The sequence below is a fragment of the Phaseolus vulgaris genome, chromosome 10 (genome assembly GCF_051622355.1).
Source record: "Phaseolus vulgaris cultivar YP4 chromosome 10, ASM5162235v1, whole genome shotgun sequence".
Classification (NCBI taxonomy): domain Eukaryota; kingdom Viridiplantae; phylum Streptophyta; class Magnoliopsida; order Fabales; family Fabaceae; genus Phaseolus; species Phaseolus vulgaris.
The window spans coordinates 42,174,185-42,244,888 of NC_143507.1; the positions used below are offsets into that span (position 1 = coordinate 42,174,185).

The 70,704-nt window shown below is 30.4% G+C and overlaps 10 protein-coding genes across 18 annotated transcripts in view; 2 read left to right on the top strand and 8 right to left on the bottom strand.

Moving 5' to 3' along the window:
• LOC137818406 (nuclear pore complex protein) overlaps window positions 1–3,810 on the bottom strand; it is a 21,725-nt gene extending 17,915 nt beyond the window's left edge. For 2 of the 4 annotated variants that reach the window (XR_016516319.1, XM_068621814.2), the window contains exons 1-3: window positions 3,426–3,726; window positions 2,096–2,445; window positions 1,618–1,687 (exon numbers count right to left, since the gene is read on the bottom strand). Coding sequence is in view for 2 of the 4 variants with exons in the window: in XM_068621814.2 (XP_068477915.2) it covers window positions 1,618–1,687; window positions 2,096–2,445; window positions 3,426–3,523 (518 nt within the window). In the remaining 2 variants the exon portion in view is untranslated. Of the gene's footprint in view, window positions 1–1,617; window positions 1,688–2,095; window positions 2,446–3,425 lie in introns of all 4 variants that reach the window. The other 2 variants (XM_068621815.2, XM_090296494.1) reach the window with 2 other exon arrangements.
• A 2,973-nt stretch (window positions 3,811–6,783) lies between these two features.
• On the bottom strand, window positions 6,784–8,854 carry LOC137818951 (uncharacterized). Its single transcript, XM_068622617.2, has 3 exons — window positions 8,585–8,854; window positions 7,799–7,892; window positions 6,784–7,678 (listed from the first exon to the last, which is right to left on the bottom strand). Exon 3 carries the CDS (start codon window positions 7,649–7,651, stop codon window positions 6,941–6,943), a length of 711 nt encoding a protein of 236 aa, XP_068478718.2. The 5' UTR covers window positions 7,652–7,678; window positions 7,799–7,892; window positions 8,585–8,854; the 3' UTR covers window positions 6,784–6,940.
• A 1,199-nt stretch (window positions 8,855–10,053) lies between these two features.
• Window positions 10,054–17,330, bottom strand: LOC137819700 (oligouridylate-binding protein 1C). Of its 3 annotated transcripts, none has more exons than XM_068623618.2 (12): window positions 17,049–17,330; window positions 15,474–15,535; window positions 15,038–15,140; window positions 14,873–14,949; window positions 14,742–14,803; window positions 14,551–14,638; window positions 14,304–14,379; window positions 14,184–14,214; window positions 13,712–13,831; window positions 12,008–12,093; window positions 11,496–11,672; window positions 10,054–10,628 (listed from the first exon to the last, which is right to left on the bottom strand). In XM_068623618.2, the coding sequence occupies exons 1-12, from the start codon at window positions 17,160–17,162 to the stop codon at window positions 10,356–10,358; spliced, it is 1,269 nt and encodes a 422-aa protein (XP_068479719.2). In that variant the 5' UTR covers window positions 17,163–17,330; the 3' UTR covers window positions 10,054–10,355. The 3 variants fall into 3 exon arrangements, with proteins under 3 accessions (XP_068479719.2, XP_068479720.2, XP_090152621.1); XM_068623619.2 differs by having other exon boundaries at window positions 12,008–12,090; window positions 17,049–17,322; XM_090296495.1 differs by lacking the exon at window positions 15,474–15,535 and having other exon boundaries at window positions 17,049–17,295.
• Window positions 17,331–24,132: 6,802 nt separating this feature from the next.
• On the bottom strand, window positions 24,133–26,525 carry LOC137818145 (jasmonate ZIM domain-containing protein 1). 4 transcript variants are annotated; one of them, XM_068621398.2, is made up of 5 exons: window positions 26,136–26,525; window positions 25,763–25,886; window positions 25,008–25,258; window positions 24,845–24,902; window positions 24,133–24,502 (listed from the first exon to the last, which is right to left on the bottom strand). In XM_068621398.2, the coding sequence occupies exons 1-5, from the start codon at window positions 26,296–26,298 to the stop codon at window positions 24,394–24,396; spliced, it is 705 nt and encodes a 234-aa protein (XP_068477499.1). In that variant the 5' UTR covers window positions 26,299–26,525; the 3' UTR covers window positions 24,133–24,393. The 4 variants fall into 4 exon arrangements, with proteins under 4 accessions (XP_068477499.1, XP_090152140.1, XP_090152142.1 ...); XM_090296014.1 differs by having other exon boundaries at window positions 24,845–24,926; window positions 26,136–26,522; XM_090296016.1 differs by lacking the exon at window positions 25,763–25,886 and having other exon boundaries at window positions 26,136–26,500.
• A 14,280-nt stretch (window positions 26,526–40,805) lies between these two features.
• Window positions 40,806–43,570, top strand: LOC137819635 (pollen receptor-like kinase 3). The gene is made up of 2 exons (XM_068623537.2): window positions 40,806–42,323; window positions 42,686–43,570. The coding sequence occupies exons 1-2, from the start codon at window positions 40,826–40,828 to the stop codon at window positions 43,420–43,422; spliced, it is 2,235 nt and encodes a 744-aa protein (XP_068479638.2). The 5' UTR covers window positions 40,806–40,825; the 3' UTR covers window positions 43,423–43,570.
• Window positions 43,571–49,204: 5,634 nt separating this feature from the next.
• On the top strand, window positions 49,205–51,666 carry LOC137819578 (exocyst complex component EXO70A1). Its single transcript, XM_068623472.2, has one exon. The coding sequence runs from the start codon at window positions 49,410–49,412 to the stop codon at window positions 51,222–51,224; it is 1,815 nt and encodes a 604-aa protein (XP_068479573.2). The 5' UTR covers window positions 49,205–49,409; the 3' UTR covers window positions 51,225–51,666.
• A 1,812-nt stretch (window positions 51,667–53,478) lies between these two features.
• Window positions 53,479–57,167, bottom strand: LOC137819579 (Lung seven transmembrane receptor family protein). Its single transcript, XM_068623473.2, has 5 exons — window positions 56,677–57,167; window positions 55,228–56,146; window positions 54,368–54,463; window positions 53,973–54,109; window positions 53,479–53,852 (listed from the first exon to the last, which is right to left on the bottom strand). Exons 1-5 carry the CDS (start codon window positions 56,871–56,873, stop codon window positions 53,678–53,680), a joined length of 1,524 nt encoding a protein of 507 aa, XP_068479574.1. The 5' UTR covers window positions 56,874–57,167; the 3' UTR covers window positions 53,479–53,677.
• A 1,514-nt stretch (window positions 57,168–58,681) lies between these two features.
• Window positions 58,682–61,302, bottom strand: LOC137818448 (sm-like protein LSM1B). Its single transcript, XM_068621889.2, has 5 exons — window positions 60,923–61,302; window positions 60,155–60,223; window positions 59,957–60,072; window positions 59,807–59,869; window positions 58,682–58,974 (listed from the first exon to the last, which is right to left on the bottom strand). The coding sequence occupies exons 1-5, from the start codon at window positions 60,981–60,983 to the stop codon at window positions 58,897–58,899; spliced, it is 387 nt and encodes a 128-aa protein (XP_068477990.1). The 5' UTR covers window positions 60,984–61,302; the 3' UTR covers window positions 58,682–58,896.
• Window positions 61,303–63,469: 2,167 nt separating this feature from the next.
• On the bottom strand, window positions 63,470–66,546 carry LOC137818449 (sm-like protein LSM1B). The gene is made up of 5 exons (XM_068621890.2): window positions 66,107–66,546; window positions 64,989–65,057; window positions 64,792–64,907; window positions 64,644–64,706; window positions 63,470–63,725 (listed from the first exon to the last, which is right to left on the bottom strand). The coding sequence occupies exons 1-5, from the start codon at window positions 66,165–66,167 to the stop codon at window positions 63,648–63,650; spliced, it is 387 nt and encodes a 128-aa protein (XP_068477991.1). The 5' UTR covers window positions 66,168–66,546; the 3' UTR covers window positions 63,470–63,647.
• Window positions 66,547–69,416: 2,870 nt separating this feature from the next.
• Window positions 69,417–70,704, bottom strand: part of LOC137818734 (protein NEGATIVE GRAVITROPIC RESPONSE OF ROOTS) — a 2,085-nt gene continuing 797 nt past the window's right edge. Inside the window, exons 3-6 of the mRNA XM_068622313.2 lie at window positions 70,196–70,704; window positions 69,803–69,968; window positions 69,652–69,712; window positions 69,417–69,554 (exon numbers count right to left, since the gene is read on the bottom strand). The exon at window positions 70,196–70,704 is cut by the window's right edge and continues 9 nt beyond it. Coding sequence (XP_068478414.2) covers window positions 69,693–69,712; window positions 69,803–69,968; window positions 70,196–70,704 — 695 coding nt within the window. The 3' untranslated portion in view covers window positions 69,417–69,554; window positions 69,652–69,692. The remainder of the gene's footprint in view (window positions 69,555–69,651; window positions 69,713–69,802; window positions 69,969–70,195) is intronic.

Below are 70,704 nucleotides of genomic sequence, written 5' to 3' on the forward strand. Positions count from 1 at the left end.
ACAGGTAAATAATGAGTTTACACTTCAAGTCAACCACAACAAAAAATGTAATCCTACTGAATATCATCTGTGTTTTCAAGTACAGCTACAAAATAAAATCAACAATAGCTCTAATAAGAGAATAATAACAGTTAATATCCTAGTTTTTGAAAGCTTTACCATGCAACATATATCCCTATATCTATACCCTATGTTCACACTATGTTCACCTCAAATTTACGAACAGAAAAAATTAAATCTTGCAAAGCAACAGTAGTAACTTTATGCATAGAAATATTTTTAACATTTAAACATCACCCTATAAATTTCAGTTATATGGCATAGATTAGAATGTGATCTTATAGGAAGAAATATGTAAAATATGTGGTACATCGTGCAAGGCTACCAATGGTGGAATATGGCACAAGGACAAAATTCAACCTGATAAACATGTCATTATGGCCTACAGAACAGCTGTAGGGGGCTTCCCTTCACAAATTGCCTATAGTGGAGGGGTTGGAAAACACCTTGTTATAGCATTATAGTCGCACTATAAGAGTTTTTAAACAACATTAAGTCTATGAGGTAATTTTTATGAGTAATGAAAATCTTCCTAAATGCATCTAAGAGAAAATCCCTACTTCTCTGTATAAACTTGAGAAACCCGGATAGAAAATAGAGTAAATGCAGGGAAAAGTAAGATAAGACAGAGAAAAGGCAATAAAAAATCAGAGAGAATCTGTGATTTCTGATATTATGGTTCATTCCAGACTATTAAAGCATCACACAGATATTTATGCATGCTACTGGTAACCAAAAATTACCAGTTAAGATTACAAGAGACTGGCAACTGTAAAGACTACCAACTATGACTACCTAATAGATCAGCAAATGATCTGAGACTAACTAGCAGTTATAGCTAAAAAAATTAATTACTATAACACTGAACACTAACTCCAGAGAAATTCATAGCTTTTTTATCATGTCTCTATATATAACATTAATAAAGTTGCAATTTACAATGACAAGTTGGAAACATCATAAAACAAAAATAAGTAAAGATAGATAAAAAAAAGACTATATAGCATTAATAAAGTCACAATTTACAATGACAAGTTGGCAACATCATAAAACAAAACAAGATAGATACAGAAAGACAGCCCCTAACCAGTCCAAGGCATCATCAGGAAGTAAAAAGAAACATAATTCCTAAATCATAAATATGCATGTAGAACACTATTAAAAGAGAGGAAGATGGAGAAAGAGATGGAGGGCAGGAACTCTTCTTAAAACCAACTAAACAATAAAAACAGCCAAATCTAATAAAAATAAGACCACCCAAATGAGCTCTCTAGTTTCTTAACAAGTTCAGTTAAAAACAAATCTTGAATGAATATGCATAGATTCTCCGAAGAACCACAGTAAACAACTAACCATAATAAATAAATAAGAAAATAATAAAGTATACAACAATGTAAAATTAAAAAATAATGACTACCATCTATCAATCTCCAAGACAACAAAAACACATGTCATAGAGCCTCATATAAGAATTAAGTTATAAGTAATATACATCTTGAATGATTGCGTTATACAAATTCATATGCAAATATTTATGCTGTCTAGTAGCAAACAAACCTTATAGACTCTGAAACATTTCGACATGCATTCTCGACTCTTAGTATCAGATCGGCAATAGGCATCAGTCCTGTAAAAAAAATACAATAAACATTAAATTATTTCCTTTTTTTGTGCAGAATGGTAACAAAAAAATTGTAGTTGCACCAACAAGATCCATTCTTTGGCAAGGAGAAGTGGGAGCAACTAAAATGCCCAGGAAATAAACATATGAGCTTTATTTTTTCTTTGTTAACAATACAAAGTTTAATTACTAACAGAGAAAGAAATGGTGTTCGTCTTTAGAGTGTGTCAACCATTATGCTCCAGCAGATACCAAAAAAATAAAGGCGTAAGATAAAAACAAGGTTCCCTTATGTGAATTTCAAGCTTCAAAGCAATCATTTTGTATCTATATTTACAGAAATGAGAAAATGAAGATGAATGAAATCACTTTTTTCCAGGTACTACGGTACCAAAATAAACATACTTGCATTACCTTGCAAAGAAGAATCAAGCAGGGATGCAAACAAAGTAAAGATTGTGTCTGCACCATCTCCCAATGTGTCACCCTCTGTCTTACAAGCCTTTAATGAATAGCGTACAGAATCAAAACCAGGATCCACACCAGGAAAGTCGGCAGACAACCTCCTCCTAGTGGAATATGATGTCTTCTCTTCCAAGTAATCAGCATCAAGACTCTCAACCTCTTGTTTAATATTTTCAAGAACAAGTGCCGCATTAGTAGGACTATGGATGCTTTGGCCATCATATAACAACCCAGTTTCACTCAACTTAGAAGCCAAGTTGTCCGGAGGGATTGAAGCACCTGAAGTTGAATGCCTCTTCCTGCAAAAATGCATTATAGAAAATTGACACAAGTTAAGAGAATACAATAAAATCCAAGCAGGACAATACTTTGCAGCCAGCCACAGAAGACGTAAAGATGCAGCAATAGATTAAATCACCATGTCCTCTCAATCAAAAACAGTGTTCTAAATGGCAGCCAGCCCCAAAAGAGCCATAGTTGAATAGCCACTATTTTGAAAAAATTTAAATAGTTTATATAATGCATTCTATATTCCAAAAGAATTTCTATGGTTCAATATAGTCCGATTCCCTGACAGTTAGTTTGCTAATAATATTAATAATCTTCATAAATAACACACCAACCCTCCACAATACACAAAATGAAGTTCGATAACTCAAGCGATGTAACCACAAGAAATGTAGGCGAATTTAACAGCTTCATAACATGCAGTAATCCTTCTCCCTGCCAACTCTATCCCAGTCATTACTCAAGACATAATCAGAGCGTCGTTATATTATAAGCTTTCCTCTAGTCAAACCTTCAATACTAACCTCACTGCTTGGATTTCCCAATGTTTGGACAAACTTCTCTATAAGCTAAAATTAGTTTATCCACAAGTTCAAATATAAAAATTAGAAAAGTTTAATGGAGTTCTTCTACAAATCAGTTTATGCATAAACTAATTTTAATTTATGGAGAAGTACATTTCCTTTTTTTTTCCTTTCTTTTTCCTCTCCTATAAGTCGTTACAAAGAAACTTGCCGAGACAAATTCCAAAACAAAATTCACGAACTCCCGATTTGAACTTTTTCCTAGGTTTTTTTCTAATTGACAGACTCAACTTAAACCTGATCGAGTGGTGAGAGACATAAACCCTAATTGCACAAAACCCCGGCGCCTCCGAAGTAAAAGTAAAACATAGGGCAATTTGTTAAAATGCGAGTGACAAAGATTGAAGTTAAGAATTCGTTATTGAGAGAGTGAGATTGGTTTGAATGGATAGAATGGAATACGATACCCGTATCTGCGGAACTGCTGTCGCGAAGAGAGGTTCTGAGGATCGAAGTAGCTGTCACCGGGATTAGGAGAAGTGTCCATCGCCATTTCTTCTTCCATTGGAATTGAGAATTTGAGGTGAGTGAGCGAACGAGTGAGTGAGTGAGTGAGCGAACGAGTGAGTGAGTGAGTGAGCTTAAACCCTCACTCAGCGCGGGAAGCAAATGGTTGAGGTTTGGTTAAAACCCTTCGTCTTCATTTACGTTGCGCCTCGCGGATTCAAGTCGCGTCAACTTCACCCTCTCACTTTTCCATTCACATTCACGCGCCAATGTTTTTAAAGATTAAATTTACTTTACTGTTATTCACTTCACTCTATGAAATTCTGTAAAATTCATTCTCTGCATACACTGCATAACTAGGGTTTTACAATTATTTGCTGGCTCCCCTTCATATTTCTCTATTTTATTTTATTTTATTTTAATAAGAGTGATAAGAAATTGATAAATGTCACCTTTATACAATCTTTTGATAACGTTGTGAGACAGGAAAAATAATTAATATTACCAAATATTTAACCAATCAAGATACTATGATAAATTAATTTATTATTAAAATCTGCCTTCGTTTATCCAGATTAAAACTACAATGTTTAAGTAACAACAGATAATATTATAATTAAAATGAATTTTGAAACTTATAACAATAACGACAGAGGAGATAATTTATAGTTAAAATGTTTTTTTTTAAATGAGTTAAACTCAGAGTTTTGTCATATTTTTTCTTTGAAAGACACTTTCAAGAAATAAGGATTTATATGATTTTTTTTTAAGAAAAACACTTTAATAAAATAAGAGATGAATTTATATTTAAATTATTTTTAACTTTTACTCCTAAAAGATATGAATAGATATGAAATTACTAGTCATAGCCGAAGATTATTATCTACTACGGTTTAATATTATTATTCCTAACTTTTTAACCTTATTTTTTAGGTGTTAACTTGTTTTCTTTCTTGTTTTCTTTTCGGTTAGTGACTTTATCTATTATATATATATATATATATGATCAAGTTTTTGAGAGATATGAGACTTTTTTTTGTTGTGCCCTGTTTTATAATTCAAAAATAAGAGTTTCAGTTTCAATGATTTTTACCTCGTTTCAGGTTTCTTTTTCTTATCCTTTTAGTTTATTTTCGTTTATGAGATATCAAGAATCATTTTCAATATGGTAGAAAAAATGTCAATATCTATTTTTCCTCCTATTGCCAAATATAAGATGGAAAGTGAACAATTGAAAAAAGAATAACAGAAGAATATAAGGAGAGTGCAAATCAAGAACTCTCTCCTTATATTTGCTGCATAAAAATTCAAATTGTTCTTTGCTAAGCGCTTTTTTAAAAAGTAAAAATGTTGTCAGCTGCATCTTTGTAGAAAGATAACATGCATTTAAACTGAATTCATAATTTGTTTGAAAGAATGTATATATTTTTATATAGGCGTATTAGTAGGAGTTTGAAAAATAATACTTACTGATCCAAGCTGGGTACACTACCCTGTTTCTTCACTGGCTAAGAAAGACAGAAAAGAGCACAAAGAACAAACACACAACAAATATATAAAAGCTTCCAATAAAAATGAGAAAGATAGATATAAATCCACCTGAGGAAACTCCTGTTTCTTCAATGTAATGAACAACTGAACTTGTGGTTGGATATAATTTGTAAACAAAATTGGAAATACTTTTGAAACACAAAAAAGATCCCTCTAATTATATTCTAAAAGTTGCCCTGTAATACATCTTATAAAAACCCATTAAAGTATTGGAAGATATAAAGAACAATAAACAAACCCTTCAATCTAGCAAGCATTGCAGCCATTTTTTTGTTTTCTTTCTGTAAGTTGTCGCAAGACTTGAAGTCTTACGAAACTTACAAGACACAAATTTTGCATAACTCCTACAGAATTTCCACCATACCTAACCAATAGAAAAGTAAAGTCAAATATGCTTTTTTTCGGCTTAGCAAGTTATTGAGTGACAACAATGGCCTCAATGTTATTATAATGTTAAGCATTAACATAAATAACAGAATAGAATTAAACTCTTCTTCCACTAACTAATAGAAACATTTCATTTCACCATGACATATGCAATAAAGGTACACAGTACTATAATCATCAGGTGCAACATATGTACTAGATCTTTGTCATATAAGCTTAAACATACTAGAATTGTTGATATCATTATCTTTTTAATGACGAGTTTTCCACCCTTGGAGTCTTTATAACATTTGTTCTTAATTTTTCCTCAACAAGTAACACAAGGAATTTTTTATTTTATTTAAAGAAATAAAAATGAATAAATTGGGTAATAGTGATCATGATAGGAAAGTAAGCCATGGCTTTCACTACATCTTTCTTCTCAAGGATACCTACATCTTATATGTGAGTGAGGGAAAGTCTCTTGAAATTCAGTAGGGACCTCACCATATCCAGATATCAATGAGAGCCTCTTTGAGAAGATTGACATGTTAAGCATAATTATGGAACAATGACATCTCAACATGGGATGAGAGCCTGTCAACATCAATGACCATGGCTCCTCTGTATTCCCTGCACAGTTGGCTAGAGCCATCCTCTTGATGTCTACATACATTTTTGAAGGACCGACCACGGAACAAGGACACACACTAGACTCTATTAAAATAACAGAAAAATAGTGGTAGAGTAAAGCTATCAATCCATTACCATGTTGAAAAAAAAATATTTTAAGGATTAAACTGATAATGATTATATTACAGGGATGAAAATAAGATTTTGCTCCAAATTTTATGAACACAAATATGTGGATTATTTCACTAAAGGCAATTGTTAGAGCAAAAGAAAGCTAACTTTAATAAGAAGCAAAGATTACAATTTGCTACTTACTGCAAACAAGTTCCCAGGCACTGCAGTGAAGGGAGGCAGAAGCATGACTGTGTTATTTGATATGTACAGATTTGTAATAGAGTTGCAAAATTTGTCAGATGAGAAGAGCAAGTGCAGATGATCAGTAATGTTAGAATCAACGCCAAAAAGCAATCAAATTGAGGCTTCCAAATTTTGACACAATATACAATCCCCCATTCCATATCCTTTGGCCGCAAAAGGTAAAAAGAAATGATAAAGGAGGTGGGAATAGGCCAAAACTTGTAACCGTAAGAATCTTGTGCAGCAAAACTCACGGATCTTGGTAGAGACCAATAATTAAAACAGAAAGTGAAGCACTACAACAAATCAAGAGACTAATGCGAGCACAATAAATATGCAGTAAAATTCTTTCAAGACAATTTACCATACATCTTCAATCTATCTAAACAAAACACAACAAAAGACTTTCACTTTAATGCAAAGGAAAATCAATTACTTTTGAAGCATCATATTGATAATAAAAAAATATCAACAAAGATTGATTATATGGTAGATGGAACCCAAGAGTCAAAACTAAAAAGCACCACGTAAAAAACCTAAAACTAAAAAAACTAGAGATAGGACACAATTAAAAGTCCAACCATTTCTGATAATACTGGCAAGTTGTGGGAGATATAACACCATTGGGAGTACAAAATTTAATCCTAGGACAAACCCCACAAGGAATAGAAGCCATGGCACCTGCTTTAACATTGGTGCCCACCTTCTTCGCCAACCTAAAGCAAACTTCACCAGCAGGAACAGTTGAAAAATCCCCAAAGCCAGTGCTATTCACCTCTTGTACCTTATTTTCCATAACCAAAACTTTCAAAATTTGTTCCACCTGTCCAGAACTGACTCCACCGGGAAAAACCTCACTCCCTAAGGTTCTAGTCCACTCCAGGATCGCATCCCGAGTGGCGACTTTTTTTCGGGAAATAAGCTTCAAGCAGACGTCAGACAGAGCATCAATAAGCTGTGTGTCGAGCCTACCTTCAGTATACCACTCTCCACCAGTGATCTCCTTAGAGGGTTCGAATTCCATGGCCATCAACACCTTCTTGGATTTGTTTTGGATGTTTACAACCTCCTTGATAAGAGTCTTGGAGATTAGCAACTTGATGGATTTCTTCAACATGCTGTCAGGAATGTTAGTTTCTCTTTTGATATCCCCTTGCCATATCCCCATCTCCTTCTTCCCACGAATGATGTTGTAAACCGCCCTCTCCTCGTTTGTCATTGAGGCAGAGATTGTCGAAGCCAGGTCTTGGCGCTTGCGTTTCGCTTGCAAAATGCTCATTGTTCCTAATGACGCTAAGTCTGAAAACTGTGTATACAAAACATTCAATTTACAAATATACGATTGTAAGTATCCAATGATTGTGTTCTTGAATCAAAAGTCTCATAGATCAAGAAAATAGAACCTAAACATGATACCACAACATACCTTGAATGGTGATCACAATGCCGACACTGATAGAGACCGCGTAACCTGAAACCCCCTTTGTTTTCTGGTCACTGCAGTGCACGGTTACCCTAATCTGAGATCTAACTGTTAGTATTTTATTTAGATAATGTATGGATAGTGGAAAACTTATTAATAAATTTTAAAAAATATACAATACAGAAAAATTAAATAAATTGAAGAAAGTTTTAAAATTCACAACTTATACGAGAATTCTCTAAAAAAAATAGCACATTTGTTATAAAATTGTTAATCAATTTTTATACTTTCATTCACATCTCCCACTCCTGGGCATAAAATTGAGAAGTTGCAGTATTGAAAGGTTGAAATAATTAGTTGGTTATTATTAAATGTTATTTCAAACACAACATAAGCGTACCAGCAACAGAAAAAGAAGAAAAGAAAGACAGTTAAAACTATTCTTCACTTGAAATTCCTCCAGAGAGTCTGAGATGAAATACATACAAAGATGATGCGCCAAGAGGACAAACATAACTTCATAGTCATTGACCATCCCAAAACCAAAAACACAACACCTTTCAAAGAGAATTGACAGCAAAGAGTAGGTAGATATGAAGTAACAAAAAGAAATCGAATAAATAAAATAAAATAAATCACACAACCAGCTTCTGGAGCGGAGAAGAGAAATTAATGTCCGCACAAAACCCTAGGCATTGCAATCAATCCCGTAAAGGTAAAAAGCGAGACTCGAAGAAGATCGAGACAACATGATATGATCGAAAATGGAGAGAGAGAGTGGGGTCCAACCTGAGGCAGAGCACGGAGGTCAGGGTGGTAGAGACTGCTGTTGGAGAAGGGCTTGCTGCATCGGAGTTTGTTGTTGCTGCTGTTGTTGTTTCAGCCAATGATTCTGCCTTTTTCTCTTCTCTTTTTCGTGTTCGAAGAAATTTTTCAGGGAAAACGAGTTTCTATGGAGATTATGGTTGAAAGGCCTCTTAGAGAGCACAGGCCTCAGAAAAACCAGAGACTACTCCATTCGCATCCACCACTACTTACATATACTATATGACTGTATATAAAATAATAAAATATGTCTATAACATTAATAAAGGATTTTTCCTTTTCTATAGACAAATTTTATTATAAAAATATTGATATTTTTTTTAATTTAATAATATCTTTTATTTCATAATTATCTGTATATATTATTTGATAATTTTTTTAATAATTTGTTTTTTCAAATTAAGCTCGCATCTAATAGGGACTTAATAAACAGTCCACAAAGGGGAGGGTACTCAGGGAATACAGAATATGACAATTCAATAACCACGATTGGACCTTCTGCTTCATCAGGATATTTCCCTTTTTTTCTTCCTGCACCCCACAATTTTATAAATCCCAAAACTAACCTTTACCTTTTATTTGAAATCGTGATCTTGGAGTGTGTCACGGATTCATCAATCTCAAAATGAAGATGAGGGAGTGTTCTGTAAGCAATATTTACATAAATTGTTGATTTTTGGATTGTTAAATCTGAAAGCTTAATTTCTATTACGGATTGATGAATTTAAAATATTTTTTTTTTCAATTATGAATTTCAATCTGAAATGTATATTTTGAATTATAGATTGATGAATCCAGAAATTTTTTTAATTATAAATGTGCCGTATTTTTTATTTTAAATTAACACTGTCATTCAAAATTTTACCGGAAGCACCAATTCAAAAATTTATCAAATTTCCAAAATGTACAATTTTTATATAGACAGTTTTGTCTTTACGCAACATTGAGCTGGAAGAAAAATGTAGGGATGCTGGAACTACAGATTAATCAGTCTTTTGGCAGGAAAAGCTGAAATTGACTTAGGTTTCGTCGTAGTTCTCAATATGGACATCATAACAAATTGTCATTTCGCCATTACTTTCTATTTTGGTTAAATTTTCGTACAATTTAACATTAAAATCTTCAGATATAAACTGAGATAAAACTTTCCTACTTTTTTATTTCAAATAATTTCCTTTAATTTTTACATAAAATTTGCCTGGTTGACAATGAAAAAAAAAGTTGAAACAAAAACAATCCTTATTGATAGATTACCATCATAATTTTCAACTTCATTGATTCATAAACTGCTCCTTTAGAACAGCTGTAAATTAAAATATGTATCAATTCTTCATATTTTTTTTTCCAGGTAAATCAACTTACAACTACCACCAGATTGATTGTGCAATGAAATATTTAATAAATATATAACAGGCTCTATAGACAGGATGATATTGATGACAACCATCGCATAGTAACACCCAAATGGGTGAGAAGAAAAATGTCAGGACAGAGAATCCCTCTTAAAATCATAAACACTCATCACTACTAAGTAGAAAACCGCATACATGATACAAACCCATACAAATGTTTGCTCATAATTATCTAATATGGTAGAAGGTGTAAAGTGCCAAACCACCGTGAAGTGAAAAAGTAAAAAGTAAAATCTCCTAGAGTTTAACAGGAATCCATGTGCAGCAGGCAGGATATATATATAGATAGTTGCACTAAATCACATGAAGAGAAGCGCGGTGTGTTACTGGTAGTACATCATTTGCTGTGCAGCTGCAACATTCTGGAACCCACCATCATATATTGCCTGGCTGGCTCCAATGGCTGCTGCTTGTTTAAGAGGATGTTGCCCTTGGGGATGCATCAAGGCATGCACGCTCCCCATCTTACTTATTGCTAGCTGTCGCTCGTACACCATAAGATCGGTTGCAGACAGGCCAGGCAGAGATGTGGCAGCAGGTGGGGGAAGGGGATTTGAAGCAGTTCCAGGTGGAGTGGGCTTGCTCCCCCAAGAGCACTGTATTTAACATAATAACAATAGTCAGGGAGTGTTCGCAGGTAGAATGTTGAGATAGGAACTCAATTTAAGGTGAATTTAAAATTACTTGTTTGATATCAAACTCTGAAGAGTTCTTAAAATAACGAGGATTTTATAGAAATCCTTTTCATGCAAAATTTCAAATAACATTTATAGTGACAGAAATTAAACTACTTTATGCAATAAAAGAATTTCAATAGCTTTATCCAAACTAATACTTTAGAAATAAAAGGAATTTACTTGAAGTAATTAAATTTCTACGCATTTTAAATTCATTGAAAAGTTGAAATCTGTTATTCAAACACCATCAGATCGAAAATAAAACGAAGTATAAAATAAACAACTAAAAGAAATGAATAGGAGGGGACAAAAGGGTTCATAGGTAAAAAAGTAGCTTAAGCATCAAAGCTCCAAACAATTAACAAAATTACTATGCAAGAAACTACCATACATAACAGGGAACCGCCAGAACGGTATAAATGACAGTATTTGAAATTCAACTGTAGTAAAGGTCATATAAACCAACTAAAGATATTTTGCTTCTAAGTTCCAGATAGCCAATGAATACGTAACTATGAAATTCAGTGTGCAAACCACAGTCTGGATTCTCTAACTCAATGGATTGGAGGTAACTTGTGTTGTGACAACTAAAAAAGAGAGGAAATCAAGCTAAACAATTCCCCCATCCATATCTCTCTCCCAGTGAAAAGAATTAATACAGCTTGGTAACACAGCAAAGTTAGAGCCAGTAAAGTACGTCAATAATAAGAACCATGACCCACAACAAACTACAGAAAAATTACACAGCAAGTAGCAACAGCATCAAAAGTTCAATGACATTCACACCTTAATTTGTTTTCCAAGAAGAAGAGACTGGGCATTCCCCATCTGAATAGCCAGAGCAGCTTCAGCATGAGTACTGTACCTAACAAAACCAAAACCTTTATCACGCTGGACACGAACCTCCTCTATCACTCCAGCTCCAAGAGAATGGAAGTGTCGATGGAGATCAAGTTGAGTTACCTGTGGATCACCAGAGGTCGCAATGAATAAAATAGCACCAGATATTGCTACAGTAATCAAACATAACAACGCAGAAGTATATATGAAAATTTTGTTAAAGGAAACTAATTTGAAAGCTTCAATATTCTTACATTTATAACCTAACAGTCAAAAGAGATAAAGACAGTTCATAGAGGTAATCAGTGAAGTTTCGGCAATGCAAATATATTAGCAGTGACGTTCAAAATTATTGCCTTTGTAGCATAAATCATAATAAGCTCACAAACTTTTCTACCAAATGGTGTTTAATGAATTTGTACTGTTCTAAATAAAAAAAGACAAATAAAGTTTCTTACCTCGGAAGCAAGGTTACCCACATAAACCGTAGTATACTGAGGATTGTTCTCCGGAGCATCACTGTTAGATATGTCTTTACCATCTTCTGTACAAAATAGGATAAACCATGTTGGTTAATTCATGCCTATTATAACATCAGTTGACAGGGAAAACAGAACACTTCACATTACAAGCTTCCAAGACATGATAGTTGAATCAGGATACAAATTGTCAATTGAAAGACCTATTTTTCGAATCATTAATCGAATTGTATCATAGGTCTATTCATGTAACAAATAATTTAATAAAACATAATATCTATATGCATAAAAGACATAAAAACACATTTATATTTTAGTTTCTAAAACGTCTTATTTGGGAAAATATATCTATTCACATTTAATTTAATTAAAATATAAAACTTGATTATAGTGCATCTAAATTTGTTTTTTATTTTATTTTAGCATGTTTTGATTAAAAGAAATAAGAAAGTCTTATATGAATATGGGTCCAGTAATTAAAATTAAAAGTTAAAACAACTATGTTAACTGACAGCCTGAACCCAAACACAAAAGTTAGTGAAAGTAAAAGATAAAAACACAGTACTGTGCTTTTTAAGATTAAGCATGTTTGGATAGACAATTTAACAATTTCAAGGAAATTAAAATGCATTTAATTTAAATTGCTTGTAATTCGAATTGTTTCAATTTTCAAATGTTTTTGTTTAAGATAAAACAAATCAAATTTATTAAATTTTAATTTTCTTATTTAAATAGAGGATTTCAATTACCACCAATATAAAAATATATTAACTATATTTAATAATTTGACAACATGTAGACCAAGGCAGAGTCTATGAAGCCTCAACCGAGAGTGAGTTGATGAGAGTATAAAGATAGGAGACATTGATTTGAAAGAGAATATAGAATCAAAATTTTAAATTCTTACTTTTTAAATAAAATCTGAATTTCTATAATTTTATGTAATCAATTATTTTACATCAATTTCTAAATTTTCATGTCTTTTGAAATTTTTTATGGAAAGGAAACAACATATTTCATCATGAACCATTTCAAAATCTCTATAAAATAAATTACCCTCTAAAATTTCTTCATTCAAACACACTATTAGGATTGTGAAAGGGTTCGTCTCTCTTCTCTAACCATTAACCAGAAGCACAGTCATAAGAGCAGGACAGTGAACTGCAGCACTGAAGCTGTAGATCTGGAGTGCGTGGTCAGATGCAACACAATGACCTTTGAGGAGCGACAAGATCCAAGTTTGCAACTAACTACTATGAGTGTGGCGGGATTTTCCAGCTCCAAAGGTTATCTTTGTGATTTTGGCTTTCAAAATCACAGCTCCAGAAGCCACAATAGCAAGAAACGGCATGATGGTCACTGGAGGTCAAGGCATTGTGACCCACAATACAAGAATCAGGCTATTCAACAGAAAATCGTGATTCTTATGATTCTTAGACCAATTCATGCTATTCACTTTGTGATACATGTACAGAAACAATTTGTTAAATGATTCGTATTGCCAGCTTCATGACTGTACAATAATAACTACCATGTTATAGGATTAAATGTAAAAAGGTTGCAACAAAATGTTAGAAATCACCCAGCCAGGTCCACCCTCTAATCAAGAATTGTAGAAGCTAAAAATAAAATATTTAAATTCAACCATCTCTATCATTGTTTCATGAAATACATTATACTGACCAGATGAAGCATTTGTTAGTTCCACCACGCTTTTTGCATCTGAGTTTTGCTTCTCTTCAATACCACCAGCACCTTTTGTTGCCCAGTTACATCGTATTTGTCTACTTCCAAGCCATTTACCTGAAAGCATCCTAAATTGTGATTGGACCAATACAGGAAACACAGGTGCATAAGAAAGAACACGTGAGTTTGTGACTCGTTCAATTACAGAATGCATATACTCATAAGAGGTAGTTCTCAAAATTCTATTAGCCAATTTTCCATCTTGATTGTAAAATACAAAAAGAACCCTAAAAGTCTGATTAAAAAAAAAACACTAAAGTCAACAAACCAATTCTTGCAAAAGAACCTAAATGCACAATTCCTTGTTGTAACATCAATTTTTGCATCAATTGGTATAGTAATATGAAAAAATATCTGAATTAAAAGTGGTTCAGATATAAGGTTGTTAAGCCAATAAAAAAATTCTTACCGGTCAAATCATTTATAGCACCTTGTGCATCCTACAAAAAATTAGAAAAGTACTACGTCAAAACCATCATAAAGAGCCTTGTTACACCAAAAATTAAGATTTTTAAAACCAAAATTGGACCTGTTGACTACGGAATGAAACAAATCCAAATCCTCTTGAACGCCCAGTCTTCTGATCCCACATAACCCTTGCATCTCTGGAGCCACCAAAAAGAAATAATTGATGATCCATGCTAAGTTACCATCGTACTTGTAAAAATATCATGTGATGATTTTTTTTTTCCATTTCGGATGGATATAGATTGGTTAAAAATCCAAATACATAAAGGGGATGACTGTTTTACTAAGAAATCATGTGTGAAACTTACGAACAGCTAGAGTAGACAGAAAAGCATGCAAACAGTGTAGCATCAGTAACCTCTGGACTTAGATCACCAACAAAAATGTTGTAATGACCTGCAAATTAAAAGAACATGGTATATAAGAGCAAAAAGATCCCAAAGGATTGGACCTAGTTTGAACATTAATATCAATTCATTTTACTTAAATCTGAACCAACCTGATGTGTCCTCTCGCTGACCACTAGCATACGCCCAATTAACTTTGATAGGCTGGCCAAATCTGCAAAACATTGAATTAAATTTTGAATGCAAATTGAAATCAGTTTAAGACGTAAAGAACAACACTTACAAATGCCTTCCATTGAGAGATAATATGGCTAGAGCAGCAGATCTGCGATCAAAGTAATGAATGAATCCATATGATGACTGCAAAACAAAGACACCAGACATTAAATATAAAGCTCCATTTTCTGCTAGTATTTAAAATTCAAAATAACTAAGTTAGAAAATATACCTTCTCCTTTCTGATAAGTTTACAACCTTCAACTGGGCCAGTACCAGCAAAAACTTCTTGCAGAAGCGGTTCAGTTACCTGTGTATGGATGTTCCCGACATACCTGCATTTTCTCAAAGATAAGGAAGCTACAAATTAAAAGAAAGGATGAAAAGATACAACTACGGAACAAGTAATTAATTTTAGTCATAGAATAAACAAAAAATTAACATATAAGTAGTTTTGGCACACTAAAATTGCTTTTAAGCATTCCAAAATATCTACTGAAGTAAAATATAAAATACCAGCAACTCAAATGCATTTAACACCAATCATTATTTGAAAAGGAGTAAATAGAAGATTGACGTAGCCTACTATTGTTTGAATGGCAATCATGAAACAAACAAAAATGGGATATAAAGTAAAAAGAAAAAAAATTGTCTAGACAAACACTCACACACTGCGGCAAGTACTTGGGTCAAAACCAGGAGGCAGATTTCCACTTGGAATTGGTTCAATCTGCAAAATGAAGAAGTGAAAAAGGAAAGAAAGGAAAAGGTGGGCAAATCAAGAGAGACAAGTTGTATTGCATCTACCAATACAGAAGTATGAAAAAACATTTATGGGAATGAAGAAATGATGTAGCCCAACTAATACCAAAAAATTGCATACATGAGTTAATTGCTAAGCCCGAAAAATGCTAATGAGAATGTTTTCACAGCTACCCAAACCACTCAGAATACATAGCAAAATACAAATTAATACCAAAGCAGTAAGGAAAAAAAAAACGAATAACTACATCTAGTTTTATATTCTAGAAACACCTAAACGAAATCAGACAGTAAACTCCATTGGCCAGACTATTCAGATTCCTTTCCCAAATAAACTTTCGATAAAATCATACTTCCTCTGGCCTTTTATATAAGAAACATATAGATGCAATTTTTTGTCCAAATTAAGAACCATAGACCCATTTTCAAATGTATTAATTGTTAATTTTATTTTATACACTTGATTTGTTGTGAATTCTCTTAACAATTTACGTCCCATCACACTTATTGTTTGAAAAATCATCCCTTCAATTACAAGTATAGTCATTAAATATATAACCACCAATTCATTCCGAGTATTCCTAAAATAAAATTTAAAATTGTGAATAATTAAAATTAATGAACTTGACTATATTAATCAGTTTAATGAATTAGTTATTTGTTTCTAGCATGTAAAACGGCAGGTAATACCGTTTATAAACATGGCAAGCTTGCACGCCTTAACTCTATTTATGTAGATGTTTAGATAGTCCTTTCCCACAAAATTGAAAGTTGCAGTATTAAAGATTGAAATATATTGTTGATTACGTTTTGAATGTTATTCCAAACACAACCTAAAACCAGGTAGAAGGAACTCCAACAGAAAAGGAAGAAAAGAAAGACAGTTCAAATTATTCTTCGCTCCAAATTCCTAAAGTATGAGATGACACATGGGTCATTACTCATTACTACAAGGCTTGGTTCTCAGTCACTACAAAGAGGCCTAAGCGCCATGGGGACAAACATAATCACCGACACAAATAAAATCCTTTAAACATAATTTCATACTCATTGACAACCGCAAAAACAAAAGCACAACATTGTTTTAATAACATTGTTCAACTAGAAGCCTTTCAAAGAGAATTGCAACCCAAAATTTCCATTTCCCTCAACACACGCTTCTGTTGATTTGGACAGACTAATGCAATGCAAAACCCTCCTCGCACAGCAGCAGGCAAACCAAATAACTCCACAATTCGGTTTATCCACAAGACCCAACACAGCAATGGGTAGATATCAAGTAAAAAAAAACGAAGAAACTAAAACAAAATGAACCACACAACCAGCTTCTGGAATGGATAAGAGAAATTAATGTCTGCAATAAAACCCTAGGCATTGCAATCAACACGGTAAAGGTAAAATGCGAGACTCAAAGATCGAGACAACATGATATGATCAAAGTAATGATCGGAAATGGAGAGAGAGAGAGAGAGGGGTCCAACCTGAGGTGGAGCAAGGAGGCCAGGGTGGTAGAGAGACTGTTGTTGGAGAAGAGCTTGCTGCATCAGAGCTTGTTGTTGTTGTTGCTGCTGTTGTTTCAGCCTATGATTCTGCATTTTCCTCTTCTTCTCTTTTCTCCGAAGAAATTTTTCCGGGAAAATGGGTTTTCGGTGGAGATTAGGGTTCAAAGGGTCCCAAACTATGGCCCCTCACAGAGCACAGGCCTCAGAAAAAAAACCAGAGGACTCTACTCGATTCCCATCCACCACTATTTATATACCGTCATTCTTTTCTTTTCGATTATATATTAAATAATAAAGTATATAATAATAAAAAAATAATAATAATAAAATAAGAGAGAGAAGTGCTTACACACTTTTTTTTAGTAAACAGTCACTTTTATTTGGATAAATTTGATCATTAAAATTAAAAATTTAAATTTTAAAAAATGTAATAAATTTTGGAATTGATGGAACATAGTTTTCTTTTTTTGCAAATTAGTCTCTTAGTAATGCTTTTTCCCTTATTTTTTTAATACAGCATGCTTAATATGAAATTATTAAAATATTAAATTATTTTACTAAAATTTGTTTATTAATATGAAATTATTAAAATATTAAATTATTTTAATAAAAGTATAGAACTACAAACATGTTTTTAAAAAAATATTATTTTTGTTTGTAAAGGTGTAAATAGACAATAACTTAGTCTTTGAAAGTATAAAACTTTGATTTAGTCTCTAAATATTTAAAAATTGTGACATTTAAGTCTTTATAAATATCTAATTTTATATTTTTGTCATGTTTTTAATTTTAATAATTACTAAATGTTCTTATTAATTAAAGACTTTTTTTTCCCCTAGTGTATAAATTTTTATAACAACTATTTTGCTCTTCCTACTGACTATCTGTTCTAAAAATTCTTAGAACAAACTTTCTGAAATTTTTAAACATGATTTCAATAATACAATTTTTTTAATATGATTTTGGGAACAGAATTTTCGGAATATGATTTCTATTTTGAAAATAAATTTTTGTGAACATATGAAACGCATTCAGCAACTAGTTTTCCAAAAAAAAACAAATATTAAAGTTTACACGTAATTTTTTAAATTTTATAAAACTATTTTTATACAACAAATTTTCTAAACACACTTTCAAAAATAAATTTTATAAAATATATATAATAATGAACTTTCTAGAATAAGTTTTTTCTGAAAGAAACTCTCTTTCTTATTTTTTTAGATATGGTGTAATAGTGGAAGGTTTTACGTTTTTTATTGTTAGTATGAAAGTGAAGTTAGTAACAATAGAGTGCAAAAATAAAAAATCTTAATCAAATTGAGACTGAAGGGCTCTTCTATTCACTCTCGGAGTTTTTCTACCTGCATCCCTACATTATTTTTTCTGCACCCCTACATTCTTCTTCGAAATTACAATTTTCAGTTTTAGGTGATTATAAAATAGAAGTTTCATAAAAGAAAAAAAATGTTTTCATTATAGAGGTTCTTTAAACAAAGGATGTTCCATAATAAAAAAATCTGGAAGACAAAAGATCATTCTAAAATATTTCAAAACATATTTTTTTATCTTCAAATTGATAAATTCGGAATTCATAAAATATGTTATTGGAAAATATGTTTCCAATATTTTAGAAAGAATAATTTAAAAATCATTTTTAAAAGGAATAAAACAACCTTCTTAATTACTTTTATTAAATAAGTAAATTATTTTTATTCTATTAAAAAATAAAATTTGTTCACTATGTAAGAAATTTATCAAAACATCCCTTTATATAATGATCTTTTCATTCTAACTAACGTTTCCTCTTCTTTAAAAACGTCTTTATCTCAAAAAAAAAATATCTTATATCATATTAAAATAGTTTTTATCCTCTTAAGTCATAACTCTAACTCTAAGTGTTTAAAATGCTTTCAAAATCACATTATACTTTTTATTGCATTTTGAAAATAATTGTATGGAATCCACTACATATTAGTGTTTCTAGTTTAGAATATTACACTCTAAAAATAAAATGTTCTCAAATCTCTTGAAAGATCGTTCATATCATCATTTAGAGTTACAAAACATCAGTTATAAAAATTGAGAATATAATTGTTTAAATTATGGATACTACATATAGTTGAAAGATTATGATTTTGATGACCACATTATTATAAATGAAATTGTTTCTACCGAAGATGGGTGAGTGTAATTCAGTAAAAAATGTGTGTTTATCGGGTAATGAGCTTTCACTTGGTCATTGATGAAAATGGGAGGACCATCTGCAAAATATTCTTGATACTTAGTAAGAGCACAAAGATAGTAATAAATTCTTAATAGAGAGACAAGGGTAAAGGTATAGAATAGAGTTTAGTATCCTCTTACTGAGAGAGTCATCACCTATTTATAGGTCTTGTTGGATTCATACAATTAATAAAAGCATTGAATAATTATCATGAGATATAAATGGATTTTATAATAATAACTATAACTGCTAGTAACCTATAATAAAATTATGGTCTGATTTATGTGTCTTAAATATAATATTAAGCAAACATTTATTCTCTGAATGTACTTGATCGTAATTGAGGGTATGTACATAAGTCCCCCTAGCTCAGAATCCAAGTTGGACTCCTTTGGATTTGGTTTTTATATATGCTTGTGACATAGAAAGAAAGTCACATTACTTTTGTTTTCCAATGGGGTTGGAACTAAGGGAACAATTATTTTTCTTATCGGTTGATCGGTCTATCTCTACTCTCTCTTTGCACTCTTCGGTGCTCGGTACAATTAATGTATGATGATGAAATACCTTATTTTTGAAATTTGTGACTATTTTTATGATTACGATTAACCCTTGTTATTGGGTCAGATTAGGGTTTTGGATCATGGTTAAAAATGTATTACCTAAAACTTAATCATTATTTGGTCTTGCTCATCTTCCAACAAACTTAATGAATTTGGTTGTGTCATTGATTATGATCCGATGACGAGACTTCCACCTATCGTTCGAACTAGATCGATACAACCTTTTTTTTTTTCTAAACATTATACATATGATTAATGATTTTGGTTATTTAGAATTTCAAAATATGGGTCATTGATTTAAATGGTATTGGAGCATAATAGCATAACCTTCCAATGAAACAAACAAAAAAAACCAATTGTCTCCTTTGTCCAAACTGAATGATTGTGTGTTTATATGAACATGATGTGATTTTACACCATCAACACCTACCATTAGGCCATTAGCCACCTCCAAAGGTCAAAATTGCAATTGTCATTCTTCTTCTTTTCACAATTATATTCACTGTCCAAATTCAAATTCATGTCTGCTACTCCCCCACCAAAAAATTCTGTTTTGTGTACAACCATATCTTTAATTTATTTTATTTTATTCATTTGATCCACAAATTGTTTTCCCAATGTCAACTCACATGTTTCATTGATAGGACTCCCTTGTTTTATGTGAAAACAAAAAAATTTAGTGAAGTGTCTTCAATTATATTATATATTTTTTTATTTAAATTACATTTATTTATTAAAATATCTTTAATATTATTTTACTTTATTTATTTTTGTAGTTATTTTATAATTATATTTATTTAGTAAGATTTTTATTTTTTTTATCAGCATTTATTTAGTAAGATGTTTCTAACTTCATAAATTTATTTAATAATTATCATTATGTGGTGGAGTATTTGTAACCCATCTTACTTAATATACAAATATATATTTATTGTTAATATTTATGGTTATTTTTGGTTTAAATAAATGTTTTTTTTTAAACCTTTATTTAAAAAATATTATTATTATTAAATATAATTTTTTCCTAATAATTATTATAATAAATATTCAAAATTTGATGAAAGCGTAGTTAGATTTTTATTATAGAAATTTAAATAAATAAATATTATTTAAGATTAAATAATATTATGCTATTTAGTTAACTATATCAAGACACATTCATCCCAAGTGCCACCTACAACATTAAATCAAATACTTTTAATAGAAAATAAAATGGTAAAGGTGATTATTATGTATTCTTTTACTTTTGATGTGAAATTATTTTATATGGTATTTATTCTCACTTCTTTATTTTTTTTATATGATAAAAATATCAATCAATTTAAACAAATTGAAACCCTAACTTTTCAAACTCATTATACACCGTTATTAATGAATTATGTATCCATAAAAATAAAGAAATATTTTATAAAATCTGTTTGTTAATTTCCCAACCATTTTTTCTTTTTTTATTAATAACATTTTTTCTACTTTTTTTCTCATTTACTTTTTTTTCTCTTTTTTTCTCCACTCTTTATTTCACATCTAATGCTTGCTAATATAGTACCAAAAAGAAAACTCCAATGCAAAAATAGCATTATTAAAATAAGAAAGACGTGAAATGAATTGTACAATAAATTATTACAACAGTGTTTAGCGTTTGTAAGCAATAGGAAGATTTTTTGTGGTCAAAAGTGGACCCTTGTGAACGTTTCTTCTTCGAAAGTTAATCAAATATCATTTTTATTATTTTTTTATTATATGGAATTATTTCAATTTATTTTCATTTACATTGTATTTTTAGTTTGACTCTTAGGTCATAGTTATAGCAGTACCCACCATAATTATAAAACCAATAAGCTTAGAACTAAATTAAAACTATACAATATAAATGGATAAAAATTTATTATATATCATCTAAATTTCTTAATAACTTTCAGCTGATTTTTCCTTTATTGAGGTGAGAGAAACAATGATTATTTAATATTACATGGATCTAAAATATCTATTTATTGTGATGATCACAAATCTTTATTGAAAAATACGATTAACTACTTTTAATAAATAAATAATCTCAATCTTGTTTTGTATTTAAAAATTCACTTAAACTTTAAGCTTACAAAAAAACAAGTGAGTTTTCTTGTTTATTTTTATTTTTTTAAAAATTCTAAAATATTGGAATCACTAATTACAGTTTCTGTAAAATAAAATAAAATAATTTTAGTTTTAATTTGTATACAAATTCTTTGGTTCTACCATTTCAAATAGTATATATGGCATTAATAATAAGACAAATTATGCCAAATATTTGGTAACTTTCATTTGTCACTATGATAGAAAGTTACCAAAAATAAAAACAAAAAATAATTTTAAAAGGTACAAATTTTTTTAAAAAAATTAAACGAAAACTCATTTATTTAATAAAATACATTTAGAATTAAAAAATTCAAATTGAGTTAGTACGTCAAATATAATTCCATATCATTCAGGAGTCAACCCTAATGACCGTCTATATACGTTTTTCTCTGGAACACCGATCTTTAAAGTTATCAATATTTCAGTTACAATAATTAATCTTAACGATATTATCTCTCAAACAAATAATTTTAAAAGGTACAAATTTTCTTACAAAAATTAAACGAAAACTCATTTATTTAATAAAATACATTTAGAATTAGAAAATTCAAAATTGAGTTAGTACGTCAAATATAATTCCATATCATTCAGGAATCAAGCCTAATGACGGTCTATATACGTTTGTCTCTGAAACACCGATCTTTAAAGTCATCAATACTTCAGTTACAATAATTAATCTTAACTATGTTATCTCTCAAATTTAAGGTCGAAACAGTAACACTTAGGGTAGTTAGTATACAACGAAAAAGGTTTGGGAAATCCTCCTCTCTACAAAAGTTGTATTTAGAAAAATTGAAAAAAAAAAGTAGAGATACAAAATAGGAGAATAAATAAAAGTGATTGGGGTAGGTGCCTAACAATAATAGTATATGAAAGGAGCTTGGTCCCTAGAGTACCATACCCTAACAAGAGCATAGGCAAATGGGGAATAGGTTACTATGTTAGTGCTGTTCTCATTCCATCGCAATAGCGACAAACACAACCACTTGCATTTTTCTAAGTCGGTGTCTATGCTCATTTTTCACGTTGCAATATTTTCTATTATTACTACCTGTCACTTCAATCCACTAACTTCATTTCCACCACACACTTTTCTTCTTTCTCCCTTCTTCACACCATACCTACCTTTTTCTCACCCAAACACTCATCAACTATATACATTCAAATAATAATAAATAATGTTGCTTTATTTTTACTTTTCATACAAAATTAAATAATTAAATATATTTTATGTCCTTCTATCTTCATACAAAATTGATTTACATCACCTTTAAACTTTAAACATCTTAAATTTTTATAATTTTTTTTATCAACAGTAAACAATAAATAAATGTGAACCGCTTAAAGGGTGATTCAACCCTAATACAAGACACACAACCTTTAATTTTTTCCACTCGTCAGGTTCTCACCAACACCTAAAGATACTACCACTTAACTAATTTCGAAAAAGAACCGTTCACGACACGCACACTTATATTCAAACAGAATTTCATGTCATCATCCTCATACAGACCAAAAAATCAATACAACAATCAGAAAAGACAAGACGAAATGATGTAACCTAAGATTATGCATTTAGTTGCACAAAGGCAAACACTTCAAATACATCCTAAACCATAAATTATTATAGTAAACAATCTATTAGAATTAATCATTTTTAACTGATAAACATAAAAAATATTATAATAAATCTACGCTGAACATTTATTTATTAAAAAAAATAAATTTGATAAAAACTTGTTTCAATAGTTTTTTATTATAAATACTAAAAGTTTAAAGTTTATATTATAAAAAAAATCAAATTCGTGTTATAATACACAAAAAAATATATTTAATCCAAAATAAAATTATTTTTTCAAAAATCAATACATAAATAAGCAAGAAAGCAATACATAGATAGGGAGATTGTCTTGACTGTCCAAAAATATTATTGAATTAATTAACATGGACTGTGGAGTGTATAATTTTCACCCGTGAGTCATGATGAATTGCGATGATAATCTCAAAATAAATTAAAAAATAGAAAGCAAGGGAAGAGAGTGAACAAATCAAGATTTTCACCCGTGAGATACAACAACACATGAAATTATGCAGACGAATTCATGAGCAGGTGTAAAAACGACTCTGTGATGATAAAAAGTGATCAAAATCATGCACTCAGTGACTTTAAACTTTCTTAAGCTAACCAATCTGAGTAATAAAATTATAAAATTTATCTCTGGTTTGGTCCACAGAAGAAGGACCTAATTGATTAAATATTATAATAATACATACATACAGATATATATATATATATATATATAAACTATATGATAAATTCGTATGAAGGCCACAGCAATCTTCGAAAGGCCTACAATGATGTAGTTAGGAGCTTTTGGTTGACCAGAGCCTGTATATCCTAAGTTCGTGAAGAGCTAAACACCTACAAGTTAAGGTCAAACTGTTTAGAACACTGATCTTCAGGTTCACCCCCTGAACTGCTTCCCTCTGCTTTCTGGTTGTTCATTTGGTAAGGCCCTCTTGCAATAACCCTGCACAATTTCAAGATTCAACAATTATTATCAACATAGAAAGCTATAAAAAGAATCACCCAGATGAATAAAGGGTGTAATTTGTAGTTTTCCAAGGTTCTTGTCAAAGAATCAGTAACATAACATCTCCCTCTCTTCCAAAACAAGTTCTTTTTTTCATACATAAGACCTTGTTTAAGAGATACAAGTTGAACTCCACCCAGAAGAAAGATACATTAACAATACTTTGAAATAAAAACTTTATACTTTCACTTCTTTAACCAATATCTATATCCCCCTCCATAAGGCACATATCAGCATTTTCTGTGATTAAAAGTAGCAGACAGAAAACGGCTAAGTTACCTTTCTTTTCTTTTCTCAAGAAATTTTAGAAGTGAAGCTCTTCTTGGATATCTCATATCTGTTTTGACAGAAGAAGTTGTAACTAGAATTAGTGGTTAATTTGGTATGTAATTTGCTTTGTTCACATGACAGATAGGGTTCATTAAGATATTGCATTAAATACCTGAACCAACTCCTTGGCTTCCTAGCTTAGGGGTTTCTGAGGTGTTTGTTTGTGGCACTTTGGCCTCAGCCAATTCTTTAGTAGTAACCGGACCACTAGGGGGAGTTTCTTCGGCGCCGGAAGTGTCCGACGCCAGCTTGGTGGCCAACTCCATGACCTCTGTTGCCTTCTCAGGAGGAAAAGCATCAAAGACCAACATTTTTCCAGCATAGAATATTGTCATTTGAGGAGATTCAGGAACCGATGAGCTACTGCAAAAGAATCATAATGGGAACATTATCAATACATGAACCTCATCAAATTTGGGAGATGTGATGAAGTGATAATGATGTAACATACACACATGTACATAAATTAAACAGATCTAGGTACAAAAGGGGATAAAGGGTTAAATTTTCAACTGCATGAAGTCTAGTTATAATATAAGGGTCCTAAAACTTCAAGCTGCTTATACTTGTTTTTCATAAAAAGCAAATATTCTGTATGAGTATGACAGAGACCCTCATCAACTAGAGACGATTTAGATCCTCACAAATGTTGGTTCAGTTTTGCTTGGCATACCCTTCAAGATATAAAAGGTAACACCATTCTTCCAAGATATGGATATACGGGTAATTTCACAAGGCTCAGGCTTTGAACATCACCTAAACTATTCCTCAGAAAATTAAAAAAGACCCACTTGTTTACCCCAACCTTTCTTGGCTTCGAATTCAGAAAGAAAGAAAAAAAAATAACAGAAAAATTGCAACACACACCTAAGATTAGACTTCTTAATGCAGGGGTTTTCCACAAGCTGGGGAAGAAAATCCATGGCAGAAGCGCTTAGTTTCAAAGCCCCATCTGAGTTTTGCAGGCTGCCAAACAAATCCTTCGTACTCGCTGGAATTTTCAAATCCAAACAAACAGCACCCCCATCAGAAATTCTCATCACAAGCAATTTCACACACTTTCTACATATTTCTACGCAATTAAGCTAAAAAAAATCCGATACCAAACCACCAATTGTGAGACACACAACCTACCCACAACAAAAATTGGTTGGGAAACGCATGACGTGACAAAAACTTAGTGACCAAGGCTGATAAAAATAGTAGCAAACCAAGATTCCATGAGGAACAGAGATTATACCTTTAGGTTCCATTTTCCCAACCATTCCAAGGGTGGAGTCACCAGAAGCTCGTTTCTCCTTCAAGAACTGGCTCAAGAGGCTGCAAGTCTGAGAAAAAGAGGATTTTTCCGGTGCCTTGCCGGACCTCCGGGCTTCCGACACGGTGTTGGAGAAACTTGACATTTTGAAGAGATGCCCACCAAGAAATTTCCACGGCAAAACCTGTGAAAGTGGATGAATCTTTGTAAAAATGATCTCTTTGGTGGTGGGTGATCCTTGTTCAGTTCATAGTTGAAAGGAAGAGGTTTGAGAATATAGATGGGGTTGGCAGTTTTCCAAGCATGTTCCTTGAATCTGCTAAGGTCTGAGAAAGAGGGTGAGACCATGTGGTCTTTATCTTCCTAATTATTATTTTAAATTAAAAATTCAAAATATATAATAATAATAATAATAGTCATGATAATTTACTCTTTTGTTTGAAGCACGTGTTTTTTGTGGGGGAAAAACATGGATTTGTTCAGTGTTTAAGTCTCTCTTGGCTTTAAACTAACTGGTTTTGGAAAAGTCTATCCTAACCTAAGAGAGAGAGAAATGTAATACTTTCTCATTTAATTTCTTTGTCTTCTAGCTTTTTTAAGAGGATTTTTTTTACTTCATATAATTAATACAATTATTGATTAATTTTTTAATAATTATGTTAAAAGTATTTATTGATATATAACTTTTTTATTAAGTGACTTCCATCTCTCTTCCTTAATCATCTTATTAAAATTAAAAAATATTTTTTAAAAAGCTTGAAATTTCTTCTATATTAATATTTTTCAAAACTAATCCCGTAAATTATATTAATGGCTTATATATTTTTTTTCACTAAACTCAGTTCAATTTAAGTTCTTTTTTAAAAAATAGATAAACTATGCAACCAAAATATCTTCCATCAAATGATAAAATTAATCAATCCCACTAATTTATTATTGAAATCAAAGAAACAATATATTCAAAGATATTTTTGTGAAAAAAATTAATGTTAACGACATTTTATTACTTAGATCTTAAACTAAACTTCTAATTTGAACCTTGTGATAAGAATCACGGTAGTGTGTTTTTTATAAGTGACTATTTTGATCACTACATATGTAAATTCATGACAATTTAATTTATCAAAAAACGAAATTTTAATTCAATATCTTAATACATAAAATATGTTAATAGTTATATCTTATTTTGCAACTTATCCTAAATTAAATATTGAACTTTACATATTAATCGCAATGTCAATGTAGTTCTCAAATAATACAACTTAATGTTAAATTAATGTTTAAAAATTATAGTTTGATGATAAAATGGTCTTATAAAACTTATCATCATAATAATTATTATATATTTAATTATGATTTGTATTTCGAAAGACTTAAAAATATAATTTCCTCTGTAATTTTTTACAGAACTCGAATGTATTATTATGAAACAATTTTTAATTTACTTAAATAAAATTATTGTGAAATTTAATTTTGATTTAAATTTTGAAGTTAAAAAAAATTAAAAAAAAAACATAATCATTACAAGAAAGTAATTAGTTGCTATAACAATTAAATTAGAAATATTTTAAAGACTAAAAAATTCTTTTATTTTTAAGTTAGTTTCTAAATTCAATCATGCAAAGGAATGGACATTTTATAAAATATCAATAAAACAATTAAACATAATTTATCTTCAAGCATAACACCTATTTTATAATAGATGAGTTATATATGAAATATTTTGTATAACAATAATAACTAATAAAATAATGAATAAGGTAACATAGATTATGCTACCGAATAACAAAGGCGAGAAGTGTTTAGTACAACATAATATTAATTTTTGAATGGAAAAGGAAAGCAAAACAATGAAAGGAAAAGGTTTATTATGGAAAGGTATAAGAAACCAACAAAGGAAAGCCAAAGTACTAAATTTATAGTTACTACAATAAATTTATTAAATAGTACATTAGTCATTATATTAATAAATTAGGTATTATTTTAAATATTTTAAAATTATTAATATTTAAAGTAAATTTTATTATTAATAAAAATTTATTAAATAATTTTTAAATTGGTATCTAAATTAGCAATTAATGTTTTATTTACTAATATTTTAAATTATAAATTAACTTCAATTAGTCTTTGGAGACTAACTTATAATTTAAGATACTAGTAGATAAAACCTTATAGTTAATTGTTAGATACTAATTTAAAAATTACTTTATAAATTTTTAATTATTTTGATCTTTAAGATTAGTTGTAATTTGATGATTTTCTTGTATTAAGTTAATGATATTTAATTGAATTTTGTAATGAGTATTTTTATAGTTGATTTGAACTGGAAAAAATAGTTATTGAGAACTGATGTTATTAGTTTGAAAAGATAATTAAAATCATAAAAGAATGACACATGAGAAACCTCCCATCTCCTCTCAATATATATATTATGAGTAATATCATCAAAATCAACCATAGTTAGGTTTAATTTGAAGCCTACAATATGAATATTTTTCTGCTTCTAAATATTTACATATAAATTGTTTGTAAAACACAATAATAACTTTCACCAAAAAAAATCATTAAACAAAAATTAATTTTTGATACTAAAATAATTAGTTCTGATTGACTAAATTAAAAACTATTTTATAAACTAAAAAAATTATAAGTATCTAAAGTAGTTTATATTATTAATAAAAATTTATAAATTGATATATAATCATTATCTATTTACTAGTTTATATTCTAAATTAGTCTCTACTAGTCTTTTAGAGACTAATTTAGAATATAAAATATTAGTAGCTAAAACATTGGTAACTAATTTAAATATCAATTTAAAAATTATTTTATAAATTTTTATTAATGACAGAAACCATCATAGATAGCCAAGTTTCTTTTAATCTGTACAATATTATCTAATTTAATCAATATAGTAACTAATTACTTTTTGTCTTTTAATTTTAATCATTATTTAATAATTTTCTTGTAGTAATATTTATACTACATATTTAACACTATTGATTTACAACATAATTTCTGAAGTTGAAGTTTTGTCGTAGATATTTACGAAGAAGTAAATATATGGATATGACTTAGAATTTTATGGTATTTTGAATGAATCTAAATATTTGTAATAAGAAAATAAAGATGAAAGACAAATCCATCTAATTAAACCTCTCCAGATTTTATAATAATTACACTCCAATCCCAATTTTTTAAGCAAATTTTTATTATGTTATTTAGAATATACTATTTTAGTCTTCTAACATTCCATTCAATTTTATACTTAGATTACAGGTCATTTTGAATTACCTTTCATTGATGAGATCTTTTGTTGAAAGAAGGATTTAATTTTTAACTATTAAACATTTTTTTAAATGCCAAAAGAACAATGCAAAATCTTTACGATCATATGCTTTGTGGAAAAGTCAGATTAAAAGTTTTTTAGAAAAAGTTGAGATAGTTTTAAATTATTGTCCTTATCAAATTTTTTTTCTATTTTCTTGTAAGTAGCTGATTTGTTTATCTAAATTGTCTAGGTAGTTTTTGTCGGAAGTTTTGTTTGGTATACAAGAAAAAAAGATTCGAAAGGGGCCATCAAAATGGTCTTTAGTACATTATACTGTTATTTCTTAATGCAAAAATGTTATTCATATGCAAGTTGTTACCATCAAAACCAGTTTAGTCCCGACAAGTAAACATGGTTATGATATGATGTCAAACAAACTAATTCTTGTAGTACTGTCTCCGTGAAAATGTTAAGAAAAAAAAAAGAATAAAAGTTTGAGTAAAAGAGAAATAATAATAATTATTATTTTTTTCATCCGTTTATCGTAAATAAAATATGTCACGTGTAAGACGAGTTTAAATTGAATAGTGGCTGGGATTGTTTCTGCAATTTAAAACCATGTCTACAACCGTACGCATATAATAAATAATAAAGGTTTTAAATAAATTATCAACACAAAGCTATCTTACGCCACAATTAATTTTTAATTGTTATTTTTTATGAAAAAATAATTTCATGTATTATATTTTTGGAGTTACACAAAGAAGGAGATTTAAATTAGTGGACTCGGTCAGAATTTTTTTATTTTGAGAAAAAAAGAAAAAATAAATCGAAAAAGAAGGATAAACAATAAAAGTTTAATTATTTTGTTAAATAACAAATATTTTGAAAATTATGCGTATAATTAATTTGATAAAATAAATACTAATAAAATAAGTACGGATATATTTTATAAAAGTAATTTATTTTCTAAACGAGTACTATTTATCCGGATGTAGATATACCTATTTACAAGAAAATAATAGCAAAAAATAAGAAAAAATTTTGAAAACTTTTTTATATTGGTATGAACAAATAAGAAGAAAGACAACTTGTTAAATAGGAGAAAATGAGATTACCTTCATTAATTTTTATTGTACATGCAGAAAACTTTATTAAATATGATAAAAAAATAGCAAACTATCAATTATCGTATTATCGTTATATAACGAATAATTGATTTTGTTAATATAATCAATTATTAATTACTATATATACAAAATGTAATCAATTGGTTATAAATATGACATTAATAATTAATTATTTATAAATATAGCGTACTCGGCGTAATTTATTACCTTATATAATATAATATTATTAAATTACAAAAAATAAAATAAATAATGGAATAGTATAAAAATAATAATAAGTTTATAAAATATCAATTAATATTAATGTTGAAAACTAAAAATAATAATAAAGTCTTAAAATAATCATAATCAAAGATAAATTTATAAAATAAAAATATTATGTAAAAATAGTAACACAATCATAAATAATAATTATAGTAATAAAAATAAAAATTTTATTTAATATTTATTTTTAAAAATCTTGCATATATTTATAACATAAGATAATTTTTTTTCTGAATTTAATAATTATAAAAGTATTTTTTAATATTTCATATACAAATAAGTAATTATATTTCATCTTAAATAATTCTAACCACAAAAATATTATAATCTTATCATATCAATTCATATTTTTTATCAATTACACCTATCATATTATTTATACATTTTCATAATTTTTTTTAAGACAAGTTCCATTTTTAATTGTTTTTCCTCAAATTCATTGTTTTTTTCTTTCTCAAATTCATCATCCATAAAAAATAAAAAATAAAAGCATAAGTAAAAGTAAAGTTTGACTATGAATATTAGGTAACAACGTGAGGAGAGTGGGATTGCGTGCCGACAACAAGAAGCGCGTGTGTGGGGTCCACGTGAGCGGCTGAATCACGTTTCTTTGAGACTCGTGTCGTGACTCTTCGCAAACAAGCACGTGATAAGCAATTCTTCAAATATTCCTTTCTTACGTCATTTTTAACATTTTTCTATATTTTCTACGTATTTATTTTTTTTACAGCAATAATTTTATTTTCTATGTATTTTTACTAAGCTGAACCTGTAAATTAATTAATATTTTCCCCATAAATAAAATCTGTTTCATTTATGTACAATACTGTCATTTATATACCAATCAATGTTTATGAAAATAACGTACTTTAATTAATGATAATATTTTAATTAAATTTATAATTATCTCAATTAATCTTGATAAAAGTAAATGTAAAAAATCGCTAAAATTATTACTATCTGTATCCTAAGTTATCTGCAATTTTATTAGTTATAATTTGTCCCAAACTAATTGGTGTTTTCAATTTATGATGCATAATTAATTTTTCTCTAATGTGTTCTCATGTAAATCGTGTTTATATAATGCATTTATTGAGAGACTAAGACTATTCTAGTAAACGTATATAAAAGATATACTTATTATTATTCTTCTTCTTAATTTATATGTAAAAAAAAATATAAGGAAAAAAGCTAAAACGTAAAAAGAAATGGAAAATAAGGAAAAATAAAACAAATATTAATTATTTGGAAATATTTTTCCTATAATATGTCAGTGATGTATCGTTTTCTCATTTTACATCTGGGGTACATGTATTTCCACGTTTCCTGTAATATAAAGTTTAGTAAAAATGTAATAAACGTGTACTTCTTTTCATTTTAAAGTAATAAAATGTATTATATTTAATTTGGTGACCCTGCTTCTTTATATTAGTCTTTTAAATTATTTCATTCAAATTTATTCAATTTTTTAATGTAACTTTGAGTGAATTACCTATTATATTTTTGTATTCTTTATTTTAATCTATATTTATGTGTCATTACATTTTCTTTATATTATTATATCTATTTTTTAATTTTTATATTAATTAAAATAAGAGTACGGTTGAAAATATATATTATTACTTGCTTATATATATATTTTTATAATAAATAGTATATGAAAATAAAGAAAAAAAATAATGGATAAAAGACATAATAATGTGAAGGATGGCATTATTCTTGGTGGACCAAACAACATGGTGATAAAAAAAAAACACGGGGAATCCGTGCTCCTATCTCTGCCCTCTTATTTAAATTTTGGGGAAAGTCTCACATGATAATGTTACACTTTTACACAATATAAAATTACAACATAATATACTCCTATATAAATAAAATATCGAATATATATGAACTTATTTTTTTATAACAAAAATAATCGAATGCTAAATTTTTAAGTACAACTATAAATTTGAGTGTCAATGTCAAAAAGTTATCACACAAAAATAAATTACATAAAGAAAGAGATGAGCATAAAAATAAACTATTTCAAGAAAAAAAAAATTGAAGTTATCATCATATTACTTGGTTTTGACTCAAATGCGTTATTATGTATGTATGAATAGTTTATATTTTAAAAAAATATGTATTTAAAATGTTAAAAATACAAATTAAAAATCTTAAATAAAGAAATAAAAATGAAGGATAAGTTATAAATAGGGATGTAAGGCAAGCTAGTTTATTCCATATAGGTTTGTTGGTCTGTCTCATGTAAAAAATACAGATTCATTTCGCTGGTATATCCTGCATGAGAGGTAACTTACGAATCTCTAGGTCACTTTGTGTAAGAAAAATATATTTTAAAAAAATATATTAATTATAAGAAAATCTATTTTTGTTGCTGAAAAATTAAAATCTTATCCCTGTTTAAATTCATTCCATTAAGATAGAAATATAAAGAAATTCAAGTATGAAAGTTGTTAGAAGGCTCGATTAAAAATAATTAAAGTTTTATTTTATAATTATTTCCATTCTATATATATACAAATGTATCACACAAATAACATAATTAATAGAGGTAAAATTTGATATACATATATATGAATTTGAGAGTCATATATACTTGAAACTCTTACATCCAATTCAACCAAAATGACATGAAGATGACTATAAATATATACTTGAAACTCTTACATCCAATTCAACCAAAATGACATGAAGATGACTATAAAATATTTTAATGACCACGAATATTTTTTTTAATGAGTATCTTATTAAAATTTATTCTTTATATAATTTTTTATTAACAAATTTTTAATAGAAGACTTAAAACTAAGTTCAGTGTCACTTCTAATATTAACTTATTTAAATGATTATAATATTTATTTTTTTAGTACATTAAATTTATTTATTTTTAAATAAAATAAAATAAAAGTCACACTGCAATAATGGATGAGTGAAATATGATTTTTTGTGTGCAGAAATATAAAATAATTATTTTTTTTATTTACGCGGGTCAACTTGCACCGCCCCACTGTTAGCCCGTGCAAACTGCGGGTTATGCAGGACAGGGGGTTATATTAGTTAGTTCACTCCACTTTTTGATGGTGGATTGCAGGCCCACCCACCTGGCATGTCCCGAATTGTTATCTTTAGTTATAAAGAGATAATGAAAGTTAAGTAATGAAGATATACGAGAATAAATTAATTAAAAATATAAAAAAATGTTCTTACAGGTCTAGAAACAAATAACTTCTTTTCCTCTGCACCTGTCGGCTTCACGGTCTTCTAATTTGGGCTTGAGCTTTCGGTTACACTGTTCACTGATTTGGGCTTGGATGTAAGTTATAAACCTTCACTTGTTGGGTTGGATCAATTGGAATTCTCGACCTTTGGTCTCACTATCAACTCTCAGGTAGGGTAGGTGTGTGTACCTGCAAGGAGCTCCAATGATAAAGTCATAATCAATTTAGTTAATTATCAGATAAAATTCACTTTACCTAACTCATGGGTTGATCACCTATTTATAGTACTCACTTATTGGGCTTTTACTTTTTGTACCTTACTTTTATTAAACATATTGTGCATGTTTAAGCCTATTTAATGGGTTTTGCTACAATATTTTGACATTTGATTATTGGTTTCTTCTCCATGCACCCCCACATTTTTCTTCATGCACCCCACAACTTTAAATATTTCAAAATTAACCTTGACCTATAATTTGAAAAGGGACATCGTGCTGGACTTCCATTGTTGTTGTTCATCTTCATCATTGAGTATCAACTACTGTGGAGGATCTTTGTAATTGTTTGGAGCAAGGTGGAGGAGTATGCAACGTTGTCAGAGTGTTGTTTGGGTTGTAGAGGTAAAAGTTAAGTTTTTTTTTAGGAATATGGTGGCTATGGAGATTTCGGGGTTACCGGATATCAGGATCCGATAATGTATTCCAGATTCATAAATCCAGAATTAATTAAATTGTGTTTTTCGAATGAGGGGTGTTTCGGAAGTTAAAATATCATAAATTGTTGTTTCCTGGATGTAGAAATCCAGAACATTCCCAGATGCAGAAATCTGAGATTTTACCGGAAGCATAAATCCAGGATTTTACCATATTTGTGATCCGAAATTCTACCAAATTTTATAATCTAGAATGTGAAAAATCATTTACGAAAACAAAAATCCATACAAAAAACGGATGTCTAGATCTGAAAACAAAAAAAAATACTTACCTTTGCTAAGAGCACTCCAAATGACCAAGAAGAAATGTGTGAGATTGGAAGGAGAATGATTTGGAGGTGCCGCGCTGGTAGAAGATGAAGAAACAGGAAAGGCTGCACAAGAAAACCAGCCCCTGCCTTTTTTAGGGTTTTTTAGGTTATGGGTAATTTTGAAATTTTAAAAACAAATAAGGGTGATTTAGTCTTTGCAGAAGAGTGTGGGGGGTGCAGGAAGAAACTGTCTTGATTATTTAGTCATTTTTGTTTTGTTTTTCATCTCATTGTCGGCCTTTTAACCTTTCGACCATTTAGTATAAACAATACAAAAAATTATATATATATATAAAATTATATATATATATATATATATATATGTGTGTGTGTAATGTCTTGAACCCAATCATTAAGTCGACCAAATGTAGCCAAGGCCCACGTCCGTTGGGTCGACCGATAGCTCGAGTCCAGTTATGCTCAACCAAGACCAACGAAGCTTATCCGTGATTAGGAGTTAGGTAATGTAGCCCTAAGCACTATCAAACTTCTTAACCTAGCCTAATAAGGAAAGTACACCAAAGGTAATATAAATAACACATATTCTAAAGAATTAGGTACGTCATCATATACAATGCTTTGAGAACCGAGTATTGAGTCTTTGCTAACTTGAGCGTTGAAGTGTTTTCTGTAGGTATCCTTTGAGTCTGGATTACAAGAAGACTGAGAGCTGAGGCCAAGAAGGATAAACGAAGGAAGGAAGCTTATAGACAATACGACCGACCGATAGAAGAGTCATCTCAATAGTTCTCTAGACTCCAACCCTCAAATGAAAACAAAATATATATATATATATATATATATATATATATATATATTTATTGTATAAAGAGTTGAAATCGTGGTGGATAAGAAGTTGTCAATATCAAATATCAAAATCATCTTCTAATATCTTTGAAGAGTTCAACCATAAACAACTATGTTAGTCAATCTCTAAGAGTCAAGATTTTGACTTTTAGGAATAAGTTTCGCTACTGCAAGAAATTTCTATCATTTCAATAACCACCCACTAGTAACACTATTGAATGTTCAAACAATAAACAACCTAAGATATTGTTTTGGTCTTTCTTTTTGTATATTAATTATAACAAATATAAACACAGAGATGATAGCAAAACATAATGTTTCGATGAAACTTCATAATAGATATTAAAATACAAACACACCCTCCGTAATATAATTGATACCAATACTTATTACCTGAATATGTATAAATATTATAGTATCTAATTTGCGGATAGTTATTATATGTTGTTATTTGTGATATTTGTAGTTGGATATTTAAAATAAACTAAGTAATCAAAATAAAATTATCAATAAAAAACATTACCCATTGAAGAATAATTTAAAATTTTGATTTTATGAATTTAATTTTTAATTAAATTTTATAAATAACTTATATTTTAAAGAATTATTTTTAAATAATCTTATTTAAAACTTTTAAAAATTAGAAAATAAACAAATTTCTGCACCTTTCCATAACATCCGTTTGTATGGATATTTTTCATGTATATATATAATCCCATAAAACAAAATTGGAAATTTCAATTTTATCAATCATGCTTAGTTTATATTTTTTTACATTAATTATTATAAAGTCATATTGAAAATTGATTTAAGGTAAATGATGTTTTCTTCCAGTGATAAGTTGTTCCCATTACACAGGTAAAATAATAGTCTGTTTTTGGTATTGTGTATCTGATAAATTTGTACACGTAATTAAGTATGATTAAACACAAATTTTGCGTTAAATAAATGGTTTTCACATGTGAAAACATAGTGTGAAACCATTATGAGAGACCATTAAAAGTCATACCAGCTGAAACTGGTTTACACTGAAAACACTTTTAGTGTATATATTTTCTTTGTAAAAAACTCAAAACATTATAGATATTTTTAGTGAACAATATTTTTATTAGCAGTTAGAAGTATTAATAGCACGTGTTTTTATTTTTTTTTACATTTATGAGGAAACCTAAATATTTTTGTTTGACTCTTTTGGGATTTAGCAGCTAGTGAGGCGTGGTTGGGGAACAATAATGTGGGAAAGCAATGACTTGAATTTCCACCAAGTTTGAATAGTCTTAAGAAAGGGCCAAACATGCATAAAAAAAATTGACTTTAATTTAAACCAACCAATGAGAACCACCTACTTAAGTCCACACTTGTAATCATGGTCAACTAAAAACGTCTTCATTTAAAAAAAACACTACAAAAAATTAAGAAATAAAAATCAATTTTTAGAAACTAAACAAAAATTTGATTTCTAAATTTGTTTTAAATAGTTTTTAAATTGGTATTTAATTAGAAAAGTTTTAACTACCAATTATTTAGTTTCTAAATTTAATAACAAAAACTATTTAACAATAATAAAAACTAATTTATAAACTATTTCTTTTTTAGTTTCTAAAATTGTCTCTAATTTAGTTACTATTGTAACTAATTATTTTGGTATCTAAAAATTGGTTTCTATTTCGTGATTTTCTTGTTGAGAAAAAAAATTATTATTATTTTTATTGTATATTTGATGATATTAAAATCGGTTGAACAGATTGATTGATTATTTCTGTATAAGAACTGAAATACTTTTGAAGTATTTTATTTTATTTGATTTTTTTTTTGTTAATAAAAAAGTTATAGACCTAAATCTACAAATAATATTCTCTTCATTTGGTTTTAAAGTTAAGCATTATAAAAAAACCTAATTAAAATGAGAAATTCTATTTAAGATAATCGGTTAAGATTCTAATAAATATTTATTACTATTAAATAAGTAATTAAATATTTCGTTTAAATGATTTAGTAATAAAATTAAGTATGAGATAAAAGTAGTATTTTTTCCTCTAAATATTTATTTTAGGGTTTGTAATACTCATAAATATACTAAAAAAGAACATATAAAATATAAAACTATATGTTTAGTATAAAAAAATTATATAAGAGAAGAATTTATCCAACGAAAAATTTAATATATACTTATATTTAATTAAAACATATATGAATGCATATTTTTTAAATTTAACAAAAAATTATAAGGAAATCCTATAATAAATTTAGATTTTCATGATAATCTATATCATCATTTATTTATGTATGAAATACAATACAATATATAACTAACTACACAAAAGAGTAAATAACTAACTACACAAAAGAGTAAGTTAATAAAAATTAAATTAAATTTATTTTTTTTATAAAAAACTTTCATGTTATGCATCACTATGTTATTTGACATCTCAGTTATACTGACACCTCAAGTAACAACAATCATTTGTCATCGCATGAAAAAAGTATTACTAAAAAAAAAAAAATACAAAATTATGGGGGGTTAACAAAAACGATACATAGGTAGACTATACCTATTAATAAAGAATTCTAAGAACAGACTAAATGAAAGTCTATTTTACTAAGGAAAGAATTCTATATGAATAAATCTTAAAATAAAAATTAAATTAATTTACAATTAAATAATAGTCATTTTTATTATGGTGTGCTCCAACATAAATATATAATAAATTTAAGCATAGATAATAAATAGATGTTAAAATATAGACATTTTTCATAAAATTTATATTATTATGTTCCACAAAAAATAATATTTGACTCAACTAGCACTTAGATAATAATCAAATAGTAAGAATAAATGATTAAGGTGAATAGTGTAATCAATATTTATACATTATATTGAGTCCAATTACTTTTTAAGTTGTCATTGTCTTGTATCTTATTACTTTGTATGAGTTAAACTTTAGTAAACAAAGAAATATTTACTATAGTCTAGTTTCATTTTACTTAATATTTATGAATGCATATGAGGTTAATACACCATCTTCATGCATGTGATTCAGTAAATCATACCTATTGCTATTAATAAAATCTCTCATTTAAATTCACATATATGTCACCCATCATTATACATATGCATAACATTACTAAAACCAACAACTTAATAATTTCAATTTTATTTATATATGTTATCATCACATGTATGCTTATCTAGCACCAAAATCTCGCTCGAGCAATAAGTAACACATAAAAAAGTTAGTGTTTCATTAGCATTGTCGTTGAGCTAAAATTTCTTATTTTATGAATAGGCCTAGAATTAACTTGTCAAGATATTTGTTTGAAGGAAAATCATGTCTAAAAGAGGAGTTAATCTCATCTTAATTTTTGTTTGTCTTGCTTAATATTTAATTGTGCAAAAATCATGATAAGTCTAAACATACACATCACAAAACCTATTCAAAATTTGACAAATTATATATTATCAATAAAACTATTTTTAACATGGTTAACTCAATAATTAACGATATAAATCATTCGAAACTTCATATTAAACTATCTCTCTTTTTCAATGAATTTTGAATAACTATTTAGAGCAAATTTCAGGTGCTGCATTTCAACGACATAATTTTAATTACTTTTTGAACAAATCAATTTTATAACCATTTTCCTTAAGATTTTATCATTTTCAATATATCATTTTTTAAATATCTTTATATATAAATTTAATTTCAGTGTTTTTTAAACAATAGTTAAGAATAACGTTACATCCTAACATAAATTATTCAACATAGATCTAAATACAACGCATATGTTCAAAATATTAATTTACAATAAATTTTAATTATATTCTAATTTTTAACATTGGAATATTTTTTATAAATTTGATTTATACAAAATAATTCTTTATTCATTATGACACACTAGTTCAAATATTAGTAATCGATGTGAGTGAATACAAAGTCCTCTTTTTAACATTTTAAGTTCAACTTCTGCACATGAGAAAAAAAAAGAGTATTTGAAAGGAAATATCCTACTAAAACAATCAATAAGTTTTTAAATGGATAAATTAGTCATCTTTCAAATTAATATATATTTTACATCTATGATACAATGATAAAAACTTAAACTTCTTGCGTGTTTTTAGTAGTATGTAGTCATTTTTTTTCTACAAGAATGAGGTTTCTTTTACAATATTGGGGAACTCTAATTCTTACATAAATATTTGGATTCATATATACCCAATGTTGTATTTCACTGTATAATACATAAATCATCCATCTGCATAAATATCATCTATATTAAGAAGTTGTATGTTTTGTAAAAAGTTTGTACTGAAAGAGATTTTGTTTGATAAAGAAAAAGAATTTAAATAGGATTATACATGTGCAATCATCTTCACCAATAATGTTTTAAAAGGGATCCCATTTTGATAATAAAGAGGAAAAATTGACCCATGCTGCTAAAAAAACTGAAGAAGTTGCTGCTGGGGTTTTGGAGAAGCCTAATATAGAAGATGATAGAATCCAAAGAAGCATGTCATATACCATACTCACACCTTTCTCTATGTCTGTGTCATTAGATATCTGCTATCGTTTTGGGTGTCCAAATATAGTTTCTGATTCCTACATGTATGTGTATTTTGGAAAATACTTGCTCATGATTTAAAGATTTTGATCCTTGCAAGAGATATCTGAATGATGAGTACTTTCATTGATGCAATATAAAATATGCAAGATTTTGGTATTTCTATTGTTGGTGGTTCCGATAAAATAGTGAAATATGTGGATTTTACAGCAATAGAAAGATGAATAGTTGGAAAGATGCAATGCTATAATTATCAGAGAAGGATATGATTATAATGGTTTTAATCAGCTTTTGACTTGTTCAACAAAAGCTCCAATCTTCCCTAGAGGGCCCTCTCATTGTGAGGTTCTCTTTGCACTCTTCCAAAAGAGACCCCCTCACCATGCATGCATGCAGGGGTCACAAGAAAAAACAAGGGAAAAACGAAAAACTAGCAGAAGCAATGACCCGGAAAAAAAAATCACAATCACATTCCTTAGTTCTGAATACGCCCTGAGGCACCAAATTTTCAGCAGAGTAATGGCCATAGCTCCGGCGATAATTCTCCACCCAACTCTCATCATCATTGTCACTTTGCCTGTGATATATTCCATGACAGAAGCCGAAGCTTTGGTGAGTCTCAAAAGAACTTTCTCCAACGCTGAACTTTTGGATGGTTGGGTGGCTGATTCTGCACCTTGTAGTGTAGAAGATCAATGGGAAGGTATTCTTTGCAACAATGGCCTTGTCACGGGGCTTCGCCTTGGAGGAATAGGGTTAATCGGGGAAATAACCGTTGATCCATTGCTTGAACTCAAGGGTCTTCGAACTATCAGCCTTAACAACAATTCTTTCTCAGGGTCCATGCCAGAGTTCAACCGAATAGGGTTCTTGAAAGCCTTGTATTTGCAAGGAAACAAGTTTTCTGGGGATATTCCTCCGGAATACTTCCAGAGAATGAAGTCTTTGAAGAAAGTGTGGCTTTCTGATAACCAATTCACGGGGAGCATTCCAAATTCATTGACCGAAGTTCCTAGTCTTGTGGAGTTGCACCTTGAAAATAACCAGTTTAGTGGAACCATTCCTGATTTTAATAACCCATCATTGGAGAAATTAGATGTTTCCAACAACAAATTGAAAGGTGAAATTCCAGCTAGTTTGTTGAGATTCAGTGAGAACTCGTTTTCAGGGAACTCTGATCTTTGTGGTGAGAGGGTTGGAAAACCATGTGAGAAGCCAATGGAGACCCCAAGTCCTGCTCCTATGGTTGCATCAGATGCAGAAGATAATGCACAAGATAATGGTGGTGGTAATGCGCATGTTCCACATAAGAGTACCTCATGGGAGGTTACTGGCATTATAATAGGGAGTGTAGTGCTTGTCTCAATAATTGTATTTTGTATTGTGAGAACAAGGCGAAAGAAGGAGGAGGAGGAGAACTTTGATATTTTTGGAAATTATACTAATGGTGGTTCCGTGGAAGTTCAAGTGACTGCACCGGTGAAAAGGGATATGGAAGCAAGTACAAGTGCACCAGTTAAGAAATCATCATCCAGAAGGGGATCTACAAGTTCTCAGAGCAAAAGCGTTGGAGAACTTGTGATGGTAAATGATGAGAAGGGTGTGTTTGGGTTGCCAGATTTGATGAGGGCAGCCGCGGAAGTGCTGGGAAATGGAAGCTTTGGATCTTCTTACAAAGCCGTCATGGCTAATGGAGTGGCAGTGGTGGTGAAAAGGACCAGAGAGATCAATGCTTTGGAAAAAGATGGTTTTGATGCAGAGATGAGGAAGCTCACGGCGCTTAAACACTGGAATATATTGACCCCTTTAGCTTATCATTTCAGAAAGGAGGAGAAACTAGTGATCTCTGAGTATGTTCCCAGAGGCAGTCTACTGTTTTCACTGCATGGTAAACCTTCTTCTTCTCAACCATTTCAAATGGACAGAACTTAGTTATTACTTTCTTACAAAGGTTTGCACTTACTAAAATCAAATCACTTAAAGAAACTTTATCTAACTTGTTTGTGTTATAAGCAACTTAATCAAACACCCACAAAGAAACTCTCATCAAACAAGAACTAACAGTCAGTCATGGTATTAAGAAAAACAATCTATAAAATTCGAACACGTCTCTTAAAGTCAGACACACGTATATAGCACACATGACAAACGTATAGCACACATGAAAAATGGTGTATTAGACACACGTATAGCACACATGACAAACAAACGTATAGCACAATTTACTTATATACGTTGTGTTATTTGCAGGTGATAGAGGAACATCGCATGCTGATCTAGATTGGCCTGCACGTATTAAGATTGTTCATGGAATTGCGGAAGGGATGAGTTATCTTCACAGAGAACTTGGTTCCTCGGATCTCCCACATGGCAATCTGAAGTCCAGCAACGTTCTTCTGGGACCAAACAACGAAGCATTGCTGGTAGATTATGGGTTCAGCAACATGGTTAACCCTTCAAATGCTGCACAGACACTATTTGCTTTCAGGGCACCAGAGGCAGTACAACATAACCAAATTTCACATAGCTGTGATGTTTACTGTCTTGGGGTTGTGATTCTGGAGATACTCACTGGGAAATTCCCTTCTCAATATCTTATCACTGGGAAGGGTGGAACCGATGTGGTGCAATGGGTTGAAACAGCAATCTCTGAGGGGAGGGAGTCAGAAGTGGTTGATCCAGAAATTGCAAGCTCTAGGAAATGGGTAGGTGAGATGAAGAAACTCCTGCATGTTGGTTCTGCATGCACCGAAAGTAACCCTGTGCAACGGTTAGGGTTGGAGGAAGCCTTTAGAAGGATAGAGGAGATAAGATCGGAGGGTGGCCATGGCCAAGAATCAAGAACAATAGAGGTGTTGCCATGTCATAGACGTGGGTCTGCAGGTTCACAACAATTTGAGAACCAAGGGCCTTTTGACCCCTCACGGAGGAGACATGGAACAAACAGCTTCGGAAGTGAGGATAATATTGAACTTGGCAACTCCTAGGTAACAGATTTAGAATGTCTTCATGGGAAAAAAGAACGTGTGATGTGTGCAACTGTGTTATTTGCTACATACCTTAGAAATTTTTAACTTATAGATCAGGGACATGTATAAATTTTTATGATACTTAAGTTTAATCATATTTCAGTTATAGGACTAAGTTGTTTTTTTTTTTTTCTATTCTTCTTTAGGTTAATATAATCTTCACCTCGTTTATCAGTTATAAGTTAAGATTAAAGATAATTTATAAACTCATTAATTTGAAGAATCCATAAGATAATTTTTATTAATAAAATCGTGACGTAACTTATTTCAGTATACCAATACTATTAGATACAAACAAGTATCTTTGATTACAATATTTTAAATTTAAATTACAATACATTACTTGAAAGGACCATACCCAATGTTACTTGAAAAGGATTGAAGAGAAATTTGGTTTGAAAGAAATTCCACAGTTTTTGCCAGTGTCTAAGTCTAGAAGGAAAATTGAAGATGAGCATAAGATAATTTTACTTTTTTCACTTCCATATTTTTTCCAAATTGTTGAAATTTTAAAATCTTTACACTTAAAAAAAATACAATTTATAAAACAAATGATCCAAAATACTTAAAAAAGTTATTTTAAATTACAGTAGTACATTTTCGGATTCTCATCTCAAAATATGTTTTTTTTTAATAAATCTGAAATGCGTACTTTAATTTTTTATACCTTCCAGCTATTTTTGTTAGAAAGTATAAGAATTTTGAAAAGTTATTTGTCATTTTACTAATGGAGACATGCAAAAAGCAATTTGCCAGTGACTTCTTCTTCCTGCAACCCTACGTTTTTCTTCCTGCACACCACAATTTTCTAAATTCTGAAACTAGCCTTGAACTTTTATTTGGAAAAGGGAATCGTAGTTACTGGAAATAGAGATATAGGAGTGTGCTACGGATTCATCATTCTGAAACCGAATTATTTTTTTTCTAGATGAGGAGTATTTGGAAGTAATTTTTGCATAAATTATTGATTTCCGGATTGCTGAATCTGGAAGCCTAGTTCTGTTACGAATTGGTGGATCTAGAATGTTTTTTTTTAATTGTGGATTTCTGAATCGGAATGCATATTTCTGTTACGGATTGGTGGATCCAGAATGCTTTTTTTGAATGATGAATTTTTGAATGTGAAATACATATTTTGAATTACGGATTGATGGATCTGAAATTTTACTGGAAGTGTCAATCTGAAATTTTCTGGATTCCATAATCCATAATGCAAAAAAATAAATACAGCTCAAATGCATTTTAGGGTTTTTTAAAATTAATAGGGACAGTTTGGTCATTGTATAACATTGTGAGGGTGCAGGAAGAAAAATGTAGGAGTGCAGGAAGAAACTGCCTTTGCCAGTAGTAGTGGAGTGCAATAAACGAACTAAACCAAGTTTGAGTAACTTTTTGGGACAAGCCAATTTAAAACGAGCCACAAAAAGTATCAAGTGGCGTTTAGCTCACAAGTACTTGTTGTCCCTCTATAATTACTTCCTGCACCTTTTTATTACACTTAATTTTTACATTTTATAGAACATGTTAACCAAAGTGTATCAAAAGAAATTTAGGAAAAATATATTTCAGTAATCTATAAATACTTGACAATAAAATTTCTCATCGTGAAATATTTTTTCAAGAACAATTTAAAATATATTTAAGACGTTAGCAGAAAAAAAAAGAAATTCAATTCAAGGATTTTTCATGTTTGATAATCAAAATTAGTTCTGTGGGTGAAGTATCTCTATTCATGTTTTTCATATTCTTGCAGAAACCGTGATTTCCAAGTTTCATGCTCATTTACTGTTGCAGAAACTGATTTTGGAAAGTTTTTGAGAAAATTAAAATGTTTTGCTAATTAGAATTAACATTGCAAAATGTGTTTTTAATTGTTTAGAAAGTTTGTCTGAAGTTGGAAGAAAGAGGAGAGAGAGTGAATGAATGAATGAGAAAAGGACAAAAGTTGATAATTTAATAATAATTATGGTGTGCTTAAGTCAACCATATGCTAATGTTCACAGCATACTACAGCTGGAGGTTCATTGAAATGCATAATTAAATTATGTAACTGTTAATTAACTAATAATTAATTAATGAATTAATTATGAGTGTGAGCATGCATATCCTGGCATACAACAATAACCCATACTCACTCTCATTCTGCAAATTTGGATATTCCTTATTATCTCTATCTGTCACAGAATTTTTAGGTTCCATACCCATAATAATAACTTCATCATCTCATTATTTTTCAAATCTCGATACTTCACACCTATTTCTTAATACTATTGTTTTTCTAAATATGTGCACACTCCCCCAAAATCACATGAAACCATTTTTTCTTTGTCCTTTTGACAATAGTAACATGACAAAGGGTGTTTATGTGATAAATGCTATTTTTTTTAAGATTAAAATTTTGAAACCTGCAAGAAGATATTGAAGATATTGGAGAAATATAGAAGACATTAAGTTTATGTTTAAGAAATTTTTAACTAGTTTGGATGGAGGAGTGTTTGAATCTCGGTTTGAGAAGTGCATGACTCGTGGCTCAATCGAAATCAGAAGAATGAGTGTTTAATTTTTAATTTAATTTGAATTTGAATCGAAAAACAGTCATATACTAGAGAGATCGAATAAAAGACGAGGATGCATGCAAAAATCTTGTACATTGATCACGTATCACATTGAGAAACGATTTCTTGTGTAAAGAAAGAACATTAGTCATAACAAGAAACGATTTCTTGTGTAAAAAAAGAACATTAGTCATAACAGTAAACACCATACAAATCAAAATAAAATCGCTTTTAAATCAGACACCAGTATTTTTAAAATAATAAAAGTTGTAATTTTGTATTTTTACTACATAGGAATTTGTGAGAGGCTGACATGTGGTACTTCTAGAAGCTTCGTACAAATTAGTGAAATTTGAGGAAAAAATTAATTGCAATATCTCCAAATGATTTGGTTGCACCACCACTCGTGCAACTCTAAATTCTCAACCATTTTGTGATTTTGTTAGTAAAAAAGAATTTGTTGGAGGATTAGAAGACCTTGAGGTTTGAACACAAGATTCCTGAAACAAATATTTTAAGAAAAAAGAGTAATAATTTATGGTGACCATAGTTGTAAAATTGTAAGAAAATCTCTTTGCTCCCTCCCATACCAATGCTATTCATTATTTAAATGTGTGAATATTCCTTTTACATGAAAATGCACATGTTCTTCAATTTCAATATGGGGTGAACAGGAATAAGTGGTTATCAAAAAATATTTTCTAACATGGGGACCAGGGACAACCCTAAGCCCAAGACGTGCTTAGCTAACTTCCAATGTGCATTTCTGTAATACACATTATACAACACACGTCACTAATTTATCAACTCACCCTTGTTCCACCCAATTCACCTTTTCAATCTCATCCCAAATTTTAGGATTATAATTATATTTTTTTAATAAATTTTTTTGTTTGAAATGTCATATCAACAGTGGGAAAAATATTTCATAATATATAAGTGGATGCAAACCTCACCTTATGAGCTGATTGTAAGGTCGAGTTAGACTTTAAAATTCATCTTCTAATATGATATTAGAGTCTATTATAACGAGAGTTGGAGAGTTGGTTGGGTTGATTATACTACTTCCTATCGGATCATCCATTATATAGTTTCACCCACGAGTTAATGTGTCTCGACATGAGATTGTGTTGAAGATTTCACATGACTAAAAATAAAGACATCTCATAGTATATAAGTGGATGCAAATTTTACCTTATAAAGTGGGGTTCGTAAGATTAAGTTAGGATTAAAATTTGCTTCCTAATAGTTTTCACCACTATACCTTTCAAAGTAAGTCTAAAAATTTGTTGAAAAATATGTTATGATTCCATAACAAAGAAAAAAAAAACAAAAAATTTAAACCTACAAGATTTGTGTAAAACTCTAAACTTTAGGTTGTTTCATCTTAGCAAACTATAAAAAAAAAAATGGGATGCAATTAGTTACTTGATAAAACGAGTTCATTATTTTGATTTGCACACACAATCAATTTTATCATCCATAGTAGTAAACAAAATATGCGCATAAGGTAAAACAAAACAAACCATTTGAATGAAAAAACTCAATTCATTTTGTTTTCTTTTTCTACATGTAAGTTGATTTTACATATCACACATTTTTGGTAAGAAGCTAAACTCTTCAAAGAAACATTAATATTTCACAAAGAAAAAACGATTTTTCATACTTAAATATTTTTATAAAAAAATTATTTTTTCATACTTAAATATTTTTATAAAAAATTATTTTTTCATACTTACATTTTTTAATGGATAAACAAACTCTTTATAGTGTATGTATGGCATGAATATGGGCATGAGAAGGAGAACTTTTCTGTAATTTGAGTGTATGACAAAAGTAGGCTCGTAATAAACTTTATGATTATGTGATGTTATGACATGTATGGTGAGATGTATGATGAGAGAGATAAAAGTTTTGTCGTATGTTGATAATCATGCAAACATATTTATGATTGAATGTGTTGTATATGCAGGCTGTGTGATTATTTATTTATTTATTTTTGGTGTTAAAATGAGAGAGAAAGAAAGGATAAGAAGGTAATGCCGTAACGGAGATTCGTGGGAACAGGACGTGACTCAATTTAATTCCTCTTACGAACCATTGGCTTGCAAAACCTATCCATAAATCATTTGATAAAGACCTTCTTCTATTCTATCATTCATAGATACTCTTTGCCTACCCAACAATAATTATTTTCATAACATAACAATACTAATCTTATAAAACTTAAATATGTAATATCAAATTACTCTTAACTTTACATCATCGAACTATTTAGAACTATTTATAGTACGAAAATAATTAAAATGAGTCATTCAATAAATCAAACTGGTTTAATATGAAATTTCACTTTATCAACCTAATAAAAATAATTACAATAGACATATTCCTGCAATTAAAATAGAAACAGATTTAATAAAAAAAAAAAAATTTTAAAAACTAACAATTATTTCACATTAATAATAATTAATTACAATCATTTTCACACTACACAAGTATCTCAATGGTCTAAAATTTGAAAAAAAAATCGATCTTAGAATATAAGTGGATTTTTCATAAATGGAAAAAAAAGTAAAATAAGCTACATTTAATGATTTAAAATAATAGTAATAATTGAGTATTTATGGTTAGAAGAGTATTAATTAAGTTTGTGTTGAAGAAGAAAATGGAAGATATTAATAATAGGGTTGACATAGATAGTGTGGAATGAATGTAGTAATGAGTCGTTTGTGAAAAGTACGAACCCAGTTGGTTCTCATTGATGTGGTGATTAGTTGCAAATGGAACACTTTTCCCAAACTCATTCATAGTAATATTCATTTACCTCCCACACCTATGGAAATGGAAAGTGATTGAAGCAGTTAGTTAATAGATTCACTCACTCACTCACTCACTCACTGACCTTGCAAGTGTGTAAATTGGAAGCAAAGAGTTGTAGTGTGAGTCTAGAAAAGGAAAAGGAAAAGGAATAATAGAGAGGTTGTTGGCAGCAGACAAAGTTGGAGAAACTAAGGTAGCAGTGAAAAGCATCTGATACAAGAAGAGAAAGGAAGACAAAATTAGTATCCAACTTAATTTAGAAAGTTAGAAAAAATGAGTGGAAAAGGTGAGGAAAAATGGTGTAAGAAAATTGTAAGGTTACGAACGGCGGCATTTAGAAAGTCAAAATGAGTAATGGAAAGAAGAAGTGAAACGCTACTAATCCCGAATCCCACATCGCACAACACAACACACAAACTCTCTTCTTCTCTTTTACCCCAAACGCCAACCTTTTCCACACCTTTTTTCTCTTTCTCTATTATTCGGACAAAACCTATCTCTTTCTTTTTTCTTCTTCTTTCTCTCTCTCTCTATCTTTCTCTGTGTCTCCGCCCCTTGATTACGGTCATCATGGAGAGCCTCCCGCTTGACACGGCGGAGAAGATAATTCTGCGGTGGGACTCGACGGCGTCGGAGGACGCCCGTGACAAGATGATATTCTCCGGCGACCGCGACGAGGCGGATCTCTACCTGCAGGCGGTGGACGAAATCCAGAGGTCCCTCTCCTCCGTTTCCGTGTCGGAGAAAGTCAACTCGGCCATCCAGATCGCCATGGCCCGCTTAGAAGACGAGTTCCGCAACATCCTCATCTCCCACACCAACCCCTTCGACCCCACCACCGAAGACGAGGCCTCCCAAACCCTTGACCCTCCTTCTTCCTCCTCTTCTCCCAAACACCCTGACAACGACGAAAACGACGAAGTCAGCCAAACCTCTCTCCTCCGTTTCAACAGCGACGGCGCTGCTTCCTCCGTCACGGGGAGCTACCGCTCCACCAGCAGCATCCGCGAGATCGATCTCATCCCCTGCGACGCCGTCTACGACCTCCGTTGCATCGCCGAACGCATGGTCTCCTCCGGCTACTTGCGCGAGTGCATCCAGGTGTACGGCAGCGTCAGAAAATCCTCCGTCGACGCCAGCTTCCGCAAGCTCGGAATCGAGAAGCTCAGCATCGGCGACGTGCAGCGCCTCCAGTGGGAGCAGCTCGAGAACAAAATCAGACGCTGGATAAGAGCCGCGAAAGTCTGCGTCAGAACGCTCTTTGCCAGTGAGAAGAAGCTCTGCGAGCAAATCTTCGATGGAGTCGGAACCTCCATCGATGACGCTTGCTTCATGGAGACTGTGAAGGGCCCTGCGATTCAGCTCTTCAACTTCGCCGAGGCGATTAGTATTAGCCGGAGGTCGCCGGAGAAGTTGTTCAAGATTCTGGATTTGCACGATGCGTTGACGGAGTTGATGCCGGATATTGATGTCGTGTTTGATTCCAAGTCCTCGGAGTCGATTAGGGTTCAGGCAGCGGAGATTCTGTCGAGGTTGGGGGAGGCTGCGAGGGGGATTCTGTCGGAGTTTGAGAACGCCGTGCTTAAGGAACCCTCTAGGGTTCCTGTTCCTGGTGGAACGATTCACCCTCTGACTCGGTATGTGATGAACTACATAAGTTTGATCTCTGATTACAAGGTTACTTTGAATGAGCTTATAGTGTCTAAGCCATCCACGGGGTCTAGGTATTCGGGTGATCCTGGGATACCCGATTTGGATTTGACTGAGTTTGAGGAGAAGACCCCTTTGGATGTGCACTTGATTTGGATTATTGTGATATTACAATTCAACTTGGATGGGAAGAGTAAGCATTACAAGGATGCGTCTCTGGCTCACTTGTTTGTGATGAACAATGTGCACTACATTGTGCATAAGGTGAGGGGGAGTCCGGAGTTGAGGGAGATGATTGGGGATGATTATTTGAAGAAGCTCACCGGAAAGTTCCGGCAGGCAGCCACGAGCTACCAGAGGGCAACGTGGGTGAGGGTGTTGTATTGTTTGAGGGATGAGGGGTTGCATGTGAGTGGGGGGTTTTCTTCTGGGGTGTCCAGGAATGCTCTGAGGGAGAGGTTTAAGGCTTTTAATGCCATGTTTGAGGAGGTTCACAGGACTCAGGCGGTTTGGTTGATACCGGATTCGCAGCTCAGGGAGGAGCTGAGGATATCGATATCGGAGAAGCTGATTCCGGCGTATAGGTCGTTTCTTGGGAGGTTCAGGGGCCACATAGAGAGTGGGAGGCATCCGGAGAATTACATCAAGTACACTGTTGAGGACCTGGAGGATGCTGTTTTGGACTTTTTTGAAGGGATTGCTGTTTCCCAGCACTTGAGGAGGAGATCTGAATGATGGAATGGGACTAGTGGAGTGGAGTGATTGAAGTGAACAAGTGAAATGGAGTCTTGCAACTTAGAAGCTAGGACATATTCTTTTAATTTTTTCCCTGGAGCGTTCGGGTAATTGAGTGCTGGCCAATCTGAGGTTGCTCAAGCTCTCGGGTGGGTGCTCCAACAAGATTTATACCATGATGATCCACGATTATCGGGAAACCCTAATCTTGTGTTGAAGATTGGTGTGGCTTGTGAAAAGCCAAGTACCTCCCTCACCCTGAATGCTGCTGCCTGTAAGCACGTTATTTGATTTCTCACCACATTCTAGATTTTGTTATTTGTTTATATTGGAATTTGTTGTACGTGTGTTTTTTTTTTTTATAAATTTTCTCTAAGGTCGAAAAGGGCGGTTACTTTTGTAGCTTCAAATGACTTCTATACAATGTGATAGTTTTGCACTATATGCTTTGTCTTAAATCTTAGTTCTAGATACATTTCGTCTTTAGGCACCTGTATGTATCTTCTGTTTTTTCTATCTAAGAGGTTCATGTGGAAAACAGAAGAGTATTTATGAGATATATCGCACACACATAAAAGACCTTGCTTAATAAAGAATCCTGCCACATTTGGTTACCGAGTAATGTGTATACACAGCTTTATAGCTCTTGATAAGTGCATCTGATACGAACTACTTTGGGTAGGCTGGATTCTTGGACGCCTTATTATTTGTTATTGGATAATCGTTACTGAATTTTCCTTCTTTCTTTCATGGACCACTTAGTTACTAATTACCCACTGTTTACAAGAGTTTAAGTTTTATTGAAAGGTTGCGTTAGGTTCATTCTGAAAGGAGGCCAAGTTTCTGTACTTGAATGTTAACCTTGTAAGCACATTCTTATACCTTTTACCGGAAGTAGGCCACAATTTCTTTTTCGTTTTTGTATTTTTGTTAAGCATTCCGTCCAAGCAGCTTATGTCTTCCTTCCTTCCGCACCAGAAAACTACAAGAATTTGGAAGTTCTTCAGGGGATGGGTTTTGGTAACATAAGCATTTGAATCACCTTCGACCAAGAGTAAGTTTATTTTTACAGTACAGGAATAAGAAGAATCAATAAACAGGATTTTGTTGAAAACTTGAAATCATGATGGGGGTATTATTTTAGTAAACATTAAATGTTACATTTTGTTACCAGTTGGCATAAAGGAAATGATGTGAGATATAATTTGTTGTTAGAGAGAAGCCAGAAGTTCATGCAGTTCCGTGACCACAAGGCTAAAATTCCTGTGATTGGATCACATAAGTTTTTGTTCCCATCTAATTTTAGCTGTTAGCCATTAACCTACCTTCGTATTCTCCTTAGTTCAATTCAACATCAGGAACAGGAAAAGCTGGATCTATCACTGTTTTGTATTCCATATTTGCGTAAATATGAAGGTGATGCCTGAAAACGAAAGCAACTGGATGTATGTATATACAGTTAGGTAGTTGTAATGTAGATGGGTTTCTATTTCCTGTTTAGTCTTTTCAAAAAAGAATTCACTTATATTTTGAAGTATTACATTTTCTTCCCATTATATTCTCAAATTTATTACTCCTTATCTATTACTAAAATGATAAGTTTTTTTTTAAAAATAAAATTGTTTAAAAAATAATGTTTATTGCTGAAATAATCATTTTGGAATGATAGATAACTCATCGATATCGTTTTAAAGTAAAATCTTCTGTAAGAAGAGCTGAAACAATTAAACGTGAGTGTGTATATATAAAAGGATTAACGAGCTCACAGCATAATCAAATTGGTGACGAACCATTACGTTTGAATTAGCTTGTGTTAAATTATTTTTTAAAAGGTAATGTTTTGTTTATGCACACCTAAGCATGGAGTATGAGAGAAACTGTTCTACACTTCTCTTCTTCCTTATAGGTCAATAATTGAATTCTTTTAGTCCTAAAAGTAAAATTACAACTACAAGTCTGGATTCATCGTAAAAGATAAATAAAGTTTGGATTATTAAATTCGTGTTGATAGCTTTGCATTGATAAATCGTTTTTATTGACCTTTACCAACTCAACTCTATCCTTAAACTTTAGGGAAAGAATATACATACAGAAAAATAAAAAATACATGGATTCAAAATATCATTCATCAAATACGAAATAATAAAATACTGATAGAATGCTATACAGCTGGAAACTAAACTAAAAAAATTCCATCAAGTGTCCCCACATGTATGCATGCATGCACATGGATAATATACATAACATGGCATGATTGGAAAAAGGTTCCTTTGTATTAGTAAAAAGTAACTAAATTATATTCTTGTCCATTGGCATCACAGGAACACACAGGACTCTGTCATGTAATCCAATCTGGTAAGGAAGTATGTCCTGAGAAAAAGGGAGATAAAAGAATTAAAGAAAGAGTCATGGAGCTAATTTTCAAAAGGGGGTACAATAGAAGCAAGAATCATTCATTCTCTCTTGTCTTCTTCTAAATCATCATTTGAATTCCCGTTACTGCTCTGCACTGGTCTAGCATCTGGCACACTTCGAACATCTTTTGAAGAAATAGGTGATGGTTTTATGAGCGTTAAAGTAGTCTCATCCCTATCAAACTCATCGCTCCCATCATCACGGTAAGCGTATCTGTCAACAACAGGAACAATAGTGAGTTACAAATGATGTGCATGGACAGAAATGTTGCTCTAACGCAGACATTAAAGAATGTTGATGATGGAAAAACTTAGAGAGAGGTGGATTTTTTACCGTGTTGCACTTTGAGATGGTGCCCAAAGAATGCAGATAATACACAAGAGAGAGTAAGACAGAACTTGCCAGAATGCTGGGATGATCCATGCATTCCGCCATTGCTCATTGTATACATCATTTGATTTGAAATAAAGCTGAAAGAGAAAGTAGAAAAATAATGAAGACTTGATATATAAAATTGACTGATGAATTAAACCAGTAAATATGCAAATAACATCTATTTTCTAACACATTTCCTGATCTAGTTTTGGTAACAAAATTACAGCTCATTTTAATTTGTTTACAGCATCAGAATTCATTGATTGCATAGATGACCTTGAGTCAACTGTACAATAACTAGGTGTAGTTAACGTGCTAAGCCCAATTGAAATATGTTTCTGCCTGTGAATTACCTCATAACAAATCCAGCCCACAGATACAATCACAGCTGCTGCCAAAGCATTAGTGAACTTCCTGTAAATATCTAATTTTATCATCATCCTTCTGGCCTGTTGCATTTCATAAGCCCAGAAGAGTCAATTTTAGATAGTTATATTAAAAGACATGACAAAGTGAATAAATCAGTCGTCACATTACATGATGCAGCAGCATGGCAAAAGTCTAAGATAATCATCCTAGTTTGTGCACAAAAGCTATAAAACAGAATAGGATTCATGGAATAAGATCATCAGGGTCTGATACTTCAACCTGGGAAAGAATATTTCATTAATTCAATTAAAGAAAAAAAAACTATAATTTGACCATTAATTCTTATTTTTCTACATATATATCATAAAACATAGCCATGAAATATCAAACATGAAAAATACAAAATATTGGCAAACCCGAGGGAGAACTGTGTAATGTCCTCCCCCATGTTACTTGATTACTTCACTCTATATAGCCCATCTGCCCTTATATTCTGATTTATTAGTTAGAAATGTAACAGTACTTTTTTATGGCAATTCACTCCCTGAGTCTCCTCCTGCTAGATAACTCTTTCAATAATACTGTCATGTCATATTTCTACAAAATTTAGAAAGGATATGATACCATAACAGTACTCCTCCTCCCAATTGCCACCCACACAGTGCTTTAAATAAAAATTAAGGAAAACCGTGACTGGCAAGTTTACCGAAGAAAGTGAAAATTTTGCAGCCCTGCAGGTTATGTCCATTTACAAGAAAAGCTACTTTATGTGTGAGACAGAAGAAAAAGCTCACATGATGTTCAAAGAATAAAGAATATTGGGAAAATCTTAGAAGATGAATACCTGAAGCTTATTTAAAGTTGCAGAGAGTGAAGTGAAAATCCAAAGAATGAAGAACACATCCAACACTGCAGCCGGAAGAACTAAGAACAGTTTTGCCTTTCCAGAAAGATCACTTACTGCACCAACATTTTCTACCAACTCAAGAACTTCAGATGCAACAAAGAAGGTTCCTCCAAGCAAAACCACCTTTGATGTAAGCCCTCCAAGGGAAGGTCTCACAACACCATAGCCCATTGAAACCATTAAAATGACCAAACGTGCCACTGTCCGCTTAACAGTCCCAAAGGTGACTGCCCATATGGTTGTCCCAGTTGGCCTGATTCCAGTCTCACTGAATTCAGCATAGTCAAAGTACCACAGAGCCATCTCAAACATGCCTAGGGTTATCACCAGGGTAATGCAGTTCTGCAGGGGAAAAACTTCCCTCCAAAATCTAGCATATTGAGAAAACCAAAATATCCCAAGCAATACATATGCAAAAGACATAAATTGGTAGAAAATTTTCATAGGTGCCATTCTACCAGGCAGATAACCAGAGGGGTTTTTCCATACAGTTTTCCCTTCCACAACCAATTCTTTAAGCCTAGTATCACAATGAATGAAATACAAGTTATACATCCCAGTTTTTGTGATTTGTATAGCTTTCATGGGCAGCACTGCCACTTCATCATCAATTTTAAAAGAGACACCAAAAACTTGAGGCCAATCAGGATTCTCTACAGAAGGGCGGTAAATCACCTGCCCTTCAGCACACACACCGAGTTTTGCTAGATCACCGGTGCAGCAGACAGCCCTTTGACCCCCATAAGCTGAACCACCAATTGTCTCTCTATCTTCAACTTCAAAAAGAACAGCTTGAATCGGCCATGAGCTGAAGTTGGAAAACTCCTTGTTTCTCCGAAATGTAATCCTATCCAATCTGGATTTTTACATTACAACATATAAAACCGAATCAACAAAACATCAACATAACTTTTATGTAAGCTAAAAACTTTTATTATATCTGTTGGCTTGAATTGAGCATAAGGCGTGCTCAATTCAAACATCAGCATAACTAACAACAAAGTACTAAACAAAAACAGTGGTTTTGGGACTCATCCACAAGAGAAACAGTTTTCCAGCTTTTAATCCAACTAGTTGAAATCCTACGATGAGTATCCTAACAAGTTGACTTTTCAAATCTGACAAGTAAAATTACACATTTTACTTACACATTGAAGTTAATTAAAAGCTCACATTTTACTTACACATTCTACCAAGAACCTCACAACCACCACACTGAAAGCTCAATGCAGCAATTCAACAAGCTCCCTAACATTGTCAATTACATTTTTCACACAAAAAACATGCAGCAATTCTGAATCTGGCGGGTTACACTAAACAATGAAGATAAATCTTAAAGAGAAGTGCTTTCACATGGCAAGAAATTGAAGGGAGAAGTGAAATGACCGTATGAAGGATTCAGGATTCGGCGGAGGGTAAGCGTCGGTGAGATTGGGGACGGAAGCGTAAATTCCTTCGCTACCTCCATGGACTACAAAGGCGTTGCCTTTGGCGGCGAATTTCTCCCCTCTGTAGTCGTGAACAGAAGCTTCGGCACAGAGGGACAGCAGAAGCAGAAACGCCAGAACCGAGACCCCACACATTTCACACACACACAGAAACTGGATCTGTAGAGGGAAGAGAGAGAAAAGAGAGAGAAGAAGAAAAAAATGTTGTGTGCTTGAGCTGGAACAATGGTGAGTGAGTGAATTATTAGTTTAACAGAGTCATCAAGAAAAGGTAGATTATTGAATGCAGTTCAGTTTTTATTATTATTTGCTTTTACAATATATAATATAGTGTTTTCTGTAAGAAATTTTATGTGAGAAATATGAAATTAGTGGTATTTTTACTAATTAATTTTTTTGTTGCCAGACACAATTTAATTTCTGTCATTTGTTTTAATTTAATTCAAAGAATCAGTGCTTTTATATATATATATATATATATATATATATATATATATATATATATATATATATATATATATTAGTCAGCCACTGGATTCTCTCCGCAAATTTCTTGTTTTATAGTGAGTGGTCTTCATAGAGGTGTCGGTGTCTTTATATGAATAGTTAAAAAAATAAAAATAAAATGCATTTTACCAATGGTACTGTCACTGTCAGAATTCAAAATAGATGGCTCACAGAGTCAATATTATTATTATTCTTAAAATTTAGGTTGAAAGTAGTCTTATAATTTTTTATATATTTACTTGTGAGTTATTAGTGGTAAATTTCGAATGGAAAAGTTAGTTTTTTATTTATTTATTAATAGATAGAAATTTTTGTTCATATTGGTAAAAACCAAATGGAACTTTGGAACACCAAAATCATAATGATCAATTTGTTCTTCTTGCATAAGTTGGCATAGAAAAAAAAATGAGATTTTCAAAAAAAAGTATCGAAGGCTTTGTATCATTTCGATTTTCACTAATTTCTTTTTGTTTGACTATTCAGAAGTTTTTGTTTAAAAGTTTAGAAGAAAATTGAGAATGACAAATATCATTATCTTAGGATTATTAAATACTACTCGAGTATGGTTTTGATTTTGATGTTTAAATATGAATTATTGAAGATAGTTGCACTGAAGTAAAAATATTATGAAGTGTACAAGCTCAATCAGTATTTTCTAATACTAAAATTATCAAACTTCTTTATGAATTTTAAATATGACTTTTGAAAAATATTCTAATATTAAAATATTTTCAATGAAAATTGAAAGCAAACTTATAATTATTAGAGTGGCTAGTAACATTTTGGTGAATTAGGCAAAAACTTTTTAAGTGAAAATAAAGTTTTCAAATATGTTTTGACTAAAAAAGTTAGTTTTTTTTAAATGAAACTTCATATTTTGGTATTATTCTGGTTTAGGTATTATTATGCAATTGACATCTCAACAATATTTCATCTAAATTGACACTCCCAAATTATTACATGAAAAAATTATTAAATAAAGAAAAAATATATGTTGGTATGCTAAAATTTTCTTTAGATGGTCAAATATAAATTTCTAAAAACTCAAATAGAAATTCATAAAAAAAACATTACAACTTGAATGAAAGAAAAATGAATAAATAGATCATATTTATTATTATCATGTTGGAAATTAGAAGTTATAATTTTATGTGATATAAACAAAAAGTTAAAGAGTACTTAAGAAAGAGATCAATGTTAAGCATATACAATATTTATTTATTATCAATTTCAGTTTATAAAATAATAATTATCCTAATTTATATAGCCTAAAATAGGAGTCTTAAATCACTTCCCCATTTATAAGCAACCATTGATGGCGGAATGAGGTAATTAGAGAACTTCACAGTGCACCATGGTCACGTTGGATTTAAGGTTGCAAAGCATTGAACTAATAAAACACTAATTTGAAGCCTTTCAACCCAAATCAGAAAGTGGTTACGAATTGAAATCATGCTTATATTAATTGACAAATTTTCAAAAGCAAATGAATGATAGTATTGATTCCTGAGGCTAACATTACAAAACAAAATTCAAGAGTATCCAACCCTCCCATGAAAGGCAAAAATAGCAGAGAAAAAGAAAGCAAAATATGTGAAGAACAGCCGCTATAATATTTGCGGATGGGGAGGTGAAGGATGAACAGGGTTGACTAGTCAAAGTCAAGGAATTCCATCCTTTTCCTCATAGTCCCTTTCAGATCTGAGGCCTCCCTTTCTGCTTTCTGTGCCTACAATGCATAATCAAAGTTCCACTCAAAAATACATAACTTCACAAGGCTACAAAATTGAATTATTGCTTAAATAAATGCAAATACTAGTCAGCAACTATTTCCAAAGCATAACAGAAAACAAATGGACCCAAATATAAAGTTTTAGGATTTTAATCTCATTTGGGTACTATACTGAGTTTATAAATAGATCATCAAACATTTAGGACATCTTTCTGCATAATTACAGTATTGAGATTCCTTTAGTTCATAGAGAATTTTCTCTGACTATAAGCGTACTCTTGTCAGTTAAACTGCAAGCAAACATGAACCTGGTAATAACCAGAACTAAGAAATACTAAAATACATAAAATAGATAAACATGATTTTATCCTTAAGGCTGGCAAAAAGAAACCCAGGACAAGGTTGATTGTGACATGAAAGAGTAATATCTCAATATACAGAAGAAAAAAAATGACAATTTCCAGAACTTTGTTACTAACTTAATGGGCTAGAATTTGGTAGGTAGGTTCATAAGTATTTAGTATAGGCACATTCAAACGAGTACTTAGTCTGTCCACTTTTTCTTGCTCATCATCAACATATTTCGCCATTATTTCCCCAGCACAAAGTTAGTTTCCAAATGATTAGAAGATGTTAGAAACAAAATTTAGGAATATTTTGAATTCATAAGTATGAAAGTATGAAAGCAATGAATTCATGGGCGCATTGACAATGAATGTCCAAGTCACAGCATACTATTATCTTTACAAAAGCAAGGGAGATAAGGAGACAGAAAATACACACAAAGAACATCAAGTAAATAATAAAGAAAAAATTTAAGAATACTTACCCTCTTGATTTCTGCTGTAGAAACACGAGTCATGTGTTCGGGAAGTTCCTCCCTCTCCAAATCCTAAATGTTGAAAGACATGTGATAGTAAATAAGATTGAAAATTAGAAAATATTTTTAGATGCAAAGGGAAACAATTAGTAATCTTACCAGCTCACCAATTAGAACAACATTTTCTCCACGGATCACATAGAGACCCAAAGGGATGTCACAATACAGATCACCAACAATAACCCTCTCACAGGCACCCTCAAGAACAGCATTAGCTGCAATTATTGATGTGAAAATTTACAAAGTCAACCTATTGCGTGTCAAAACTTTTTACATAATTTAAGGTCACGTTGGTACCAAATTGATCAAAGGAGCGCAGCGTCCCCATGAGCTTTCTACCATCTCTCAGTAATACAAGAAGTTTCTCTACAATAACAATTATCGTCAGACTATACAAATAAGTACATAAAAAAAAATCAGCCTCACCTACAAGGAAAACCAAGATTAACTAATCACATTCAGTAGGTTTCTTTGCTTTGGAACAATATCTATCAAAAATCCCTTTCAGAAAGCCTAATATGCTAAATATGTCTAAAGCAATGTGACATCAAAACTATTCAATCACACAAATTAGAATTCAAAAGAAATAGCATTCACATCAATAGGTGACCATAAAATAAAATAGCATATTCTCATACGTTAACTTTTGCATGGGCAACTATTGCTGGAATTAGGAGGTATAACAATTACAGAGGACAAACATATGACAGTTTAATTTGCAGTCCCAGAAATTCCTTCTTCCCTAATGACATTTTGGAAGCATGATTTAAAACAATAGAAGCCCAACCTAAAACTCCCAATGAAAATGGAATCCTCATTTTCCACAAAAATACAAGACAAAGTTGAACACTAAAAAAGAACTTCCTCTCCATAAACTACTCATATCAAACCAAGTCCACAACTTTTTGCCACTAAAAAATTACCCTTTACACATTACACGATGAAAGCAAGAACCAAAAAGAAAAGCTGGGATAACTATCTCAAGAGTGCAATCTTTCACATAAATTATTAAATTTGAAGTGTACATCAACATGAGAGAAAAAAAAAGAAAGAAAGAGGGCTCACTGTCAAGATAGCTAGCAAGTGAAGTAGAAAGGTAAATATCCTCAGGGCCTGCCCAAGACATTTTGCGTTTTCGGTATCTCAAAAATCACCGAATTGCTCCTCACTAACCACAACAATGGCATTGCCAGCGCCAACTCAACTCTCTTCAGTCTTCCGCCCCAATTACTTCAATCTGGATTCACAATTACACAGCCTCAGTTTTAAGATCGAAATCGCTGAAAGAAACCAAAGACCCAATCGCCGGTATAGAAGTGGAAAGGGAGTTTTTTTGAAAGAAAAGGGGAGAGTTTAATCTTCTAGGGTTTCCAGACTCTGATTTTGTCATAGATTCAGAAGGGTTTATTCAATCAAAAACAGTTCGGCGTTTTCGTTAATTCATTATTGTTGAAATTACGGAAGAAAATATTACTAAAATTTAATTGAAAATGAGTTATTTTCAATAAAAATTATTCTTCTGAAAAATTTAAAAAATAATATAAATTTTTTATAAATTTAATGTTATTACAGAATTAACTCACTTTTCTTTTCTTTAGGTATGAAATTCAAAAATGTGTCTTACATATACCAATATATATAATAATATATTTTATCTTTCTCTACTCTTTTAATAATCAATTTTACTGTTAATTAATCAAAGTAAACCATTCAAAATATACTGTTGCATTCATTTTTCTTATACTACTAGGTAATCATTTCATTAAAAAAATACATTAAATTAGAACTAAAAAAATGATAAAAATAAATTGTATATTTTTAATACAATCAAGTAGTCAAACTCTAAAGAAATATCATTATTTATGATCCAAGATGATACATATTGAAAAATCAAATTACTCTAGATTTGATGAATAGACAAATCGTAGAAATAAAAAATATTGATACATAATAATAATAATAACATTAATAACAAAAATAAAAAATGAAAATGCACAATAATAATAGAAATAAAATATTAAATACGTAATAATAAAAATAAAATACAAATATACATTAAAAACAAAAATAAAAAATGTGAATACACAAGCGAGAGTGTCTACGTTCCTAGTAATATATAAAGAGGATTTTTCATTATAATTTTTTTCTATTTTATTTTTATATTAATATTTTATTTTAATTATTTTGTAATTTTATAATTACTTAAATTTAAAATTTAAAAAATAATATTAAATTTGAAAAAAATTAAATATAATTTATAATTATCTAAGCATATCTGGTGATATATTGTGAAAAATATAACCAACATAATACTTAAATTTACAAATGTAATGTAATATGGTAAATTTACAAATAATAAGTTTATTTTTAAGTTTACAAATGTAATGCAATTTACAAATGTCATGCCAGTAAAAGAACTTTAAAAATGTCATACAATATAATTTTTATCTTTTTTATTTAATTACAGTAAAAAAAAATTAAATAAATTCAAATTTATAACACAATAAACATAATTATATTAAAACATTTATTTGTTTTATATCACTAATTTTTATTTATTATTTACTAATATAAAACTTGGTGACTGTTTTTTTAAACTAATATACTCTCATTTTATTTATCAATTTTAAATTTTTTAAAATATGGACTAGTTTGTTAAACGTGAAGAAACAAATTATTTTTTTATATCTTCATCTTTCTTAAGAATTATAGTTTTTATTTTTCTTATTATTTAGTTTATAATTACTAAATATCACGCAATATATATTTTTATTATTGGTATATAATAGCATTTAAGTAAAATTTCATAAATATCACGTCAATATAATTTATTTATTTTTATAAAATTAGTAAATTTAAATTTTTGATTTTATTAATATAAATAGTTAAATTGCATGATTTTTACTTAAAAATTTATATAATTTGGATCCTATCTGTCTGAATAAACGACAAATTGTAGGTAAATTAATTGAGAGTATAAATTTATAAATTATTTTAATAAATACGAATATATTATATCCATATATAAAAATATTCCATTTTATAAATAAATTTTAAGAATGATATTATAGTTTTGTTTGATTTTGAAAACTACTTTTCCAAAACAAAATTATATAAATAAATATATATAAATTATTCAGTTTTTTTTTTGTTTCTCCTACTGAAAATTTGAGGCTCACAAAACAACTTTCTATTTTTTCTTCTTCCACTTTCATTATGCTTATTTGACATTAATATATATAAAAAAGTAACTTTTATTTTTATAATTAAATATCTTATTTGGGATTTTGAGTTTTATTTTTTATATCATATCTGCATATTCTAATACAAACATCTTATAAAATTGAAGACTTATGAAGTCATATATGTATATGCAGGTATATTTGCTATATGTACGTATACATACTCTAAATTTATAATTATTCCAATAAAAAATTCTTATCAAAATTCAAGACTTTAGAGATCATAAATCCATTTTATTCTAAATGACTTTCAACGTGTTACATTATTTTTAAACCATTCTTAATGTTGTAACTAATGATTGTAAATGTATTTTTATATTTTAATTGTAATATGCATCCTCTCATTAGAGGAACCAATATTAATAGAATGTTTTTGAAAGCAAATGAATGATAGTATTGATTCCTGAGGCTAATATTACAAAACAAATTCAAGAGTATTCAACCCTCCCATGAAAGGCAACAATAGCAGAGAAAAAGAAAGCAAAATATGTGAAGAACAGCCGCTATAATATTTGCGGATGGAAAGGTGAAGGATGAATAAGGGTTGACTAATCAAAGTCAAGGAATTCCATTCTTTTCCTCATAGTCCCTTTCAGATCTGAGGCCTCCCTTTCAGCTTTCTGTGCCTACAAAGCATAATCAAAGTTCCATTAAAAAATACAGCACTTCACAAGAGTCTGCTATTATAGGACTACATCAGCAACTATTTCCAAAGCATAACAGAAAACCAAATGACCTATCTATATACAAATTAAGTCAAGAATCTGCTATGTTTCTACGTACTGATAGTTTTTGGATTTTAATTTGAAACTATTTTGTTACTTAGAGATTTGTATATTATAAGGGTGTCTGTTATGATGGGTTTCTAAATAGACAATCAAATATTTAAGGCATTTTTCTGCATAATCACAATATTGAGATTTCCTTTTCTTCCTATGAGAGTACTACTATTTATCAGATAAACTGCAAACTATGAAGCTGATTACTAATAATCAGAACAAATAAACATTACAATAGATACAATAGCTAAGCTAAATACCAGCGTATCATTGTGATCAGTTTCAAAATTAGACCCAGGACAAGGAATATGACATGATAGAGAAGAGTATGGGTGGGCCTATCTCAATCGCTATAATGCCACAACCATCTACAGAAAGAAAACATTTTCAAGGATGACTTTACCGACACAATAAGCTAGAATTTGGTAGGTAGAGTACATGAATATTTATTATAGACCCATCCACTTATCCCTTAATCTGTCCATTTTTCTTGCTCATCATAGTATAATTTGGCATTATTTTCCCAGCCAAGGTTACTGACCAAATGATTGAGAGATATCAGAAACAAAATACATCATCTGATTCCACTCCACATGCTTTATTTATTCAAGACGCAATGAAGGTTAAAGAAGAGAAGTAGGAAAGCAATGAATTTGAAGGGTAGTCACAACTTTGTATTATGTTTACTAAAATGGGGGATAAGGAGATAGAAAAATACACATAAAGAGCATGAATTAAAAAAAGAAACGATTTTTGAATATCTACCCTCTTGATTTCTGCTGTAGAAACACGAGTCATGTGTTCAGGAAGTTCCTCCCTCTCCAAGTCCTAAAAGTTGAAAGATATGTGATTGCAAATAAGATTGATTAATGGAAAATACTCAGATGCAAAGGGAAATAGTTAGTAATCTTACCAGCTCACCAATCAGAACAACATTTTCCCCACGGATCACATAGAGACCCAAAGGGATGTCACAATACAGCTCACCAACAATAACCCTCTCACAGGCACCCTCAAGAACTGCATTAGCTGCATATTATTGAGGAGACATTTTAGAAAGTCAACTTATTGCATGTCAAAACTTTACACAATTTAAGGAGAAGTTGGTACCAAATTGATCAAAAGAGCGAAGTGTCCCCATGAGTTTTCTACCATCTCTCAGCAATACAAGAAGTTTCTCTACAACAAAAATTAGTGTGAGGCCACAAAAGTTTATGAGAAATACAAATCAGTGTCACCTCCAAAGAAAACTCAAATTAATTTACTAACACCCAACAGGTTTTCACTGATTTTGAACACTTTCTCAGAATCAGAAAGACTGGTAACATCAAAACTACTCAGACACAAATTACAATTCAAAAGCAATATCATTTCCATCTAGAGTTCACCACAACAGCATACTCTTATGCCTTCAGTTTTACAGAAACGACTATAGTTTTCAAGCATTTAGAGGTATAGAATAGACTTGTAGAGGAAAGTTTTAGGTCCTGGGTAATTTGCAACACTAACATATAAATGCTCCGTATATTATCTCATACAATTGTATTATATCACATATAATCATGGCTATATATTATCTCATACAAATCAGTGTCACCTCCAAAGAAAACTCAAATTAATTTACTAACACCCAACAGGTTTTCACTGATTTTGAACACTTTCTCAGAATCAGAAAGACTGGTAACATCAAAACTACTCAGACACAAATTACAATTCAAAAGCAATATCATTTCCATCTAGAGTTCACCACAACAGCATACTCTTATGCCTTCAGTTTTACAGAAACGACTATAGTTTTCAAGCATTTAGAGGTATAGAATAGACTTGTAGAGGAAAGTTTTAGGTCCTGGGTAATTTGCAACACTAACATATAAATGCTCCGTATATTATCTCATACAATTGTATTATATCACATATAATCATGGCTATATATTTTCATGTTCCACGGTTCCCCGCTCTCTACAGTTACTAGATTATTTACACAAGAAGATTTTGGACATCAAGCCCTTCTTAATATATTTACACTAGAGGCTCTTGGATATCTAATTACACGAGAGGATCTTGAAAATTGAATCACCAGAGGATATCTAACCAAGTCCACAACATTTTGGCATTGAAAATTACCCTTTAAACACTAGACAATGAAATCAAGTGCCCAATCTTTCATATAAACAAGAAAATTTGAAGTGTATACCAATATGAGATAAAGAGAAAGAGAGAGTGCTCACTGTCAAGATAGCTGGCAAGTGAAGTGGAAAGGTAAATATCCTCAGGGCCTGCCCAAGACATTATGTATTTTCGGTATCACAAAAATCACCGAAAAATTTCTCACTGACATTCGGTATCACACCAATGGCATTGCCAGTGCCAACGCAACTACCCTACTTCACCCCAACTAACTTCAATCTGAATTCCGAATACCACAGCCTCAGGTTTAAGATCGAAATTGCGAAAAGGAAGAAACCCCCAGAAATCAAATCACAGTAGAAGAGTGGAAAGTGAGAATCTTTGATAGAGATTTTGAGAGAAAGAAAAGGGGAAGAGATTAATTTTCTAGGGTTTGGAGAGTGGGATTTGGGATAGATCCAGAAGAAGGTGATATATTAATCTTTTCAAAGTTTAGAAGGCATGAGTGTAAGAGTTTTTATATGCTCCATCTAAATATTTCAAAATATATAAACCTATCATATGACAACTTATAATTATATAATAATATTAAAATTAAATATTTATACGAAACTTTTATTTTTTCTTCCATTTTTATTATGTTTTTTTTATATTTATTTCATGTTGTAATTCGATTTTTTTTCTTATGAAAATTAAATAAATTATAATACTTAGTAATCGTGATAGTTATTTTACTTTTTTTAATCTTGATAAAAATACGCAAATAAAAAAATAATAAATAAAATTTGTAATTTTTTAAAATTAAAAAAATTAATTAACGAAAATATTTGTTAACAATAATTTTATTTCTTTCCGATAAAATGCACATCCCAATATTAATCGTCATCTTTATTTGATTTTCTCTTTACAAATTAATAAAATATTTTGTTTTCTTTAAATCATGTATATATATAGATATAGAGAGATAATTTGATATTTAAAATATACAAATACATAGATCTACATTTTTTTAAAATAAATTTAAATAGATATATAATAATAATAAAAATAAAAAATACGGATAAACATGAATAAACATTTAAAATGAATTAAAAATTTATACTTATAATCTATGAAGCTCGGACATAATCTTAAATGGTTTTTGCTCCAAAAAATAATATGGAACATACCTATACACATAAATCTCTATTATCAACTTATATAATTCATAATTATATAATATATAGATATATAGATCCGTGTCCTCGTGTCCTACATTTTAAAGATTTTACGTATCTCTGTGTCCGTGTCGTATCAGTATGTATCTGTGCTTACTACATAGTTTATAATGACATTGTTTATTCAAATTTTAGTTTTAAATATATATATATATAATAAAAATAAAAGATTATTTTAAACCTATTTAATTAAATATATATATATATATAAGTAATAAAAGATTAATACAAATAGTAAGATATTATTTAATTTGATTAAATTTTGTATTTTATTTTTTTCACATTAAATATAATTAAATAACAAAATAAAAAATTTACATAACATTTGTAAATTTATGATATATAATTATTATGTTTCTTTAAAAAATATATAACTAGACACACTTAAATAATTTATAATTTATTATGTATCTTTTCATTTATGGTCATAATTACATTGTTAATATAAATATGTTAATAATAATATTGTTTATTTAAATTTTAATATTAAACATAAGTAATAAAAAAATTTGGATATACGTTGCGTCTGTATATCCGTTAGTAATAAACAAATTCCATACGTAAATAGATAAAAATTATACGGATTAATTGAATTAAAGAAAAAATATTAATTAAAATTTGAGAGTTAAAGGCCAAAAATAAAACATTGAAATAAATAACACAGATCTTACTTTAGAAAATAAAGGATAAGAGTTAGATCCAACACTAATAAACCCCGATCTAAGTTTTTTATTAGTTTAAATAAATATTAATTTTTATCTTACTTATTTTCGTATAAATTTTTTGTTCTCAAACAGAATACATACAAATCTTTTAGCAATCTTTGTTACTTTTTCTATGTATAAATGATTATTTACCCACTTGTATATCTTGAAAGCATTACGACACTATCTTTAAATATAGTTTGAACAAAACCATTTTCTTTTAAATGTGTAAGTCGAAAATGACATATTATTAGAAAAATATCTGTGTGTGTAAAAGTTTCAGAAATATTACTAATATGGTTAACATGAATAAACTTGTAAAAGTACTAGCTAATTGTATCATAGATTAAGAATGAATTTTAATAATACTTGTTTTATTAAACTTTACTAGGTTATTAAGAATGAAATATAATCTCATGTTGAGATAAATAAATATAACAATATTTAAACTTTTCTTATTTTTATGATTAACTTGAAGAAACTAGTAAAAGTAATATTTTATCTCTAAATTAGGAATAACCTTTAATAATATTTGTTTTAGGTAGACTTTATTAGGTTTTCAATAACTAAATATAATTTCATGTTAAAACGAATAAATATAATCTTTTTTTAATCTTTTTTCATTTTTTTTGTCCTTGGAATTAACTTTAATTTTTTTAATCTTTGAAACGGACCTCAATTTATGTTTTTTTTTTTATATTTGTGAAAAGTATCATATTAAAACATTATCATCTATCGTTGCTTTTATCATCTATTCATATATTAAAATTATACCTTTGTTATTAAGAATTACACACTACACTTTTTTTTCGTTGCAAAAAAAAGTTTTTAAAATCCTTAAAAACACAAAACCTCTTTCTTGTGTTTTCCCTCTTTTACAATAAAAATTGTATTTTAACATTTTTTCCACTCCACTAATATATATATATATATATATATAAAATAAATAAGATATTACTTATTCATATTTCTATGTGAATTTAATTGGCATGTATTGTTTATATAAAAGTTTTTATGTTAAAAATATAAAATAATTAAAGTATCTTAGATTTTTTTTGTTATTAATTTTTTTTCTTTTAAACATTTATCACTATAAAAACTAACTAATTTTAGTTAAGAGTATTTAGTTTTAAAAAATGCTGCATATGTTTAAAATAAACAAATTAAACTAACACATAAAAACATAAACATGTTCACTTTATTAAAAAAAAATTATTTTTATGATTGAATATGTTTGATTAGAAGTTTAATGGCTGTTTGAGGAAGTATTCCAAAAGATGGAGGTTGAAGAAAATGAAGAAACAAGTAATAATAAAAAGTTTTATTCATTAACTTGGGAGATGTTACAAAAGAAGAAGGGGAGGAGGTGACAAAGTGGAGTAAAAAAAGGGATGAGAAGTGTGTAGAGCATTCAAATCCATTCTATCATTTTCCACAACATGGCTTGTTCTGCATTTGCAGACACAACCATGAAAAAATAACTTGATCCACTATTAACAACACACACATTCTCCTCTCTACCATGCACCATCTACATATCACACATAATCTTCATTTCAAAAAATCTCATCTCCACTCCATATCCTCCATCATCATATACATATACTTCTCTCCCTTTTTCATTCAATCTGTGGTCAAAAACAAAAAAAATGTTGTCAACTAAGTGTTATGAAATGTACACACACACCACTGCACTACTTGTATTATACATGAATTGATGTTTACCTGAACAGCTACTAATATAACTAGTAAAAATAGAAGCAGATTTATATCTCCAGCACAATATCTGCAAGAAAGAAAAGAATATTATTATTATTCATGGAAACTTAAGTCAGGGACATTATTCAGCAGATTTATATGGCAAAATGCAACTTACATTCAGAATCAGTCTTGACCCATTTACAGCCATCACCAGTTTTCTCATCTGATTCATCATCACTCCTCTTCCTTGTCATCTTCTTGTCCTCTATGCACTTTGTCATCAAAGATGTCCGAGAAGAATTTTGGGTGTAGATTTTCTTGTGAAGCATTGTCCTCAAAAGCTGTATATTTTATCACAGTTGAGTAAAAAAACTAAAGCATTGGAATAGCACCTAGTTTAATTAGAAATCAGTCTAAGATCTGAGGCCACCATTTGTTTATAATTCCAATCAATTTCTATGTGACACATAACAAGGTTGATAAACTTGATTATGATGATACGAGACCATGTAATAATGTCTCCACCTAATTAGGCCAGTGAAAGATTATCAACAAAAGAAAGGATTACCTTCTCCATTCTTGACTCTTGAAGGGTATCTCTAAGGCTAGGCGTTGGAGCAAATCCACTTCTACAAACAAATATCTTCTTCAGAAGGAAAGAAATAGATTTCTTCCCAATTGTTTTCTTTCTGTTATGTGCACAAATGTCTTTGCATTTGTCAATTATCACACTCAATGTCTTCTCAATATCTTCTTCTTTATCATCTGATTCACTGCATAGGGCATTGCTGATTCTCCTATCAACCTCCAAGCTTGAAGGGCAGTTAAGAAATCTGTCCAGAGGAAGCTCAGAAATTTCCTTTTCCACATTTGGTTTTCGTCTCAGGAGTTTGGTTAGTTCCTTCTGTAGATTCCCAATTTCTTCAGGAGTGAAGTCTGCTATTTCCTCTGACGAGGATGGATCCTCTTGTGCATTTTGGTCATCTGAGTTTTCTTTGATTTCACTGTTATTTCCAAATGTTCCAATTGCTAGTAAACCATGAGGCCAATCGCTGAATTCCTCTCGAGGTTCTTGTT

Excerpts from the sequence above, each read along its gene's own strand:
- LOC137818951 (XM_068622617.2), bottom strand. The coding sequence starts at position 7,651 with ATGAGCATTTTGCAAGCGAAACGCAAGCGCCAAGACCTGGCTTCGACA.
- LOC137819700 (XM_068623618.2), bottom strand. The coding sequence starts at position 17,162 with ATGCAGAATCATAGGCTGAAACAACAGCAGCAACAACAACAACAAGCT. Across the intron at positions 15,536-17,048 it reads GCCTCCTTGCTCCACCTCAG|ATTGAACCAATTCCAAGTGG; the intron begins GTTGGACCCCTC and ends TTCATTTTGCAG. Across the intron at positions 14,639-14,741 it reads TCAGCGAGAGGACACATCAG|GTCATTACAACATTTTTGTT; the intron begins GTTGGTTCAGAT and ends TTTAATTTGCAG.
- LOC137818145 (XM_090296014.1), bottom strand. The coding sequence starts at position 26,298 with ATGTCAAGTTTCTCCAACACCGTGTCGGAAGCCCGGAGGTCCGGCAAG. Across the intron at positions 25,887-26,135 it reads TGGGAAAATGGAACCTAAAG|CGAGTACGAAGGATTTGTTT; the intron begins GTATAATCTCTG and ends TGAAAATTCCAG. Across the intron at positions 25,259-25,762 it reads ATTAAGAAGTCTAATCTTAG|TAGCTCATCGGTTCCTGAAT; the intron begins GTGTGTGTTGCA and ends ATTCTTTTGCAG.
- LOC137819635 (XM_068623537.2), top strand. The coding sequence starts at position 40,826 with ATGCAGGGGTCACAAGAAAAAACAAGGGAAAAACGAAAAACTAGCAGA. Across the intron at positions 42,324-42,685 it reads TCTACTGTTTTCACTGCATG|GTGATAGAGGAACATCGCAT; the intron begins GTAAACCTTCTT and ends TGTTATTTGCAG.
- LOC137819578 (XM_068623472.2), top strand. The coding sequence starts at position 49,410 with ATGGAGAGCCTCCCGCTTGACACGGCGGAGAAGATAATTCTGCGGTGG.
- LOC137819579 (XM_068623473.2), bottom strand. The coding sequence starts at position 56,873 with ATGTGTGGGGTCTCGGTTCTGGCGTTTCTGCTTCTGCTGTCCCTCTGT. Across the intron at positions 56,147-56,676 it reads AATCCTGAATCCTTCATACG|ATTGGATAGGATTACATTTC; the intron begins GTCATTTCACTT and ends GTAAAAATCCAG. Across the intron at positions 54,110-54,367 it reads TGGGCTGGATTTGTTATGAG|CTTTATTTCAAATCAAATGA; the intron begins GTAATTCACAGG and ends TTTCTCTTTCAG.
- LOC137818448 (XM_068621889.2), bottom strand. The coding sequence starts at position 60,983 with ATGTCTTGGGCAGGCCCTGAGGATATTTACCTTTCTACTTCACTTGCT. Across the intron at positions 60,073-60,154 it reads GCGCTCCTTTGATCAATTTG|CTAATGCTGTTCTTGAGGGT; the intron begins GTACCAACGTGA and ends CAATAATTGCAG. Across the intron at positions 58,975-59,806 it reads CTACAGCAGAAATCAAGAGG|GCACAGAAAGCAGAAAGGGA; the intron begins GTAAGTATTCTT and ends TATGCATTGTAG.
- LOC137818449 (XM_068621890.2), bottom strand. The coding sequence starts at position 66,167 with ATGTCTTGGGCAGGCCCTGAGGATATTTACCTTTCCACTTCACTTGCC. Across the intron at positions 64,707-64,791 it reads TTGTTCTGATTGGTGAGCTG|GACTTGGAGAGGGAGGAACT; the intron begins GTAAGATTACTA and ends TTCAACTTTTAG. Across the intron at positions 63,726-64,643 it reads CTACAGCAGAAATCAAGAGG|GCACAGAAAGCTGAAAGGGA; the intron begins GTAGATATTCAA and ends TATGCTTTGTAG.